General features: G+C 37.5%; 2 protein-coding genes across 2 annotated transcripts; one reads left to right on the top strand and one right to left on the bottom strand.

Moving 5' to 3' along the window:
• Positions 1–5,309: 5,309 nt before the first annotated feature.
• Positions 5,310–23,950, bottom strand: LOC121420027 (PR domain zinc finger protein 5-like). The gene is made up of 7 exons (XM_041614549.1): positions 23,795–23,950; positions 17,158–17,336; positions 16,321–16,603; positions 15,035–15,246; positions 12,670–12,849; positions 9,558–9,810; positions 5,310–7,998 (listed from the first exon to the last, which is right to left on the bottom strand). The coding sequence occupies exons 2-7, from the start codon at positions 17,281–17,283 to the stop codon at positions 6,251–6,253; spliced, it is 2,802 nt and encodes a 933-aa protein (XP_041470483.1). The 5' UTR covers positions 17,284–17,336; positions 23,795–23,950; the 3' UTR covers positions 5,310–6,250.
• Positions 23,951–24,032: 82 nt separating this feature from the next.
• Positions 24,033–49,634, top strand: LOC121420679 (zinc finger protein Xfin-like). Its single transcript, XM_041615340.1, has 6 exons — positions 24,033–24,175; positions 41,108–41,473; positions 42,449–42,560; positions 42,963–43,164; positions 47,055–47,307; positions 47,959–49,634. Exons 2-6 carry the CDS (start codon positions 41,119–41,121, stop codon positions 49,632–49,634), a joined length of 2,598 nt encoding a protein of 865 aa, XP_041471274.1. The 5' UTR covers positions 24,033–24,175; positions 41,108–41,118.
• The last annotated feature ends 11,314 nt before the right edge of the window (positions 49,635–60,948 follow it).

The raw sequence follows: 60,948 nt of genomic DNA, 5'->3' as shown, positions 1-60,948 counted from the left end.
ACGATGGCCTGTACGATACTGAAGAAGAGTTGATTAGAGTAGTCTTGATACAGAAATTGTGTGTTTGATATAATCACCACAGAAATGCACTTCGTTGGGTTAAAAAAATAAAAGAAAAAAAGAAAAAGAAAGGGGTAACGGTCAATTTTCGGTCAAATTTGAACTTCCGCAAAGCACGCTCTTTCTTCAAAGAAGATGGTGCTTGGCAGTCAGACAACCGACTTTTTTATTTTCCCTTTTAGTTTTTCTCAAAAAAGGTCTCTTACTCGGGTGAGGTCTCTCTTATCGACTGCTATCTTTTATTCATGCGTATTTATGCGTAGTTTCTTTTCATCCTCGTATCCTTCCGGATTTAATGAAGCTCTCTCGATCTCCTTTTTTTCTTCAAACCCATGCATTTTAAACGGGATTTTAAAGCAGATTACAAATAAGGATGAGGGGCTGTCAGCCATAATTTATGTCAAACAAACTTCTATGCTCTTAGGCTGTTATCTAAATCCATGACTCTTGTTTGTGTGTGTGTGCGTGTATTATTTACGTATATTAGGTCTATATTAATATTTTTTTCACTTTTACAAACCTCTTTCATTTATCATTGTAGAAGTATGCTTTGCCCAAAAGTTTTCATCGTGTTTTTTTCATATTTTTCTTCTATAATGTGTTATGTTTCGTTCACCAAATTAACATAAAGGACAATCCTTTTTGGGAGGGGTTTGACAAAATTCACCTTTATTCGGGAGCCCGTACTTGCTTAGGGTTTTAATTCAGGGAATACTTGCCAAGAGTGTCATTTTGTTTCCAATACTTGTTAAGGGTAGGGTTTCACACGCCAATACTTGTCAAGGGGTGCATTGTCAGAATATGGAAAATACGTGTTTAGGGTGCTTTTCGAGACCCCATGGTCGCGCACGGTATCCACTCGTCAATGGAAGTGCCCCCCCCCCGGGTTCGGGAGTAACCATTCACCCCTTTTTTGGGGGTGTAAATTTTTTTCTTGACAAACCAGCATACCCACTTGAAAATTCTTTCCCTTACTTTATACACACACACAGTGGTGTTCAAACGTTTGTGAACCTCACCTGAAAATGAACATATTGAAAGTGCACTCTTATTAAAAAGGTTGGGCCAAAAAGGGCCCAATTTCTAACCACCACTGGGCAACATACTGTCCACACAACTATTGGTTAAAATCTGTCAAATTCGGGTCATCAAAACTAATAATTGGGTAATAAATTTGCTCAATTGGATAATAATTGCCCAGAATATTTTTTACCAACATGCATTACCCAAAACAGTGGACAGTATGTTGCCCAACATTGTGTGTTAAGATTCTGCCATGTTTTAGGTATTTAATTATGACGTCATGTGATGAACTCTTACATTAATTCAATAAAGTTTGTATTTCTGCATGGGCTCGCCGAACATCGTAGGGTTGCTGTCTACATTCAACACTTCGCTCTCTCTCTCTCTCTTATAGGTGATCCCTCCACTTTTTGTGAGATTCCTAAAATCCACTGGAACAAGTCCAGCGAGTTAGAGATTGAAGATAAAGTTGGAGCGGTAGTCATGAATTTTATCTATGAAGAATTAAAGAAGAGAGATGGATCTTGAGAAGCAGACTATTATTCACTTCAGATGGAAAACCAGGGGGGGGGGGGGTTTCATGACTTGTCGGACGTTTTATCCGACAAGTCCCATTTTATCCAACAGTTACCATAGGAATAGTGCCTCTCAGCCAATCAAAATCATGAAAAGATGTCAGATCTGACAATTTGTCGGATGAAAATATTGATGAAACGCTCCCCAGGTTGGTGTTTCATAAAGCTGTTCGTAAAGATACGAATGACTTTACGCTGCCGCTACGCACGACTGGAGATACTTTCTTAATTGTGCTATGTGATATTCACCCGGGATATTTATGTCATTGAGTTATGACCTAAGAACATGTTCCAGTCGTGCGCCAAGTCGTTCGTAAGTTTACGAACAGCTTTATGAAACACCCACCAGGGGCCCGTCTTACAAAGAGTTGCGATTGATCCGATCAATCGCAACTATGGAAAGCCAGCAAAGTCAACATAATGCATGTTTGCTCAAAAATGTTCTCTACATATGAATGTATATCCATATATCCATTGATTTCTTGACAGTTTGGTGCTCCTTATTTTGCAAATTTCCTGTACAAAAAATTGTGGCACTGGTGGCTTTCCATATAGAGTTACGATTGATTCGTAACTCTGTGTAAGACCGGGCCCAGATTGATGAGACCATTAATGATGGAGTAGTGCATTTTTTTGCTGGGGTTCCCTCTGCATAGGCCTATGCACTCTTTGCCGGCCGGTGCCCTTCATCTTTTAAAACACATCATCGCTTTCCTTCACACTCAAAATGATTGCTTTCCTACTTTCCAGTTCTTCCCTTCTTCCTTCAATCAAACATTATTACTTACATCATCTACTCGTCCATCACAAACCCCTTCTCATTCTTTCTCCGTTTTCCCCAGTTCATAATTTCCCGCCCGCGTCCTCCGCATGTGTGTGTGTAATTGATTTTTGTCGGACGTGTTTCAATCAGATATGATTATTTACGTCTGGGACCGACATTTAACGTCACCATCCGAAAGACGTGACCAGGGTTCGAACCTCGAACTTCTGCATCAATTTGTAACTTCCCCACGTAGCTTGGATTACAGGCGCACGCCACAACGCCATTAGTCTTGTTTTCAATCATTCTTTCTTTAAAAATAGAACATTACACTATCTCACATTTACTGACCTATCTAACAAGCCTCTGTGAACGATTATTTTTTTATCGCTGGGGGTGCTGAAATAAATTTGACAAGTAAAAAAAAAAAAAAAGGTTTCACTACAAAATTAAGGTCATTTGGGTCCCGAGAAATTTGACAACCAAAAAAGAAAGAAAAAAAAAATGGGGGAGCAACTGCCTCGATACGCCCCCTCCCCCGGCTATGATATGGAGATAAAGGAATGGAAATGTGTTTTAAGTAAAATGTCTTTTGTTTTCCAATTTGATATAAAACCTATTTTAAAGCAAGGACTGGGATGAAATCTTCAGGATATAATCGTTGTCTGTTGCTCCTTTATATCCAATCCCTAAAAGATGAGCTGAGAGTAGAAGGGAAAAAAAATCATCACGAATAGGGGGCGCTAGATATATTTGATTTTAATATTAATATTTACATTTTCACAGATTCTGGTGGTCAAAAAATCAAAATCAAACGGCCACTACAAGTTTGTAAGATTAGAATTTTGAATGATACTCAAGGATGGTTCACAGATGGTTAATTAAAGACAATACAAGTGTTATGAAACATTTCTTTGTTTTTTTTTTTATTCCCCCTTTTGAGACATTCTTCCTTTTCTTACATGTAATCATTTACATTGCCCTTTCCTCCGTGCACTCCCCCAATTACTTATTTCTTTCCCTCTCTCACACATCTTCACCCATAACCACATATACATCCTCTTATCCGGTTTTTAAAAATTCACTGCCCCTACTCACATTAATCACCTCCCCCTCCTTACTGCCTATACCCCCCCCCCCCACGACAATTTTCTCTTTAATGTCCTCTTGGTTAGATAACATAAAACAAATTCTGTATTTCTTATTTTACATTGGCACAATATTACTAAAGCTTCATAGACCCACATGAACATATCCTTCCTTCCTTTTCCCATAATTACCATATTCAACTTCATCCTCTCATCAATACCCACAATGCAATTGAATAACAAGCATCAGCAGGCCATATGGCATTACATTTACATCACTATATGTATTACAAAAAAATCGTATTTCAAAAACAGTCCTCATATTTGAGTATGTTGTCCATTTAGGCAATATTATACAACAGTAAGGGGCAAATGTATAAATCATAAGCTACAAAATTAAGCCGCTTTGCAGTTGGAGCTCCACAACTGCTAAAAAGGCTTGCCAACATCATTTCATACATAAACATACACATCGTGACATAGCAACAGCAAGATTTGTAATTCATAAGTGAAGAAAATTCTCACTACATTTTGCTGCTTCCAGCATATTATGTCATACCTTGGAATGAAACATATTTTGAAACATTTTTCAAATTGTTCTCAGCTTTCTATTAATACTTTATACATGTAGATGTTAATACAGAACATTACACAAATATGTCTAAATGGGACAAGGTTTAGTCAAGATCCCACACACCCTTTATGGATAACTTAAGCAATTGAAAATGCACGATTACAAATTGCAACCATGCAAAAACTTCCATCTTTCTTTTTTTTGTTGATAATTATAACCTGGGCTGCTAGTTCATAAAAAAATATATATAAATATTTCTGAATAGAAACCACAGAGCATTTTATAAAAAATCTTACAAATAAAATGGTGCAAACTCTGATCAACATACAAACATCCTTAAAAAATATTTTAATGAAATCATTTAAATGGCTAATAATCCTGTTCATGATGGAATGTTTAATATCATAGTAGTTGAAAGTCTATCAAAGCTTTAATGTTTTAACCCTATATAGGCCGGGGTATTTTGGGAGTTCATATGGCCAGGTGGGGGGAGGGGCCTCCCAAGTCCCCCCTTGAGATCTCAGCCGTCTACCGGGCGATCGCGCCAAAAATCAGCACGTGAGTTGTCTGGGATACAATCTACAAATATAAAAATAGAAATTTATTTCATGCAAATTGTGATCAAGTAATTATGCTAATTTACAGAGCTGCCAACCTGAACAAGAACATTTCAGTATTTTCAAGGCTGAAAATCAGTATTTTGGTGAGGAAATTAGTATTTTCACAGGAATACCATAGGACAACACATAAACTGAAACTTAAGAAATCAGTATTTTGCATGAAACCATCGGTATTCTTCTCTATTTTCAGTACTAAATACAGAAAATCAGTACTACTTGGCAGCTCTGAATTTATGTATAATTAGTATGCAAAATAATACTTCTTCCTCTAACTCCCTAAATCAAGCTCCAAATGTTCTATTTTTTGGCATAGAAACTCTTTGTGGTGTTCTTAGCAAGTTTACATGAAAAAATTGTGATATCAGATCAATTTCTTATGTATTATATTGTTTTTTGTAATTTGTTATGTATTTCTGTGTTTTTTTTACCCTTTTCTTTTGTTTTTTCAATGAAATTTGTTGGGGACTCTTCTAAGATCACAAACAGCATGAAATACATACACTTAGACCATCAAAACTAAAAATAATCATACATTTATGATTTTTGGTTGAGAACACAATTTACATTGACTTTGCACACGAAATCACGTCTTTGAGCAATTTTGGGTCTGACATGCACTTCACCCTTTGAACCCGATAGGCCGGAATACCAGCCTACCAGTGAACGCGCATATACCCGATAGGCCGGAATACCGGTCTAAAGCCATGTGACTTCAAGAACATGGGTTCTAAATGTCAGGTGATCTTTTACAAATGATGTTTAGTACATGTAAGTGTAGGCATATTTAGTTCATAACTTTAGTCTAGACTGGTATTGATTTCGGAAGGATTTAGCATAAAAAATGGCCCAAATATGCCACTTTTCTGCGGTTGCTCGTGTGGTATGTGCGGTAATACGTGGCAAGTCACGTGCTTACTATTAGGAAGCAATTGATAGATCTGACTGTAGTAACACAGTGATTTTGAGCCCAAAACAAACACTAAAGTTGATATTTCTGTTGGTAGACTAGGTCTTCAAGAATGTAAACAACTTCAGCCGGCCTGGTCCTGGTACTAGCGTGGGGAAGATGCCGTTGGGTCTCGAATCATTGGAGTTTGTGAAAGTGGTCGATACGTGCAAATAATTCAGGGTATGGGTCATCACTGCCCCTAATGATTTAGGGTTCAAAGGGTTAAATAACATTGCGTAATTTTGGGACCATGTACCCAGGTGATGCAAACTTGATCTCAAATGTTGTGCAAGACTTGAAAGTAAAAAGTCAGCGAGCAGTGTGGTAAAATAAATATGCACGGTGAAAGAATCGCGCGATTTTTTGAGGGGGGGGGGCCTGGGAGACCCCCCTACCCCCGGCCTAGATAGGGTTAAGATAGAAAGTTGATCTTGTGGAACTAAATTTGCTGGCAGGAGACAATTGAAAAAAAAAATCTAACATAGCTTGGAAATACAGAAATCTCTACTAAGAATGCTTTGACTTTGGCAATCATTGAACTCGTGAAAGGTAATTGTAGGTGAAGGTCTACTGTTAACCGAATGAACAGGTGAAACTTTCAAGGCTGAGTGGATCCAGTTATCTGCAACTGACCAACATTTGTGTGGGACCTAAGATGCTGCTCTAGGTGGTGATTCAAGGCGAAAGCTTTGTCGCAGAATTCACATTTGAAAGGCTTTTCACCAGTGTGGATCCTGACATGTACTGTCATAGAGTACTTAGATGAGAACCCCTTCCCGCAAACCAAACAAACGTGCGGTCTTATACCCTTGTGGCGGCGCTCGTGTATGCGCAGGTCGGTCCTCTCTGGAAACTTCTTATCACAAAACGAGCAAGAAAAGCGCATCTTGCGGTCAGCGTGTAACCTTCTGTTGTGGCTGAGCAGGGATTTTCGAGTCCGGAAGGCCCTCATGCAGGGTTCGCATCTATGCGGCCTTGCGTCGGTGTGTTCCTCTTGATGGTTCTGAGCGGCGCTTTGCGATGCGAAGCTGCGAGGACACTGGTGGCACTTGTAGCGTTTCTCCTTGTTGTGCGAGTGAAGGTGTTTCATTAGCCGGTTCTTATAAGGGAAGACCTTGTCGCAATGGTCACATGGGAACACAGAGACGTTTGGATGTTTGTTGCGCTTGTGGCGTTTTAATCTCTCTTTGCTGGCATATCTCTGGCTACAATGGGTACACTTAAAGGGTTTGTTAGCGTATTGATTTAAGCGAACTCCAAGCATATCAATCTTCTTCCCTTCATCACCCTCTCCTTCTTTTGTTTGTTCTTCACTATCATCGCTATCACTTTCATCATCCTCATCATCAGTGATTCCAACATTTGGTCTGTGTTTCTTCCTCTCCTTCCTTCTTTTCTTCAAAAACTCAGCCAGTCCTTCACAATTTGCCACATGTAGAGCTATTTTGCCTTTCGGATTTAGCTCCTTCGAACAACCCATGCACAGGAATTTCCCTGACGCGAACTCAAAGCCATGTACGTCATTCAGATGTCGGTGAAGGCGAGAACGTGAAGTGTAGTTCTTGCCACATAAGGAACACCTGATCTCTGGTACAATGTAGCCAGATTTCTGATCACTTTTTGATAATTTAGCCAAGTTCCCGATGACCTCCGATTCTGAACCAATTGTCTTCTTCAGAAATGAACCATCATCAGCTCTGTCAGATTCATCACTTACATCATCTTCTCCTGCCATTGCTCGAATTTTCTCTCTCATTTCCTGAAGCTTCTTACATTTCTGAAGATGATGTAAAATATTATCTTCCAAGTCAAAATAATTTTGACAGCCCATGCACACTAGGTTTCCTTTCCTCCGTTCAAACCCATGTGTAACATGCATGTGGCGGGAAAGGTTACCACGACTGCTGTACTCCTTGGGACACAGCGTACACTTCATCCGGACTTCATCGTGGATCTTCTTGTGCCTCAGCAGCGTAAGCGACGTATTGAAGACATCGTGGCACACGTCACACTCAAACTCACAGGTGCTTTCGTGGAAGCGCTCGTGTTCCTTCAGACGACCATCTGTTTGAAACCGCTTGCCACAGGTGGCACAGACAAAGTCGTCCTCCTGATCACTGGGCGGAACCTTACGACCAGTTTCTTGAGCTTCCTGGTGCCTTTGTTCGGGTAAAGGCTGTTTCAGCGACTCCATCAATCTGGCCTTCTTGGTCATCCTATCCTTGAGATTGCTACTCACATTCGGTGTCTGGTTGTCCTTCATGTGACTGAACTTGACGTGGCGGAGCATGACCTTGGATCCATGGTACGATTCCTCACACATGTAACACTTGAAACAGTCAGCCTCTGAGTAAAAAAAAACAAAAAAAAACAAAGTAAGAAGATAATGTTGAATGAAAGCACATGGTGGAGGGCTTGTAGAGAAAAGACGATAGTATGAGGGAGATAGATACAGAGAGCAGGGCTGGACTATTCCAAGGCCATAGAGTGTCATGGCCTAGGACGCTCTATTGACTAGCCCTGAGACCCCATTCATTAGCCTTGCCAATTTGTTGTGCCCTTTTGATATAGATTTGTCTTTTGATTTGTGGTGTCGCTGGAAAGGCTCTAGGCCTATTCAACTCCTGACACCAAGTGTTGCAACTACTTATTTCTCTATTTTCCATTTTGATCCTGTTAGCAATATATATTTTTAATAAATTAAAAGGTCTTAGTGATAAATCTGTGTTTTTAACTCAATTGTAGAAAACTGGATTAGCACTCCTTGCATCCCCCATCTTAATCTACTTTTTTATGCCCCTTCTGTATTTATGTAAATATCTTTAATCTTTTATCTAGCCTTTTCTTATCTGCATTTGTTTTTCATGCAGATTATTGATATTCTTAATACTCAGTTCTTTTGCATTTTATTGTTGTTACAAAGGTGATCGGTGCTCAACAAGCATTGCATTTTATACAGACCACCTCTTTTCCATACTGTATATCTGATATTCTCAGCACATTGTTCATGAGTTTATTCTTACTGATTTCAAGCTCATTGATACTGTACATGAATGAATGTATTTGTTTGTGCCTTTCAGTGGAAAGAAATATAACTTAAACTTGACTTGATTATTGTGTGGTGTTATATATAGAATGGTGATCGATAGATAAGTGGCCTTACCCTGAAAATGCTGAAAAGGAAGGTCAGGAGAGAGATAAATAAGAGAGAGAAAGAAAGAAATAAATAGAACAGAAAAACAGCAAGGATCTTCATACATATATATATATGTTTGTCTGTAAAAACAATTTGTATTGAAATTGTATGCAAAATCACATTTCTCATGCGACATACATACTGCTCAAAATGATGAAAACTCTTCGCACTGCGAAAATGTTTTGCACCAAACATCAATGGGGGGCAAGGAGGGCTATCTGTACAATAGCCTTTGGCAGAAAATTTTTCTCCAAGGGCCTCATCAACTGAAATATTTGAAATTCTGTACAGACAAACAAGACAAACAATTGCATACAATTTCAATACAAATTGTTTTTACAGACAAACATCATATATATGTGGAGCATTGTGGCCCAGTGGATAAGTCTTCTGACTTTGAAACAGAGGGTCGTGGGTTCGAATCCCAGCCATTGCGTAATTTCCTTCAGCAAGAAATTTATCCACATTGTGCTGCACTCGACCCAGGTGAGGTGAATGGGTACCCGGCAGGATTTATTCCTTGAATGCATGAGCGCTGAGAGGCAGCTCGAGCTAAAGCCGGGTAATAATAATAATAACAACGCGCCTCGGAATAGAATATTTCTAGATAGATGGCGCTATATAAATGCCTATTATTATTATTATTATTAAGGGAGTGGGCAAAGATGAGATGAAATCCCTCGTCGTTAAAAAAACGGACGTGACTCACCTTCATTGAACCCCAGATCGTCCAGTTTTACTTTACATCCTATCTTCTCCCTGTACTCATTTGAATAGAAGACCTTGAGTTCCGTACCGGGTTGGATGTTGTCTATCGCTCGGTAGTAGATATCTCCGTAATGCTGGAAGGCCTCTAGGTTCTGCTCAGCTGTGGTCCTTGCTGGACTGATGTGGTATAACCAGTTGTTATGGGTGATGTTACTGCCGTCAAGGTAGAACAACACGTTTCCTTGAAAGCATAGCTGGAAAATCATAAAAAGGGTGTACATGTGGAAATGATGTTTGATACAAAGGAAACGTATCATTTAAAAGTGTCATTAAGATTTTTCATGTAGTCAGCTGCAATCTGCAATGATAAAGTCGAAGCCATTGTGAGCTCTAAAGAAGAAAACCTCAACTGTAATCCTTGATTAATCCTTATTAAACTGGGGAGGGGGTGAATTTAAACCCCCCTTGACAAATTTCACCCCTATGCCAACGCGCAATTTTTTTGTCCACGCCGCTTGCTGACTTTTTACTTTCAAGTATTGCGCATCTTTTGAGACCAAATTTGAAAAAAATACAAAGAAATACATGACAAATTAATAATAATAATAATATGCAACATTTATATAGCGCTTAATACAAATGTTTGTAAGCGCTGCATACTATTACCCCGGCTTCAATTAATTATTTTTTTCGCAATTTTTTTGAAAGATTTTTGTTGGAAATGTAAAAATTGATATGTTCACCAAACAGGAGCATTCTATCCCACAGTATATATTGCTCTGAAATAGCCCAGTTACGATAGGGTTAAGCCCACATTTACTAACCTGCCTTGTTTAAAGATGAACTTATCTGTTTCCTATTTGCACTTATATAATTTATTCATTGGTTTGTATTTATGTTTTCTATTTGCTCTTAATATATTTGATTTTGTTCAAATATGGCCATCCAACAGGGACAAAAACAAAGAATTAAATCTTTGAGGCGTTTGAGCTACCAGGGTTCCCAGCTGTTCAAGAAAACAAAATTCCCTGAATTTTCTGTGATGAATTTTAGAATTCACTGATAATTATTCAAACCCAATTCCAAGTTTCGCATGTTTTCTAAGCTGTTGCAGTGAATAATGTAAAACTAGTAGTACCACCATAACCAGTCATTCAATGGATGTTGTTGTGATATGCAACAAAATATAACATAGTCTTACTGACTACCATGGTTACGACTTCTGAACTGATCAAAATTCCCTGATTTTTCCCTCATTTGAGGCATTTTTCATCAAAATCCCTGATTTTTTCCCCGACTGGAAAAAAGTAAAATAATTTACCCCGATGGGCTGGGAATCCTGGCCACTGATTGATGAACTTTCAGTGTATACAGGTATCTACAATGTCTGACGACATCATTTCATCATCAGGGCTATTCCACGGTTACTCACATTACATTTGGAGACACCTTGACTCATACTTGGAGTTGTAACTCCATTATTATTGATAGGAACTAAACATCTCCTTATCACAACAAAGTACATAGTCTGACTATCCTTTGTATAAAAACAAAACTTGGGAAATTCTATTATGCTCCTGGTAAATCTTTGGAATGTGTCGGTTACTCACGTTACATGATTTGGACCAACCTGTGGAAATGCCCATCATTTTCTTATGACCATAAAATGTCTTGAGTGTTAAATCATGAACCTTTAATAGTTTTCAGATACTGCAAATATCTTGCATTACCGATCTGAGTAAAAATGTCTACGAGTATTGAATTACCCTTACAGGGATTGAGAAATTTTATGGAGGTGGTCACAAAAATCTGAGCTGTGGTGCCCTACATGTACATACTGAAAATTTCCTTTCGAAAGCATCATAAGATGCTTCACAATATAAAAAGAGTGATTATTTATCCTCCATAGACAATAATAATAATAGGCATTTATATAGCGCCATCTATCTAGAAATATTCTATTCCGAGGCGCGTTGTTATTATTACCCCGGCTTTAGCTCGAGCTGCCTTTCAGCGCTCATGCATTCAAGGAATTAATCCTACCGGGTACCCATTCACCTCACCTGGGTCGAGTGCAGCACAATGTGGATAAATTTCTTGCTGAAGGAAATTACGCCATGGCTGGGATTCGAACCCACGACCCTCTGTTTCAAAGTCAGAAGACTTATCCACTGGGCCACAACGCTCCACGATACTTTAACTTAAGGCGACCGCAAACCTTACGATCAGTTTGCTACCTAATTTCAGAATCAAATGTAATAGATTTGATGCTAATATTGAGACTTGAAATATCTACTTGCGTAATGTTCTAAATCATCGTACAAATACCTATATTCAAATCTGTGACTATGCTATCACCCTTCTTTAATAGAATAAAAGCAAATTTAACATCTAGTCGTAATGACGTAATAGCAGTCGTACGATTGGCTACGATTTGAAACTAATTTGGCCTTTACCCTAAAATAAAGGCTTGCAATCTTTCAAAATGGTTTTATTAGTATTCTTTCAATTAATTTTAACCCCAAATAAAATTATCTGTTTCCTTCACATTTTCAGGAAATGAGCGAAATGCGATTTGTTCCAAAATCGGATCGCGAACAGCCGTAAGGTGTGCGGTGGCCTTTAGACATACCACAGGATGCTTGTGACTGAGACTATAGTCATCATTATCACAGCAATTTAGCGCCAGGTTCACTTCAAAATCTCAGGTGATTCCTATCTGACCTAAAGGATAGCAATACAGTATGTTAAAACATCCCATTCATAATCTCACTAGGTGACTTCAAGTCCGGTGTTGATGTCGGAAGCACAATTCAAATTGTGATAGGTCCAAAACCTACTCCGAGTTTATACTAATGATCCAGTGTCCCGTCACACAAAACTTAGCAATGATCGTAGAACAGTTTTCTACGATAGATACCATTGACTACAATATAAAATCAATCGTATGATTAATCGCTAACCTTTGTGTTATGGGACCCAGATCACAAAATTGGCAGCTCAAGACTTAGTGAGTGACTTTGAAGGATGATCATGTAAAAACCGACCTAACACCAACAACAAAAGGTCAACACTGCACCAGAAACCACCCATTTATTCCTGCATTCACGTACCTCCCAAGTTGAGCCTATGTCTTGACCGTCCTCCTCGTCCAGCAGTGACCCCTTAAAAGGACCAAGCCACTGAGATCTCTGGATGAATCGGTCAACCACAACTCCTTTGATGACCTGACCTTCCTTGTCTTTGAACTGGTATCTGAACCCTTGAGGAAGGTTTGCGTGCAACACGTGCTTCTGAAATAGATTCAGATACAGGTGGAAGACAAAGAAATCAAGGTTAAGTAAAACTTTCAAAAGAAAACCTTAATTTCTTATTCATACACAGACCAGTCCTGCCAACCTAAGGAATGAAAAATTTTATTCTGTGATTAAAAAAAAATGTATGTTTCCCCAAAAAAGTGTATTTAATAATAAAATGCATGGCGCACGCACTCATCGCGGCACTCAAGCTGCATGCAAGCTAAAATAAGCACTGCTCTTGCAAATGAAAAAAAAACACATTGAAACATGTGTATAGCTCATCCTGGTTTTAACAAAATGATTGAAAAAAAACCCAGTTACCTGAAATTATACTGATCTAAAAACCATATTTGTGTAAGTTTAATGAAGCAGAGACATATGGAGATGATTTTTCTCAATAAATCATGATTTTGTGAAAAGAAAAATATATATATATCTTTTTTTCCCCAAAAAGTGTATATCATAATATAATGTGGCGCACATGCTCATTGCGGTGCTCAAGCTGCATGCAAGCTAAAATGTGCACTGCTCTTGCAGATGAAAAAAAAACATTGAAACATGTGTATATCTCATCCTAGTTTTAACAAAATGATTGAAAAAAAACCCAATTACCTGAAATTATACTGATCTAAAAACCATATTTGTGTAAGTTTTATGAAGTAAAGACATACATGTATAGAGATGATTTTTCTCAATAACTTATGATTTTGTGAAAAAAAAATAAAAATATATATATATATATCCTTTTTTTCCAAAAAAAGTGTATATCATAATATAATGTGGCGCACATGCTCATTGCGGTGCTCAAGCTGCATGCAAGCTAAAATGTGCACTGCTCTTGCAGATGAAAAAAAAACATTGAAACATGTGTATATCTCATCCTGGTTTTAACAAAATGATTGAAAAAAAAACCCAGTTACCTGAAATGATCTAAAAACCATATTTGTGTAAGTTTTATGAAGTAAAGGCATACATGTATAGAGATGATTTTTCTCAATAACTTATGATTTTGTGAAAAAAAAAAAAAAAAATATATATATATATATCCTTTTTTCCAAAAAAAGTGTATATCATAATATAATGTGGCGCACGTGCTCATTGCGGGGCTCAAGTTGCATGCAAGCTAAAGTGCGCACTGCTCTTGCAGATAAAAAAAAAACATTGAAACGTGTATATCTCACCATGGTTTTAACAAAATGATTGAAAAAAAATCAGTTACCTGAAATTATATTGATCTAATAACCATATTTTTGTAAGTTTTATGAAATACAGACATATACAGATGATTTTTCACAATAAATCACGATTTTGTAAAAAAAAACCAAGAATTATTTTTTTTTTACAAAATCTTCTTTCTTAAGAAAATATACTGACGTGTTTTGGTTGCAATAACGTAATAAATACGCCAAAAACATACTGGTTGGCAGGTCTGTACACATCAATACTTTCTAGGATAATAAAAGTCATGCGCACAGAAATGAGGACATTTTTCTTAAAAAAACAAAAACAAATTTGTCCTGGGAAAAAAGACTTCCATTTTGCAGTGGAAAGTTTTTTTTTGCTTGTCAATTTTTTTTCTGTACAAATGCCCTCTCTTTTGGAAAATCCTGGATCTGCCCCTGATGAACTAAATCAGCATCAAAAGGAAAGTAAGTTTCAAATAGTTCCAATGTCAATTTATAAATTTTCAGAGAAATCCTAAATGGCAAATAAAATATCACTATAATCTAGAAAAAAATTAAACAGATGGCAATATATCTTACCAGCATAAAATAATTACACTTTGATAATTTGGTGCATTTTACATCTACAGAGGAAATTTAAATTTCAACTTAAAAATAAATTTCTTTGAAACCATGTCTTATGCAAATTAACCCAATTTGAAATTGGGTGGTTTGCAGACAAAGGTTTATAAAGGGAGGAGTCAATACGACTATCCTTCAGGTCTCAGCCTTGATAGGTCCTGTCAATGCAAATTATTGTACACATATAAGGTTTTTCCTGAAATGAAACGACTTGGTATTTCATTCACAATTTGTGCTGTGACAGATATACTTGTATATATCTAATTTTCAAATGATGCTGAGATATATGTACATGTCTATCTATTTTTGTCACAGTCTCCCTCAAATTAGGTCTACTGATGCCAAATGCTATGCATAAATCAGAGTCTTGATACCTTTCCAGTCTTGTCAACCTTGTGACTAGTAGACTTCTGATTGTTTCCTCCGACGTTTACCGTTGTAGCCACCTTCTCAGCCAACGGGGGTCGGCTAAGTGTGGTTGATCGAGTTGGGGTAGCAGTGGCTTGAGTGGTCATTGTGGTTGACAAGAGTTGTTCTTGAGGTTGTGGAGCGGGAGGTTCAGGCCGACGGGATGAAGCGTCGATATCTGTTGATGCAATGACAGGTACATGGTAATAATTTCATTAGAACTCAATTCCAAGGGAGTCTCAACAAGGCTTGAATTAATCCAATACCAAGTGCACAGCCTTGGATCGATTTGCCTCAATGCCCCCCCCCCCCCGTTTGATTTCCCATTGGTGCTGTAACATAGAAATGTGCACTAAATAAAATTGACCTTGCGCTTGATTAGAATTAACAGCATGCAGGCTTTTTAAAGTTGTTACTAAACTGGAATGTAATCTCTACAGCAATGTTTGGTTAAGTCCAGATATGATGTTGATAGGTAAAGCTATTTTTCACGAAGCTAGTGTCAAGGAACTGGCTCTCCAAATCCCGAACACAGTGCCAATCCCTCGATCGGCTCAACTCAGGAGGCTTGCACTGGGTAAGGGAGTTGGGAGTCATTTCTCCTATGTTAGCTCTAGGAAAGAAAGCTTCCCTCCATCAACGTACAATCTGAATCTGGTGGGTGTTCCACAAAGAATGACCAGTGATTTAGAGTCATGCTTCAACACCGACGTGCACACGTAACACATAATTTGATTGAAAGATGAGCGTAGTATGCATGATCTGACCAATGCGGTGATGCGTTATACACGTATACCGCACACTTTAATCTTAGTGAAAACCCCCTAGACTACATAAATCTTTAGCTACATCTGAGCAATTCAATATGATATAATTACTCTCCTGCACCCCCCTCTCCCTACTATGTTATTGCGCCACCATTGAAGCCATTGCCTTGCTGCTTGTCTGCATAGACGATCAGTAGCTGGCGCATCTTTGACAACTATGTTTTAACGCATATCACCGGCGCTCAGTGCATGCAAGGAAATTTACTCCTGCCAGGTACCCATTCACCTCACCTGGGTCAAGTGCAGCACAATGTGGATAAATTTCTTGCTGAAGGAGAACATGCCATGTCTACGATTCGAGCCCACGACCCTCTGTTTCAGCGGTGAGAGTCAGAACCACTAGACCACGACGCACCCAGGGGAAGGGCGCTCTCATATCATGACATCATAAGGTCAACTAGAAAACCTACTTATCATGTGCTCACCGTCTTGTATCACTGCTGAGAATAGGTTGTCCACACCCTGCGGAGGGCCTCTTACCACCTGAACTCGATGTGACATCGACGGAACACCCTGCTGCAGCAGACTCCCTTCGGTTCCACCTTCTCCTCCAAGGACATGCGCAAAACTAGGCAGACTCCCATGGTTCAACAAAGGTAACGGCTGCCCTCCTTGAAGCTGCTGCAGTTGCTGTAGGTGAGAACTGCCACTGCCAGAAGGTGCGGTTGTTGCTTGCAAGTGGTGGGATTGCAGGAAAGAACCTTGTTGCTGCAAGACAGGATGAAGTTGTAAACAGATTGTAAGTGGTTAGCCATTTTTTTTTTAAATTACGAATGGTAGGAAGAAGCAAAGCAACTCTCAGACCCAGTGGAACAAGGGTAGGAGAGAACAGCCCCCCCCCCCCCCATCAGTGTGGAATTTGTTGCCAAGGGGTAAAATTGTGCAATCTGGCACATACTAATAGAGGATTTTGATATATGTATTTTATAAAGCATTATGAAGAGAGAAATTTATAACAGAGAAAATCAATTAAATAAAGCTGTCACTCTGCATATGTAGTGGAAACTCATTAATGACTTTGAAATGTTTTTTTCAAACCCTTTGTGCATCAATATTTTTTTAAGTTAAACCTGGACGAGATATTATCAAAAAGGGTTTCTAGACATTTTGTTTATGCCAAAAACTTGTCTGGACCATAACAAGTTTGCAGATTTTCTATTTTCAATTTTCAAAGAGTGTGATTACATTTGGGCTTGCGGTATGGTGGTGCATCATCGCGCTCAAAAAAATTCCAGAATTCCTGAAAAATCTGGATGACTTACATCCCTGAGTTGTAGGTGCTGCGGGAACGTGTGGCTCATATGTTGTGAGTGGTGAGAAACGGAAGCTGTGCTATGAGGCTGCTGCTGAGACTGTTGATTTGGGCCATCATAGTTCAGGTAGTTCATCCCGACAAGCTTCTGAATCCCAAAACACTAAAACCCAGCAAAGGTTTAATAACCTGTTTGTAAAAAGCAGTAAACAGCTTCAACATTGATGTAAAGTTACATTGAATAATGTGATTTTCCATACTCTAATGATCTTAGGTTAAGTGCAGAAAATGGGTGGAAACATACATTGTCTGGTGGGTGTTTCATAAAGCTGTTCATGAGTTAAAAGCAACTTTAACCCTATCTAGACCGGGGTATTTTGGGAGTTCATACGGCCAGGGGGGGGGGGGGGCTCCCAGGCCCCCTCTAAGATTGCGATTTGCGTCTAAAATTGGCACGCGGGTTGCCTGGGGCATAATCTACAAGATTGTATAGTAAATTATTTCATGCGAATTGTTATTAAGTGATTATGCTAATTTATGCGTAATTAGTATGCGGAATCATACTTTTTCCTCTAACTCCCTAAATAAAGCTCTAAATGTACTAATTTTTGGTATAGAAACTCTTTGTGGTGTTCCTAACAATTGTACATGAAAAAAATTGCGATATCAAACTATTTTCTTATGTATTTTATTGTTTTTTGCAATTTCTTATCTATTTCTTTGTTTTTTTGCCTTTTGTTTTTCATTTTTTTTTCATTGAAATTTGTTGGGGACTCTTCTGTGATCATAAAAAGCAAAATAAATACATTTAGACCAGCAAAACTAAAAATAATCAAACATTTATGAATTTTGGTTGAAAACACAATTTGCATTGACTTTGCACACGAAATCACGTTTTTGAGCAATTTTCGGTCTGAACCACATGTACCCGGGTGACGCAAATTTGGTCTCAAAAGTAAAAAGTCAGTGAGCGGCGTTGTCAAAAAATTTCGCACGGCAAAAATATTGCGCGATTTCATGTGAGGGGCCTCCGAGCCCCCCCCCCCGGCCTAGATTGGGTTAAAGGACAAGTCCACCCCAACAAAAACTTGATTTGAATAAAAAGAGAAAAATTCAACAAGCATAACACTGAAAATTTCATCAAAATCAGATGTAAAATAAGAAAGTTATGACATTTTAAAATTTCGCTTCATTTCACAAAACAGTTATATGCACATCTCGGGTCAATCTCAGATCAATAAACAACCTATGCTATTAAAGGTAAATGCTAGTTTTGGTAACGATATCAAAATGAGTTCATACAGAATCCAATGAAATGACCACTAAAGTGTCTGTTTGTATAAATAAAACGCATGTGCCAAAGGATTCTGGAAGAAATTGTGTAATTGCTGAGAAATCAGCAAATAAGCACGGGATTCGGGTAGGGCGTCGGGCCCGACGCCCTATTATAAAGCAATAATTATACATTGTCCCACGTGCGCTTATTATCTGTGTTGGGGATTTTCGGTGTGAACATTTTTCAGCATAGATTTCAAGATTTCACGAAGTTCAGTTAATGTAACTGTACCAGATCTAGATCCTCGATGATATACTGGCAATTAAGCCTTGTTTTTCAGACTTTCTCAGGAAATCAGTGTTAACTGCAACTACTGGAATTTCTCTTTAATCAGTTGTCAATCCAATTGTATTAATTCTTCATAGAAAAAAAGAATTTTGAATAAACCGAATTTCATATACCGGTAATAAAATACAAAAGAACAAGTGGGAATATTACATCATCAGCCCATCTATTGAATATTCATAAAGACATGCCTAGAACTGTTTCACCGGAATAATGCAAATCTTTGAAATTTAAAAACCTCGTTATTTGTTATCCAATTTTTATCAAATTTTCAGTATTTTGCTGTGTGAACTTTACTCTACTATAAATATAAATATCTCTAGCCTGGACCATTTCTTTAATAGGATCCTAGAATTTGAGCCAAGAACTATGGCTAGGATTAGTGGTCGCCTGTCATTAGGTAGTATGGCAGTGAGTCTAAACTTTGCGCATGTCCTGCTTCGCGGACAGTGGGTGATTTCAAGTTCAGTGTTGACCTTTTGGTGTTGGTGTTTGGTCAATTTTTACACAATCATAACACCAAACATAAAATGAGGATGGTCCAAAAAAGTCACTCACTCGTTGTTGAGATGTCAATAATGTGATCTGAATCAGTTTTACAAACTCTGAATAAGTTTTGGAGCTGGGGGAAACAATCAAAATTTCAACACTAACACCAACACCAAGGCCAACACCGAACTTGAAATCACCCATTCATTATCTTTAAAAAACTAGCCAATATCCTTGAAATCTGACATCAATGTGAAAAGCGACCTACAATTACCATTTTTGTGTAAGTTTATTTAGGATGAGTTCAGTACCGGTATTCATGAAAATATTGGCAAAAGATCGGCAACTTTGTCACCGTTGGCACCCGTTTTGAAGAAATCTGATATTCTCAACAAGCATCACAATATCACCATTTTGCAAGCAGAAACAATTATATTGATGAAGGTCTACGAGTGGCAGTTTCCAAACATCTGGGCACAAACTGGAACCTCAAAAAACGAAAAGTTCTCTCCTTCTACCCCAGTCTCGATCGGCCATTTTGTTACGATTCATAACAAAAATGGCCGATAGAGACGGGGGTAGGAGAGAACTTTTCGTTTTTGAGGTTCCAGTTAATTGGTGCCCAGATGTCAGGAAACTGCCACTCATAAGACCTTCATCCATATAGGGGGCCTAATCATGGTAAGTGCTTGATTTCTGTTTTAACTATTTATTCAGAGTTAATTTGACCATACGTCTTCAGTTCCCTGGGTTACCATATTGGCAGTGCGCCTCTACTGTCCAAAGACAAAAAAGAAGCCAAGCCCAAGGCTTCAAGAATGTAGAGTGTCTGGACACCCAACCCCCCGGGCCCCCCCATCCTTAAGTTGCATCCGGACCTAAGTTAAAAACAAAAGTTTACAGTCTCACTCTCACATGATAGTGTCAGACTCTCAGTCACTAGACACTATCATATTACTAGTCTAGGCCAGTCTTTTTCCGGCATTATCGTGATATAGGGAACCACCATTCACTTCATACAGCAGCGCTTTATTCAGTCACACGCACGGTTCCCTATTTCCACTAGACAGGAATAACCGTCGTTTCTGGGGATTTATTCAACAATTTCTGACATTTTACTACAATCCCCATTCACCGACGGTAATGTGTCAGTACGAGCCTGCATGTGTAATCTGGTCCGACAATTCGGCGGACGGGTTTTGTCCAGATTTTTTACTTCTTTTAGATTCTAAATGACATTATATTATCTTGGACGAAGGTCCACTATTTTCGTTAGACTCTAATCTTTCTATTGATACTATATACATTTTATAATATTTCGAAAATATACGTTACCGATGAGTTATTCCCCGGGTTATTCCTTATTTTTTGACTTTCTGCCGGAGAGGAAAATATGGCGTGTGTGTGTGTATTTGAGTTTTGTCAGACGTGTATCAATCAGATATGATTATTTACGTCTGGGACCGACCTTTAACGTCACCATCCGAAAGACGTGACCAGGGCTCGAACCTCTGCATCAAATTGTAACTTCCCCATAGCTTGGATTACAGGCGCACGCCATAACGCCCAGCAGCCGTCAACGAGTTGTGCTTTTATCAAGGCTTTCTGATTAAATTTCGATATCTTGGCCAATCAATGCGAGCGACAAGTTCCGAATGCATGCACATCAATATGTCCAAGCGCAAAGCAGCGGCACAAATCGCGATAGATAGCGACTGGTAAATACGTAGCTATATTACATGATTTTTTTTTTTTTAAATACAGACAAATTATACATCACTTGAAAGGTTTTTTCAAGACAAATTCAATGGTGAAGACCAAATTACAATTGGAGCACCATAACTGAAGATATGGCCTCTTAAAGGGACGCTATACGCAGAACTTTTCTGCCACCCAAGACAAGTACCCATTGGGTGGCAGATCTACAGGTACTTGTAGATCTAAGAAACTTCCATACTTTTTTTTCATGTAGGTTACTAAGTTAATTTGACTAAAATGCAACACAAGAGGTGATCTTGTAGAGCATGGCTGTGTTACCTTCATATTTTTCTTATTCAAACAGCTTCTATTTGTGAAAATATAGTATACAAGAAGAAAGATAACAAAATTAGAATAAGACAAGAGAAATGCATGGAACGCTTTGCATTGTTAAAAAAAATTAATCATCTCTTGGGGGTCTCATTCCTCAACAGACTTTAATCAGAAAATAAAAATGAATGTCCCACTATACTTCCCGGTATCTGTAAGATTTATATCATTCAAAAGTAGAAAATTAAGTTTTGCAAGTAATTTTTTTTTTCTTTCTGTTTGTCCATGTTCACTCTGTATTCTTTATAATTACCATGATGTCTCTTTTTGTTTGCAGATCTGAGAATGCGAGATCAGACAGCTGGAGCTGCAACAGTAGCTAGAAATGTACTCCACTGTTTAGAATTATAGAATATATTAACATTAAATATATTGGAATATATAAAGTTAAAAAGCAAGTCTCTGACATTATCTGAATTTCTACTACATTTAAAATCACATTTACAAAATAATCTCCCTCCTAGTAAACATAATAAAACAGGGACCCATTATTGTGTACATCATGTGAATTGATGAGACAGCTTATTTATATGATGACACAAAACAACAGAATTAGAATATAGATATAGTCATGTATCTATTCATTTTAATACCAGTACCAGGCAGCAGTCAATGCATGGTCTGCGCCTGTACACCATGAAAAAAAAATGAGACTGGAATTAAACGTGCTTTAATTCCCGCCTGTTTTTTTTTTTTCTTGAAATATTAAGTTGAAATTATCATTAATTTATCATCAATACACATAATTCATGCAGAAATCAAATGCACAACTTATCACCTACAACTAATTTCAATGGGTTAACAATAACATACATGCATCAAGTACCACACCCACGGCCACCACGCCCACTCACTCCTTTCGGTCAGCCATGGCACCAAAATCACACTCTAGGCGGCACAACATGGGCTTGCATTCGCCTCTTGCGCAGCTATGCGACACATTCTTATATATCAAAATTAGATTTTCTGATACAAATACACTTCAAAGAATTAATTTATATCTGATATTTGACTGTTCCCTGGGAAATTTTCTGTTTATACGGCTTTGAAGTAAGAAAATAGAAACACGATTTACCGTAAGTGTCCAAAAAACTCCTTTTTGTAACGAAAAACATTGCCGATATTGAACTGAAATCGTCAGTAACTTGTAGAAGAAAGTCTGCCGATTTTAATGATACATAACACATGGTTATTTGATGCCCCTAGAGGGTGTCAACTTGCAAGATTAACCCGGTTCTGGAGTCATATTTTCCAAAATGGCGACTTCCATCGTGTGACGACGGACAGGTGGTGCTCTCGAAAACGGCCTTAAAAACAACATTTTGGCGATGCAAATGTGAGTAAATTGACTAGAAATAAGAAGTTTAGATATAATAGAAAAAGATCGTAACATTTTATGAAAAAAGGATTTGAAATGTTGATACACTGGCTCAATGAATTTTGCCCATTTTGTGTGTTGGCAGAATAGGAAATGTGTTAAACGCGAACCTGTTGCGATCGCTAAAATACGTCTGTAATGATGATGACATCATCCAAGATGGCAACTTACGTTGACCAACGAAAGGATCGAAGATGACGATGTTTCGATCATCATTTCAAAAGAATTAGCAGTAACTGAGGTCTAAGGTACGATATTTCTGAATTTTAAACATTTTTTCGTAAATATGGATGTGATTTCTTTTTCATAATATGACATTTTATGTACAAAAAAACGATCGGAAAATCGGGTTTCCGCTGTTAGATCTCACGTTACTGCTAAAATACGTTGTCTACAGGTACGTACGGGCCTCCAAGCTTTTCAGTCTATGTATTGGTGAGTGAGCCAACGCAGTTCAGCGGAACAGGCAAAATACAGAGACTGAAGCTTTTAGTTTTGGTCTATATTTCCCCCTCCATTCACTTCTTCTTCTTCTTCCAGGCTGGTACAGTCCGCCACTGGCGTATTATCGTACTTTGTACACAAGTGCGCGTACGCAAATCTACGAGTGGTTCCCAAAACCACGATTTGGCCCTTTTTCCTACTATAATGACTAGTCTAGATCTAAATAAATCAGACTAGGCCTAGGCTAGGCTAGGCATGCTAGGGGGGCCTAATGTAGGTTCAATTTGACTCATTTTGAGAAAAACACATTTCAAAATTCATTTTTTACTTTTAGTAAATTTTACAATGTATTCAAAATGTTCACGACTTCAAACGGGCTATCTTATTATTTTCTGTGTGCCTGGCCTTGCTGTGGTCTTCCATTGACCTCGCTTTTAGTATGCTATACGTCGCACATAGCGACTCAGCTTATGTGCAATTCAGATACATTTATCACAAAAATATGATGGATCGTACTCGCATACGTGCACTAAAAATCGGATGTGCCACCGGCCGGGTGGGTGAGTACGGTACCGTAAAGCATCCGCCTGAAAAGAAAAATGCGTGAAATGAAAATATTAAACTTGCCTCTTTTATCAATAATTCGACAAATCTACAATCTTCGAATATAGAATAGTTCTCGAGCTCTCCAAGATCCAAGTACCGTAACTGTCATGAGGTCAGCAAAAAAGCTATCAAAAAGGCAGGCAAGCAAGTCAGGGATCTAGTCTAAAATAGAGACTCGATCTTGCGCCCTCTTGGCTTAATTGTCTTTGTGCTGCTGCTAGCTAGATGTGGCTTTGTGCGGCGCCGCCCGAAGGCTAGCTCGAGGAGTAGAATTGTTTTCAAATTTCGAAGAATTCTACGCTGAGCCAAGGCTAATTTTAGCCAGAATTATCAAAAATTCAACAAGGTCAAGTGATTAAAAGGATAAACCAGTGGTTGCAGCTGTTAATACAGGTTTTAAAGGTATGTCATTCAATAACTGTCGGGTAGAAACGGTGAGAGGCTGAGTGTGAGTGACGTCCACGAGTGCATGTAACCCAGCCCGGCCCCAGGAGCTCCCGCCCGTGATCGTGAATTGAAGCGAGCGGGAGAGCTGAGCTCGCTGGGCCGGGTTTAATACGTTAGAGTGCATGTAAATCTAGACTTATGCAGAGTCAGAGACATGCCATTGGGCACTCATTCAATGAAAAAGGTTTCGATATAACCAGAGATGCCAAGCATGCGCATGCCAAGTTCAAAGGCCAGCTATGCGTGAGATTTTCTGTGAATCTGAGTGCATTCACAGACATTGTGTATGACTATGATGGGGTATCCAAACGTTCAAACTTCGCACACTTTAAAATTATTCATTAGGCTCAATTTTTTTCACAAAATATAATTTATACAAAACCAATTTAAAAAATAGTTACCACATTGACGGCAAGATCGTACACTATAAAATCATGGATGAAAATGTAAAGTAGGTCAAGGCATGGCAAGGGGTTTCGCCGTTATCGCGATCTAAAAATTCTATTCCGATCGGCGAATGCGGGCTGTGCTGGAAAACCGTTCGGAAAATGTGTGACCTAACTTCGCGCACCAAAGCTTTTGTGGAGATATAAACAAAAACTCAAGCTCAAAAAGTGAAATATTTATATCAGATTGATGGCAAAATGCTATAGAATCGGTTAGTACCAAATTTAACTCACATTTTTGATGATTTCTGCTTGCAAAATGGTGATATCGTGATGCTTGTTGATTTCTTCAAAACGGGCGCTAGCGGTGACAAATTTGCCGATCTTTTGCCAATATTTTCATGAATATTGAACTCATCCTAAAGAAACTTTCACCAAAGGGTAATTTTAGGTCGCTTTTCACGTTGGTGATGTCAGATTTTAAGGATATTAGCTAGTTTTTGAGATAATGACCGTCCGCGAAGTATGGACACGCGCGAAGTTTGGACTCACTGCCATACAATATGGGGATAGGCTGTAATTGCATGAGACAGAGATTTGAGGGGATGAACAAGAGTCCAAAATGCTTGAGTCTCACGCATAATAATGCGTGAGACTTGGTAGCTCTGTATAACCTTGTTCGGCATTATTGAGAAATTTTTAAATATGTCACCAGTGACAAATTCAGAGCTACCAAGTCTCACGCATTATGCGTGAGACTCAAGCATTTTGGACTCTTGTTCATCCCCTCAATTCTCAAATCTCTGTCTCACACAACTATTAAGTATTATTCACAGCCTATCCCCATACACATTATATACCCAGTTGTTGTGTGTCCGGACAGGTTGTGTGTACGGACGATCAGTTTTAGAAAGTCATTTGGAAATATTTACAAGCGAAGTTTCATCAATTTTTAGTAGAAAATGTTAGGAAATATTTAGAACAAAATATAAGATGATTCCTTCCATTGAATTCACATTTTTGGTGTAATCCTAAGACAAAAAAAAGAATGCTTCAAAAATATAAAGTGTCCGGAAACCCGACCCTAGCCTGGGGCGTTATGGGGAGTGAAAGTCATATACTGTACGTATGGTCACTCCCCACTAACGCCTGGATTTGCTTTACATGCCTTTCCGTAGCGGACAGGATTACCCGTGTTGAACCTCTTCTTCTTCTTCCGGGTATAGTACAGACCTCTGGGTAGAGATTTTCGTACTTTGTGCAGTGCTGAAAAACTAGTCTAGTGTGCCATGCTGCATTGCCAAACCTCAGTAATATGCTTATGAGGTTAAAGGTGTATGTACATACTAGGTAAAAGTATGTAAAACCTAGACCTAAATCACCAATTTTAGTTTTAGTTTTTCGCCCAAAGTTATGTACATGGCAAGTTTTATGTTTACTCCCATTTTGTTAATTATTTTTTACTTTTCATTCACTAATAATGATACAAATTGAAAGAAGTTAAGAGCAAGAGCGTTCACTTACCCCGTCTGTTTACTCCGCCATTTTTATTGCTTTTGTTATTGATACCTACTGTACATGTAGATACACACGTGGTAACACGCGTGCAGAGCTGCAACTTACATGTAGATTTAAAAAATACTTGCATTTGTCAATAAAAATCATGATTCGTAATATATTTGTTTCGGTTGATAAATATCGTAAAGTAATTTATATGATATTTATCGATTAAAACAAATATTTTGTAATTCCTGATATCTATCAGCAGATGCAAGTATTTTTTTAATCCAAGTTGGCACTGCCAACTTGGCACTGCCAACTTGGATTTAAAAAATACTTTGGGCGAAAAGTACAGCAAATCCAGGCATTAGTGGGGAGTGACCATATGTACAGTATATGACTTTCACTCTCCATAATGCCCCAGGCTACCCGACCCCCCATCCTACACAATGTCTGTGATCTTACTCAGATTCACAGAAAATCTCACGCATAGCTGGTCTTTGAACTTGGCATCTCTGCAAATTTCCAGGGCCAGCACTGCAGCAGTAGAGGTGCACGGCCAGCGCCAATATGGGAGACTCTCCCATATTATTGGACTCTTTTTTGGAGACTTGCAAGAGAAGTCAACTCAAAAGAAACAACACCAACAAAAGCATGATTTTTTCCACCCAAACTTTTGTCCCAATGACTGAGGTCAGAGGCCCATTTGTTTTGTGTGTGGATGACAACAAAAATCCTTATAAAAAGAAAAGTACTAAGTAGACGGTGAAAAGGCCTAGGGCGGGGTAATTTTTCATGAGGAATCTGCTTATCAATATCACATTTTTATTTGCCGCCAAGGTAATCCTTTTGCAGCAAATGTAAACAAAGAAAATAGGTCTCCCAAACTGGAGACTGTCTCTGAAATTGGATACCCAGACACATTCCCAAATTCTTTATAAAAGTCTCTGATATTGGAGATGATAAGCCAGGCCTAACTCTCTCATGGGAGACAGTCTCCAATATTGGCTGTGTGCCTCTACTGGCCAGGTCCAGGGGGGTCATTTTTTAATCTGATAATATCAGGTTAAAATATGACCCCCCTGGTAGGTGTTTCATAAAGCTGTTCTTAAGTTAAGAGTGACTTTTAGAATGATTGGTGCTCCCTTCTTTTGTCCGTCTGTGATCATTTTTGATTGACTTTATGATATGGATAAAATGTATGGATTCCAGCTATGTTCAAATAAAATGATGTACACTGTTTAGAGAGATACCTCTACACCTTTTATTTTTAATTTCTATTCTGATAAAAAATTTAAAAAATTTCGTCTTTTTTCTATCATGGACTGAAATTTCTAAAGGAAATGTTAACACCTACCAAAAAATTACTTCCCAATATTTTTTTGTACTATACTATGTTTGATAATAGAGTAATGTTTAGAGTGCAAGAACATCCAAACCAAATTAGAGTAACTTTAAAAACAAACTAGAGTGAATTTAATTTGAGTACAAATGTCCGTCCGTGATGAGAGGTAGCAGCACCCCGCCACCCCCATAAAATAAAATGGACTTTTCCGGTTCTTTCGGAATCATCAATCTTCATGAAACTAAGTTTTTGGAAACCTGAGATATCAAAGATCATTTTAAAATCAAATTTGATAGAAGTACCATAAAAAAAAATTCACCTCAATGCTAACCCTTAATCGATCATGCTCAAATGAGCTCTTACATGTAGGTTTAGAATTAGACGCCTCAGAAATTGAAGATATGTTTTGTCTCAGAAACTGAGGACATGTTTTGTCAAATATGCTAATTCAGGGGACGGAGAAAGGTAATTAACCCCACATCATAGCATTTACATTGTAGCTATTCTGGGCCCGTTGCATAAAAATTTACATGTACCATTATAACTTGCATGGAATCCTTGGTTCTGATTAGCTGTTGATTAACGTTACCATGATAGTTACCTGACTGGCTGACCCCATAAACATACATGTAGGCCAGTTAGACACCACAAATGACAACCAGGTAAAAAAAGCCTCCAAATGAAGAAGATTTGGCTAGATATGTGATGTACATATGATATGTGATATCTTCATGTGCAATTTACGTTGCTGGTTTCATCATGTACATCAGCTGACAAGCAATCAAATTCACAATTCACAATCTAATTTGAAACCTTAGGAGCTTATTTCTATGACACTATAGATTATATGGGCAATTACATGGATAATGTTCACTTTAGAGAAAAAATGAAGTTTCAGATTTCACTTTAAGCAGTCAAATTTTCTGAAAAAGTAATCTATAAAGTACCAATTTCCCATAGAATAATTGCAATATTGATAAAATTTTGTAGTTTTTTCCATCATCAAAAAAATAGAAAAGTAAATTGCAAAATGTAAAAAATGTGGCTATTTTTAAACAATTCATCTTTCCTGTCTCTACTAAAAGCAAACAAGGTCCCAGAGGTCTCTTTTAACTTTTGAATAGTTGATTAATGTTTAAAATCAACAGAAAATCATTAAATTTTATGCCATTCATCAATTTTAGAGAAATCTGTCTTCAGATTTGTGTGATTTCTTTACCATTATCAGTGTCATGTCCGTTGTTTTTTTCACTTAAAGTTTTCATACATGTAGCTTACAGGAAATCTGTCTAAAGGTACTGCAGATTCAGATTCTATGTTAGAATTAACCCCCCTGTACCATGTGTAGCAATCATTTTCCCTTTAATACCTTTTCTCATTTTCATAAAAATGGCGTAACGGACATGACAATTTGTGTAACAGACATGACGCCTTATACAGTTGTACATGTATATGACAAAAAGGCAGCATTCACAAAAACAAAATATTAGGCTGAGTGTCACAGACAGGTCAGTCTCAATTGCTTGAGGATGTAATAACTCCTAGAATCTGCATGTCATTCAAGCCATTTTTAGAAGTTAGTGAATAATGAAAATTCAGCTCTTGTTCTGGTATATTTTTCTGAGAATTAACGGTATGCCACATAATATTAGGAAAGATGCAGCTAGATCTTGCAACGTACTTACATGTAGATCACAATCTGCATCATTTGTGTTTGAACAATACAATTGATTTAAATCTTAGGTGTTTGCAGTGACAGTTTGGAGCATGATAAAACTTCAACTTGTGAATTCATGAGATCATTGATGATACATGTTGTATTGCTTCAAACTATCTGACTTTCACCAACCTCTACTTCTTCAGTGATGGCACAGGCTCACATAAAAAAAATAGTTTGTATTCAGAATCAGATATCTGTGTTACATGGTGTAGCTACATATGAATCCATGAACCTACATGTACAGTGGCACTTCTTTGCAATATCACAAAGCAAAGGGGCTGTGGAAGGAATATGGCACGATCAATAAATTATGTCATCATAGTATTTTGGTCAGCCATAATCACGATTTGAATGATGTATCTTCTTCATTTGTACACAAGCAGCGCGGACAATGCAACAAAATTAGATACAGCCACATTTGTCAGCAAGTAAGATCGTAAGATTTACAACATCCAAGATTTGATGAAAGGATGATTATACTCAGGATGATATTTAATTCGAATGAAAAATAATTTCAGAAGCAATTTACAAACATTCCAATTGCCTTTCAACTCATACATATTCGATGATTAAAAGTTGGTTCCCAGGTACTGCTATTAGATTTTAAAATACTTTTTAATGTCATTTTTTTTAATCTTAAAACTGACATTAATACTACTACATATTCTTTATCATAAAATACATTTCATAATATGTTCATCTTGGATTTATACAGGTCTGGTACATTTGTTTTCTTCTCACAAAAAATGAGATTTGGTCTTCTCAGTGTGCTGTAGTCGTAGGATAAACATTGTATAAAAATATCATGTAGGCTAGCTCTATTAAATTAATGTTACCTGCTACATATTTTTCTTAAGAATGTTAGTAAAGGTACTTTGCTGTTACAAAATTACATTCATTATTCATATTTCTTTCATTTGAAACTAAGAAGTGCTAATGAAGTTCACTTCGTAAGGGTGTCATGTCCGTTACGCTAGTGTATATTATCAAATAGAAAGCCATGAATAAAAAATAATCTTTACTATCAACTTTTTCTCTTTTAATTAGTTGTAGAGGATGGTAGTAACTGGAAAATACTCTCTATCTGTTGTTAAATGGTGTAAAAGAAATTTTTCTAAATATTTTTTTGTTTTATAAATATTGTATGAAAAGCCCCCATCTTAAAAATTTGCAAAATAATGGGAGATATTACAGATTACAAGTTATGATGTGTGTCTCTAACCTCTAGCCTTTACATGTAAAAACTATTAGACTTGTACCATATCTTGTAATAAAATAATTATATTCGCTTACAAAAAGTGGACAAAACTGTCATGTCCGTTACGCTTCGTGTGCTACGTTATAAGCTACATTGTAGAGTTGTTGTGTGAACAGGGTTTTCAGTTGGAATAGTTATGTTACTTTAATAGATGTGCTCTGCATTATTCTTGATCATGAATCCTCTCTTCTGTTAGTCATCAAAATTCCATCCTTTCTTCCATCACCTTCTTTTCCTTTCAACATACCAGATTCACTCTTCCATCCATTTCTTTTGTTCATGCTCATGTTCACTCATACTTCAATGTATATTTAGTCTTTTTTATTATAATATGGAAAAAAAAGTTTTCAAAGTTTTGGTCAAATTGATTATGACTTCGACAAATTGATGTAATTTGTTTTTCTCTGATCATACATGTAGAATTTGAAAGATACCCTTTATGATGAAACAGTTATTTTAACATGTTGATTAATTGATCGTCACTTCTTTGATCAATGTATAAAATTTTCATTGCAGAATTGATATAAAAAAATACAATATTTTTTTAAACTTCAAACGTTATATTTTGAAGTCACCATGATTGATATGAAATATACATGTAAACTTGATACAGTATGTAGGGGAAGGTGGGGTAAGTTGTGACAGTTTTTGCTTTTTGCATGTTGGAATTAATATGATTAATAATCTTGTTGAAATAAGTACCTTGCCTTGAAATTTAATTCTTCTGAAACATTTTCCACCTACATTGTATTTATAACTTTGTATCCCCACACTGAAAGTCATCGTGACCTTTGAAAAAAACGATGTCAGATGGCTCAACTTGCCCCATATATGGGGTAAGTTGAGCCACCTTCTGGGGTAAGTTGAGCCACAAAAACTATGTACAAAATGTATGAGGGGAGAACCAGCATGTCAATTTTTTGTTTAAAGTCTTTTCACTTGCTAATTCTCCATAAACACATCCTTTAAAAGGAAAAGAGCAGTCATGTATTTAAATTTGCTCCTTTCAGCCAGCATTTCAATTGATTTTAATGGTTTGTTTGTTTTTTAAGATACATTACCATAGGAATTACCATGGCTCAACTTGCCCCATGCTGTTTGGCTCAACTTACCCCAGTCCCAACTCAGTGCGATAATTTTGTATCCACACATTTATTGTGCATCCATCATATAAAAGACTATGACAAGAATGAAGATCCATACCTGGACTAATAATGTTGTTATAATGTCTTTATTATAGTTAAAGAAATGTGTGTTTATAAATCACTTATCTATTTCACACTCTTTTTTACTTTTTTGGCTGAAATTCATATTTTCCCCTCTAAAAAAATACTTTTTGTTTCAAAGTTGAAAACAATATGGTGGGGTTAGGGGTTATGCTATGGGTCATCAATACATGACACCACCACAATGTCTGACTCATTCATTATTGGCCTGGGGCTGGTGGCTCAACTTGCCCCTATGCTCAACTTACCCCGCCTTCCCCTACTTTATTCAGATATCATAATATCATGAATATCATAGTTGAAAACATACATTTTTATGTTTTATATTTTGTTTTCCTCATACATGAAGATTAATGTTAAAATGAGGACATTTTATTTGTAAGAAGAGATATTGTTTGTACAGTTGTTGTGTGAACAGGGTTTTCAGTTGGAATAGTTACATGTACATGTATGTTATACCCTTTTCATAAACCTATCCTCCAATTAGCCGCCTAAGAGTAATGCGGATAATTCAATAAATATTGCGTTCATAAACTCCGAAAATAATCCGCATTATTTTTACGAGCGCCCGTCCTGAAAAAGGCGGAAAATCGCCATGACAACTGGACACGCCCCCTCTGATGCGGTTGTGTTGGAAAAGGGTGATCTTGTGACCGCACCATGGCAATTATCCGCATTATTTGGAAATGCGTTCATAAACTCAAAATCTTATCCCGATGCCGCTATTATGCGGATAATAGCAGCATCAGAGTAATGCGGATAACTCTTGTCCTCCTCCAATTTTACGACCAAATTATACTGCTATTAGCCGCCTAATTCATAGTAATTGGGTTTATGAAAGGGGAATTACTTCAATAGATGTGTTCTGTTCTGCATTATTCTTGATCATCTCTCTTCTGTTAGTCATCAAAATTCCATCCTTTCTTCCATCACCTTCTTTACATTCCTTTCAACATGCCAGATTCACTCTTCCATCCATTTCTTTTGTTCATGCTCATGTTCACTCATACTTCACTCTTGCTATTAGTTCTTATTCTCTGATTGGTTCTCTCCCTCTGACTTATGTTCATTAATATTCATTAGCAGCTATTCACCATGTATATATGTATTTCTTTTATTTTCGATCTTTGATATTTGAATATTCATTTTTGTCCTTTGTTATATTTAAATCATGCATGTTAATATTTTATGCCTAATAAACCCTGAAGTGTAAAGTAACTCAGCCCAGGGCAGTTCATCACAGGCAATCACTGAGTGAGGTTGTCTCTGTAAGTTCTTAGAACCACGCCCTTTACCGCTCTGGCCACACTACACTATGAATACAGAATGCACTGCAAAACTGTTGTTAAACACCATTTTATGGATAGAGCATGATCTTAAGGTTAAACTAACACCAGTGCCTGGTGCATGCAATCTCAGAATTCACAGGAATTTTGATAAGCAATTGGAGGTAAAAATGCTTTGTCCATTTCGTGTCATGTCCGTTACGCTCACAAAGAGTGCAATATCTCAACAACTGTTCAATGAAACAATTTGAAATTTCATGTGTATGTAACTGATACTTAAAGGGGAATGAAACCTTTGGAACAAATAGGCTTGTGTAGAAACAGAAAAATCAAAGAATAAGAATAAAAAAAGTTTGAGAAAAATCGGACAAATAATGAGAAAGTTATGAGCATTTGAATATTGCAATCACTAATGCTATGGAGATCCTCCCATTGGCAATGCGACAAGGATGTGTGATGTCACTGATGAACAACTTTCCCTTTGGTGGACTATAAAATACCCTTAAAATGTCTCTTTTTGCTTTTTCTTATGATGATGCAAACTCTTTATCCATGATGTATTCTTAAAAAATATATATTACATGCCCTCATGTAGAAAGAACACATGATCTATGGATAGATGTGATAAAAGAGGCAATTCAAGTGAAATATATACTAAAGTAATGGGGAGAGTTGTTCATCAGTGACTTCACACATCTTTGTCGCATTGCCAATTTGCTATCTCCATAGCATTAGTGATCGCAATATTCAAATGCTCATAACTTTCTCATTATTTGTCCGATTTTTCTCAAACTTTTGTTGATCTGTTTCTTTGATTTTTCTGTTTTAACACAAGCTATCTTGTTACAATGGTTTCATTCTCCTTTAAGTTAAATGTGTCTGATAAGCTCAGTAACAATTATCAAAAGACTGCTAATTCTGCTGTATAAACCTTTGAATTACAAAAATTTGTCTGAACGTTATGTCTGTTACACTGGAATTGACCATATACAGGCCTTATCATATGTCATGGTGGTCAATGCATGGATATAATGCAGTGTAGTACATGTGTATGTACACTAACAGTACATTGTACATGTATACTGTATAGCCCCTATGGATAATTAATCCGTAAAAACCCAATAGAGGAATAAAAGCAAAGCTGCTTACTATTGTTGACCTCGTACTCTCTATTATCCAAGAACTCCATGACGATAAAACCTACATTTGGCTGAAAAAAGGCTATAAAAATTGGAAAATTTAGGTATAATTACCTTTTAACTATACAAATAATGGTTTAAAAGTGCTAATTATAGGAAAAACAAATTGCCTGCCCCCATATACATATGAATAGACACCAAAACCAAAATCAAAAGACCACCAAATAAAGAAGTTGTGGCCAAAACTGTGATTTTTTTTTTTTTTTTTTTGGGGGGGGGGGGGGGTTGGCGGCCATTTTGGATTTTGGCCCGGCACACTTTTTTCGGACCCGAGACAAAAAATATTGTCATTTCATGTTGAGATAAGGTAAAAAGAACACAAAACCTGTTCCCACATAGTAAAACCAAAAATCACCCATTTATAGCCCAGTCATATTGTTATTTAAGTCTTTCACTTTGTTAAATCACAGTACATGTACATGTAGAAGGATCTTGCTATTGACTTTTTAAAGGTATAGTTTACAGTGAATACTATATAAACTTCATGAAGGAAGTTACATTCCCATTGTGCAAAAAATACAATGAAATTGTTGTGGATATGTGTATTTACCAAGTACATGTACCTAATTGTTTACATTAGACATTTTTTTTAGGGGGGGAGTGGGGTATGTTTCCCAATCTATTGCCTAAACCTGCAACATTTGATAAGCTTAACATTTCGATGAATGGGGGTTTCCAGGGCCCCCTTTTTAGTTCCTACGATTCTTTTGAGCATTGCCAGGCTTTGAGTAAATTCCTGGTTTTTATACCTGTTAGTGTGTTAATTAGGCTTGGGCGATTCCCACCTTTCCCAGAACCGACTCTGACCTAAGGCTTCAGTTCCGAGAGGAGTCTACTCCACCATCACTTACATGTACACACTAGTGAACTACATGTATGAGATACATACTGAGCTCTTTTCGTGTCCATAAAATGAATGGAGCTACTGAGTAGGGGAGAACATGGGGTAAGTTGAAACATTGTAAGTTTCTTTAACGCCTGTAAAATAAATTTATGCAATACTGCCCTCAATTTATTGCAATAATAATTCAACACTGTTGTATTATTAATAGCAATAAATTGAGGGCAGTATTGCATGAATTTATTTTACAGGCTCTAAAGAAACTTACATGTTTCAACTTACCCCATGTTCCAACTAACCCCGGTCTCCCCTACACTAGCAAGATATCCTCCTCTCTTTCTCTCTCCCTCCCTCTTTCTGTAGTCCTCTCTTCGTACCTTTTTCATTAACCCGTCCTCCAATTATCCTCCTAAGAGTAATGCGGATAATTCAATATAATTTGCATTTACAAACTCCAAAAATAATCCGCACTATTTTTTTTATGAGCTTTTTTACGACCTTTTTCATAAACCCTTCCTCCAATCATCCGCCTAAGATTACTGCGGATAATTCAATTTACAATTTTTTTTACGAGCGCCCGACCTGAAAAAGGCAGATAATTGTCATGACTACTGCACACTCCCCCTCCGATGGGGTTGCATTGCAAAAGGGTGACCTTGTGACCGCGCCATGGCAATTATCTGCATTACTTTAGAAATGAGCTCATTAAGTCAAAATCTGGTCCCGATGCTGCCATTATGCGGGTAATTGCAGCATCGGAATAATGCGGATAACTCTGGTCCTCTGATTTTACGACAAAATTATGCTGCTGTTATCCCCATAATTGGGTTTATGAAAAGGGTATTGGAGGAGAGCAATTATGTGGTCAGTAGATAAGAGAAGCCATACATTGTACATGGACATGTTCTGTTTGGAATAGTCTGCCTGCACAGCCCATACACTAATACATTAAATACACTAATACACTAAAGAGCCATGGTCAGGCACAACTGCACATTAATCTATCTTGTGTATTAGATTTCCATACACTGATTTTAAGGCTGCAATTATATACTAAGTCTGGAATTCCCTTCAAAGGGGTTTTTGTGGGTTGTTATAAAACGGAATCGGTTCTATTGTAGAGTGGATCCCTCAGGCTCCAGTAATGAGCCTTGAAAGAATGGTGGTCGACCCCTCGCTCTGGTGACAAGAATCGGGTAGACTCGATTACTCAGCTCTGATGCCCAAGCCTAGTGTTAAAGGAGAATGAAACCATTGGAACAAGATACATGTAGCTTGTGTGAAAACAGAAAAATCAAAGAAACAGATAAACGTAAGTAAAAAAAAAATCGGACAAATAATGAGAAAGTTATGAGCATAAGATCACTAATGCTATGGAGATAGCAAATTGGCAATGCGACAAAGATGTGTGATGTCACTTGTGAACAACTTTCCCATTAAGTATATATTTCACTAGAATTGCCTCTTTTATCATATCTATCCATAAATAATGTGTTCTGTTTACATGAGTGCATGTAATACATATTTTTTAAGAATACATCATGGATAGAGAGTTTGTATCATCATAAGAAAAAGCAAAAAGATACCATAGCCTAGCATTAGTGATTGCAATATTCAAATGCTCATAACTTTCTCACTATTTGTCTGATTTTTCTCAAACTTTCTTTATTCTTTGATTTTTCTGTTTCTACACAAGCCTATTTGTTCCAAAGGTTTCATTCCCCTTTAATGTGTGATACAATTTTTGTTTTTGGTTTACAAGTTTGGTTTACAAGTAGGGGAAGGCGGGGTAAGTTGTGACAGTTTTTGCTTTTTGCATGTTAGAATTGATATGATTAATAATCTTGTCGAAATAAGTACCTTGCCTTGAAATTTAATTCTTCTGAAATATTTTCCACCTATATATAACTTTCTATCCCCACACTGAAAGTCATCGTGACCTTTGAAAAAAAACGATGTCAAATGGCTCAACTTGCCCCATATATGGGGTAAGTTTGAGCCACCTTCTGGGGTAAGTTGAGCCACAAAAACTATGTACAAAATGTATGGGGGAGAACCAGCATGTCAATTTTTTGTTTAAAGTCTTTTCACTTGCTAATTCTCTATAAATACTAGCATCCTGTAAAAGGAAAAGAGCAGTCATGTAAATTTGCTCCTTTCAGCCTGCATTTCAATCAATTTTATGGTTTGTTTGTTTTTTAAGATACATTACCATAGGAATTACCATGGCTCAACTTGCCCCATGCTGTTTGGCTCAACTTACCCCAGTCCGAACTTAGTGCGATAATTTTGTATCCACACATTTATTATGCATCCATCATATAAAAGACTCTGACAAGAATGAAGAACCATACATGGACTAATAATTTTGTTATCATGTCTTTATTATATTTAAAGACGTGTGTGTTTATAAAGCACTTATCTATTTCACACTCTTTTTTACTTTTTTGGCTGAAATTCATATTTTTCCCTCTAAAAAACTACTTTTTGTTTCAAAGTTGGAAACAATGTGGTGGGGTTAGGGGTTATGCTATGGGTCATCAATACATGACGCCACTACAATGTCTGACTCATTCATTATTGGCCTGGGGGTGGTGGCTCAACTTGCCCCTATGCTCAACTTACCCCGCCTTCCCCTACTGTATAGATGAAATGTGAAATTTGACAGTTCTCATCAATGTTGCATGGATCTAAAAGCTGTGTCTTTCTAATTTTAATAGTTCAGTTTCAGTTTAGAAGCCAGAGTTTATTTTTGTTGATTGCTTAAGAAAGAAATTAAGAAAGAGAATTATTGAACAAATTATGAAGAAAATTGAAATTCAACAGATATGAACTAGCTTTGCTTGCACTGACCAGAATAGAAATAAATAAAACTACATGTACATGGCTGCATGAGATGGGGGGGGGGGGAGGGGAGGGGAGGGGTAGCCTAGTGGAGGAGACCCTTATCATTTTAACTTTTTTTAGGGGAGGGGGGGATTGGAGAAGGAAAAGGTTTAAATAGTCAATACAAAACTGATATGTAAATTGGTGTATTGTCACAAACTTCCAGGTGGACAGTCAATGCAATATTAAATTACTATTGGAATACATGTAGTTGCTATGACCCCCCCCCCCCCAAGTAAGTAAAAGATACATGTCTATTTTGATAACTTAATATGTGAAGTATGATGAAACTTTTATGATTAAAAAAGTTTTACATAAAGGTACAGTATCAAGAAAATTATGCCTTTGAAAATCATATAGCACTGGTAAATTATGTTAATGTGTATTGTCAGTTACCGACAAGACACAAGACAATACACAAGTGATGATAAAACTGTTCAAATCAAAGAAAGGAATTAAGAAAAAGAAAAAAAAAAATATTTTACTGTTCCTGTTAACTCGGGTACCCTTCCACATCAAGCTCACTTTCATATGAAGCCCTGCACAGAAGACACAATGCAATGATTCCACACATTTGACTTCCATATCTCTATGGCAAATTAAGTGTAATGTCAGTAATACCAGCATGATGTTGGAAAAATTATCATAGCCCCCAAAAGACAAAAACAAATTGTTTAGTATTTTGACACATCTTAACCTAGTAACGGAGGTATTCAAATTATCACTCTTATCTACACTGGGACATGAGATATTTCCATTTTACTGAACACCCTGAAATTGCATGTCCTTTGGCGTGATGTCAGTTACCGAAACATTTTTGCTTGCTGATGGGTAAAAAAATGTGGTTAAATAGGAAAATTTAGTATCAGAGTATACAGCAATGTTCACTTTATTATCTCTATCAAAAGCAAACTCCCATTATTGTTTAAGAGATACACACAATGAAAGGTGTAAAAACATTGTGCCGGGTATAATGTCAGTTAACGTGAAAATGCCTACGGGTGTTCCAACTGAGATTATTGCTAAACAAAAGGTTATGCCGAGGTATTTGGCATTACCTTTTTCTTCCAGAGCTTGGCCGTGGATGAAGTACCTGTTGTGTGGAAAGATTTTCTTTCTTGTAATGTGTAAAACATGGTACTTTCCTGGATGGAATGTCATACCCCAGTCCCTCTCCCATTGGTGCAGGGTATCAAGATCCTTCTGCAGATCTTTGGCATGTTCTCGTGAACTGATGGGATGGTATGGGGCACAGTCATCAGCAAAAAGACGAACTGAAGAGCCATTGGTCACATACTCTGGAAGTCATTTATGTACAGGAGAAAGAGTAAAGGACGACGACACTCCCCTGCGGTACTCCTGAGAGGACAAGTGCTGGTTCTGATGTTGCTCCATCAGTAACATTTTGTTGACTACATGTACATTGAGACAAAAAGTTAGCGGCGGCCGCGGCGTCAACATCAAATCTTAACCTGAGGTTAAGTTTTTGAAATGACATCATAACTTAGAAAGTATATGGACCTAGTTCATGAAACTTGGCCATAAGGTTCAATCAAGTATTGCTGAACATCTTGTTAGAGTTTCATGTCACATGACCAAGGTCAAAGTTCATTTAGGGTCAATGAACTTAGACCATGTTGGGGGAATCAACATCAAAATCTTAACCTGAGGTTAAGTTTTTCAAATGTTATCATAACTTGAGAAATATATGGACCTAGATCATTAAACTTGGACATAAGGTTATCAAGTATCACCAAACATCCTGCATGAGTTTCACGTCACATGATCAAGGTCAAAGGTCATTTAGGGTCAACAAACTTTGGCCGAATTGGGGGTATTTGTTGAATTACCATCATAACTTTGAAAGTATGTTGGTCTAGTTCATAAAACTTGGACATAGAGTAATCAAGTATCACTGAACATCCTGTGCACATTTTAGGTCACATGACTGAGGTCAAAGGTCAATGAACTTTGACCATAATGGGGGTATCTGTTGAATTACCATCATAACTTTGCAAGTTTATTGATCTTAAAACTTAGACATAAGAGTAACCAAGTATCACTGAACATCTTGTGCGAGTTAAAGTAGTTTTCAAAGTCAGCACTGCTGCTATGTTAAATCGCGTGATGCAGGTGAGACGGCCAGAGGCATTCCACTTGTCTTGTTTGATCCATACAAAACACTCCACAAAATGGAACTCCTTGATACAACTCATATTTTAGCGGTAAAGATAATAACCAATCCATATAATGAGGACACCATTACATGTATAAGGGGTATGAAATTTCCTACAACTTTACTACACAATATTTTGTGGATAAAATAACCGTTAGAGAGTTACAAGTAATTGTAATCATGACTATTAAAAGGAGTGAATACGACTTGCAATCCCAAAATAAATGTGGCATAGGGGGGTTTTGTGGCTGGCACAGGGGATTAGCATCGGATCAGCACTGTGGCGTTGGGATAGTAGTGTGCATGGCATGTTAAGAGTTAAGGGATGTTACTCACCCGGCTGGCACACTATTCACAAATGCTCTAGCATAATAAGTCACCAAGAAGACCGAAGTAGCCAATGGCTTGATTGTGACAACAACTATAACATCCATGCACGAACATAACAAAAAGAAAATGGATATTAGCAAATAAATAGATACAGATAATTATATACAAACAAATAAATACAATTAAGTTTGTGAAAACTCAGCACTCGGCAAGTTAACCCTAAATCTCCCGGGGTATTTTGATTCTTGTCGTTCCGGGGGGGAGGGGGGGCATAATAGCCCCCCTTAAGATCTCAGCCGCGGATTGCATGATCGCAAAAAAAAATTGGCATGATGGTAGAGAATGACGTAATCTAAGCAGTTGCATTGGTAAATTTCATTGAATTCATATATTTTTATTTTATGTGAATTAATTATGCTAATATATTCATGAAATCATACTTTTTGCTCTGATTCACTATGAAATAAAGCTCCTAGAATGCAATTTTTGGGTGAAAATATTCTTTATAGTATTCCTAGCAATTGTGAATGAAAAGAAACCTGAAAGAGTTCCATATGCACCCCCCACCAAAAATGACAAGATTGTTGAGACTTCCGGCAGTACCTCATTCAGATAATGTTTTAGCTCTGTGTCCTCTTTGATGTTACCAGCTTTTAATAATGAATAATAATCATGCATCTTTCCTGTACAAAACATTATAAATCACCCTGATTTATTTATTTTTTTTACTCTAGATCACGAAAGGATGGACTACAACAGCTATGTCCATCAAAACCAGAATGTGGGCCAGGGCACCCAGGACCAGTATTTTGTGATTCACTCGGGGGGACTCGGTCCGAGCGAAGATAGCCTTGCCATGCTGAGCACCGCTTCGGACGATGCCGTGACTAACCAGATCCAGAGCAACCAAGGCGATCTATCGCACCTTCCAATACTGACGTACTCGGGAGAAGAGTATGTGATGTATGTGAAAGAAGAGGTGAAGGAAGAGGAGGAGGAGGAAGACGAGGCGAAAGAAGCGGAGACGGGAGAGAGGGACGAAGACTGTGACGGAGATGACCATGAAGACATCAACGACATCCTTAGGAATGTAATGCAAGGTAAACGAGGTTGTTCTTTAATAATAATAATGAGATAATATTGGCCCAGGGTATCCACTTCAGTTCTGAAAACTTGTTCTCCCAGCGAGCCCTGCAATTACTACTCCAAATTTAGCTGGGCTAACTAGGCGCTCAAAAATTCAAGGAATTTCTTCCTACCGGGTACCCATTCACCTCATCTAAGTTGAGCGCATCAAAATTGGGATGCATTTCTTGCTGAAGGAAATTACGCCATGGCTGGGATTTGAACCCACGACCCTGACTAATCCACTGAGCCATAACGCTCCACTTCAGCATGTCACAGACACATTTTTGTGCAATTGTACATCTGTATATGTATGATGATGATTCATTTTCTCTGTAATGCTCGTCATCAGTGCAGAAGATTGTCCTTTGTTCAGGGGGGGGGCATCTATCACTGCTTCACCCCCCCCCCCCCTTCACAAGATGATCCTCTTCACCAATGCCCATGACCAGGGGCCAGTTGCATAAAACATTTTTACCTGAGAAAACTCTGGTAAAAACTGAAAACTGAAAGGTTAGTCTGATTTCTGCCATTGACTGTAACACAGGGCAAAAACTCCGGTAAAAACAACCCGAGGTTTCTCAGGTAAAAAGTTTCATGCAACGGGCTCCGGCATAATAACCATGATGATACAGATTCAAAGTGCATAAAGTGTTCATTTGAATGATTTCTTCACAATAGTTGGCAGAAAGAAAAAAATTGTTATGGTCTAACGTTACAACTGTAGATACAGTAGTTTTTACTACATTTACATTACCCCCCCCTCACCCCTCGAAGGTGACAGTCCTTTAGTGCAAAATAATGATGACAGATTAACCACAATTTAAAAAAAGCAACAATTTTTTCTTAACTAATCTAAAGCTATCTGTAGTGCATGAGCCCAATTGAGTGCTGCCAATTTGTTTATATAAATGTACATGTAAATGCCATTTTCTTCTTTGACTTTTCAGTACCAAGTTTACGGTCTCTGTCCCCAACACCTTCAGAAGGGGAATCCCCCGCATCCATGACCCAGAGACGACCTTTAGCTGAGAAGCAATCCCACAATTCCACTGTTCCAAGGTAGAGTGAAAATGTGCTCATGAAATTTATTTTGTACATATTAGTAATAGTAATAGCTAATTGATATAATTAATGGGTTTTCTTTTGAATTCGGGGAGATCGGGGTTAGTTGGAACGCGATTTTTTAAAAACAGATTGAGTTGAGATATTGATTGTATCTAGGCATTTAATATGTAATCTTTTTCTCCATCTTTATATTTTCATTATTTCTGATCTTCCTTACTAAATGTTTTTTCTCTCTTTTGATGTATTTATGACTTTTATGTCATGTCACTTTCTTCATGTATTCATTGTGCAATGAATATTCAAGTATTATCCAAAAAATATGAATTTACATGATCAAATAGCACTATACATGAATCTGAATCTTAATTTGAATATACTACTCTTTGATATCAACAGTTTTGCAATACGGTCCAATCCCAAGCTCAGCATCCGTGCCAGCCTTCCCCCAGGGTTCGGCTATAAGTTTTCGAAGAAGAAAAAAGACTACATTAGTGGTGTCGTCAGCAAACGCGTCATCGACAGGGGGCAATGTTTCGGCCCGTATAATGGATCCCTCACAGACGAGAAAACGGGACAAGATATAGGATCTACGTGGGAAGTGAGTGTATATATAGTCTATCAAACTGCAACACAGACCCTGATTGAAACTTAGATCATTATTATTATTATTTGTTTGGCATCACCTGTGCCTGGGAGGCGAAAAGCGAACTGAATCAATGTGACCCGCAGGTCTCTCCTCCCAATATAACTAATTGGGGGGAATGCAGGTGGACCACTACACCGGGGTTTCCCCCTACTCTTATACGAATAGTGCAATGGGTTCTTAACTTGCAAAGGTGGTGACTCTCCTCTACACAGGGCCTCCATTTAACATCCTATCCGAGGGACGGTGTGTTTTCCATTGTAACACAGCCTGCATCTATGAAACATGGGAGAGACGTTTACACACAACGCACTGGCTTCAGTCATCCGCCCGGGGTGGACTCGAACTCACGATCTTTGGTTCGACGGGCAGACGCGTTACCGACTGAGCCAACACCGCTCTCTATTCAATTCATTGTTGGGTCTTAATGCAAGACTAGTGATGTAAAGTTTGCTGTTTCTATTTCAATGTGACAGGGCCGTCAGTACACGTGTCATTGTAGGCTGTGTATGTAGAGTGCTTAACCCTGAAAAGAGTTGGGGGGGGCTTATTCAACCCCCCCCTCAATATTTTTCGCGATAAATCTGCCGCGCAAAATTTTTTGACCGCGTCGCTCGCTGACATTTTACTCTTAAGTCTCGCGCAACTTTTGAGACCAAAATTGTGACCCCCGGGTACGCGGTTCGGAAATTACGCAACATTTCGAAAGTGCATGCAGACCAAACATTACTAAAAAATGTGAATTTGTGTACAAATCCAATGCAAATAGTGTTTTAGCAAAAATTAATAAATGTATCATTATTTTTCCTTTTTTATTAATTCTATCTTTTTTATGGTCAAAATAAAGTCCCCGACAATTTCCATTGAAAAAACAATAAAAACAAAAAGTCGATAAATAGAGAAATACATAAGAAATTTATAAAACAATAGAATACATAAAAAAAATGTGATGTTGAAATTTTTTTTTATGAATTACAGATGCCTATCTAGAGTATGTGAAACAAAAATTAGCATTTCAGGGGCATTATTTTATTAATTAGAGCAAACTTATGATTTTACGCATAAATTAGCATAATTAATGAGACATGAGATTTTTTGCAGAATTTGATGTTATAGTTTTGTAGATAATGCCATGGGTAACGCGTGTGCCATTTTTGTTGCGCTTGCGCGATCGACGGCCGAGATCATAAGGGGGGGCTGAATCAGCCCCCCCTCCTCCCCCAGTCTTCTTAGGTGTCGAAAATAGCCCAGTCTATTTAGGGTTAACACTAAAAGGACGGGGGGGGGCATGATGGCCCCCCTCGAAGCTTTGCGCGATATTTTCCGAATCGCAAAAAGGTAGCACTGAAAAATTTTATGACTTTTTCTTTGGAGTCTCATGTAACTTTTGAGGCCAAATTCGCAACAAACGGGTTTAGCATCGGGACACTACGTGACTTTTTACAAGACAATGTTCTGAAAGTGACTAATTTTTATACTTTGTATAAAAGTCTAGATGGAAAATGAAATTCATTTTAGGGTGATTATTTTTCATGCTAATTGGTCTGTATTTACTTTAGGGTTAAATTTAGTTGATTAATTTTCATTGAATAAACAATAAAAACTTAATATGAAAAAACAAAGAAATACATTAGAAAATCTAAAAACAAAGAAATACATATTAAAGGAAAAAGATGACTTTCGCATTTTTACTTTGTGGAAGCCTTTAAATCAGTTTAATAAGATGACATCTGGAAAAAAAAGAAGAAAATTAATTAGTGAAATTGGGAGTTAAATTGCAAATTAGGTTTTCAAGAGTAGATTTGTATACCGTACTTTATTTATAGTGTATGAATAAAAATCTAATTATTTTCATTTTTTTGTACTGGCTTGTAGTGCATTTGGTAAAGAATATACATGCCAAATTTTGGAGTGATCATGCAAACAGCAGCCAAAATCAGAAGGGGCCATTATACTCCCCTCCTTGTCCTCAATATGTCTCAAATAGCCCAGTCCATTTAGGGTTGACTTACGTGTGGGGTTTGCACAACTGACTATAGACAGTCTGTTCGGTGTAATAGGGTCTTGTTCATTTGTGATCATGAAGGGGCTACCAAAAATTACACATTTGGGTATTCAATAGACCAGTTTGTAGTTACCCAACGGACAATTTTGTTCAAATGACCTTTCATTTCTTTCCTTATGATAGGCAGATTTGAAAGCAAGATATTATATATGCATGCCTGACATAGCGGGATGAATAAATTGAGTAGACCAGGTGACTAGACTAGCACATCAATTAACACTCTATGAACATTTCTACTTTGAATGCATTTTAAAGCATGTTCTACAGCGTATAGGCTTACTTGGCAAACTGTGAAAAACCAGTCATTCATGGATGCATTGTTTTTTTTGTGGATATATTATTATTATTTGTTTTGGCGTCACCTGTGCCTGGGAGGCGAAAAGTGAACTGAATCACTATGACGCGCAGGTCTCTCCTCCCGATATAACTGATTGGTGGAATGCAGGTGGACCACTACTCCGGGGTTACCCCCTACTCTTATACGAATAGTGCAGTGGGTTTTAACGTGCAAAGGTAGTGACTCTCCTCTACACGGGGCCGCCATTTAACGTCCTATCCGAGGGACGGAGTGTTTTCCATTGTAACATAGCCTGCATCTATGAAACATGGGAGAGACGTTTACAGACAAAGCACTGGCTTCAGTCATCCGCCCGGGGTGGACTCGAAGCCACGATCTTTGGTTCGACAGGCAACCGACTGAGCCAACACCGCTCTCTTAAAAATAACCTTCGCCCGATAAATGAAAAACACAATTCAAAATAATATATGAATAATGAAGACATCAAAGTTAGCGCTTATCTCATTAAATTTAAACCACCATGTCTCTTTAGTCCCAACGACCTTCCTCTGATCATGCGCAGAATCTTCTGATCATGGAACTACAAACTTGCTTTAATATTATCAAGGCTTCAAGGTCATTGACAGCCATTTTTGGGGGGGATTTAGTGCCTCACTTGCCTCGGAGATTTGTTGTGCGCTCCCCCCCCCCCATTTTGGCTGCAATTTACATGTAGAAATATATAGGATGGGGGGGACCTAATGCTACGCACTTTATTTACAAACAATTATAAAGACTTTATCCCAATTTTGATATTTGAACAAATTGTCTTTCTCTGATTATCTCAATATTTGTCTCAAAATCACTGCTCTGATGGAAATAAAATTCAGGAATATCTTATGGATCGTACGTATACAACTTGCTGTGTTCTATTGCATGAGCTTCCCTATGAAGAAGTATATTTTGGTCATTTTTAATGCTAAAACCTAGTTAACATAAGCCAATCACCGAAAAAATTATAAAGTGAAGTTATCGACTGAACATCTCTAAAATTACATCATTTTTTTAAGGTCACCTATTATCTAAAACCCTTGTTTTTTAATTACATGATTGGAACCGGTATTCCGGCTTTATTCTGGTATATGCATGTTCATGGTGAAGCCAGTATTCCATTTTTTGGGGTTCAAAGGGTTAAAGAATGCTAAACATGTCTCAATTAAAAAAAAAGTGAGGGAGACACACCCGTCATCGAGCAGACAAATTTACGTCGTGCAATTGGGAGTCTTTTTTTTTTCATTTTCAAATGTTGGCACTTGGCAGGCCTGTCATTGGTCTACCAGTATGCATTTGAACCTGCCATTTTCTGATGCAATTTCCTTCTCACAGCTGACCAATAAAATCAAGAAATACATAAGAAGGGCACTTTTAAATTCTCTTGACAAGTATTACCTATTAAAGAACTGAATTTCATTAAAGTTTGAACCTTTTTTCCCTTGATTTCAGCTTTGCCTTCGGGGAGTTGTATGGTACTACCTTGACGGCAGGAACGTCAGCCATAACAACTGGTTATCCTACATCAGTCCAGCAAGAACCAAAGCTGAGCAGAACCTAGAGGCCTTCCAGCATTACGGAGATATCTATTACAGAGCGATAGGTAACATCCAACCTGGTACAGAACTCAAAGTCTTCTATTCAGATGAATACAAGGAGAAGATAGGTTGCAAAATAAAACTGGACGATCTGAAGTACCAAAGAGGTAGGAAAATGAAGATACCTAAAATATGGAGCATTTTTTTCCATAGCCATGTATTTATATCCTCTTTTGTAAAGTGCTTGTCACCATAATGATGTATTTGGTCCTTTTTCATTATAATATCAGTATAATACCATTAATGATATTAATAGTAATCCATATTTTATTGTTCGAAATAGAAATCCTCTGAAAATTCATTTTTCCCAATTGATCATGGGCCCAGCTGCCACGGTGCAGCGCCAGATTGACATTGTTCTGTCTCTTGAATCATTTGAATGCCTAACATTGTAGCAGCAACTCCCCCATCTTTTAATGTCTTTTGGTCTGACGCAGCCAGGGCTGGAACTCCTGACTTCCGGATTGATGCTCTACTAACTGAGCCAAGACACCGGTTGATTTCTACTTGAAATAAGATTATGACCAACCTATTACTTACCAACAGCAGTCACTTCTGGGGAGTATTTCATCAACATTTGTCATCATGGCTTAAAGTACTTTGAGTATTTGTTAATTTTTAGATTGATCATTCGTTATCAGAAAAAGATAAGGTATACCCCTCAGGTTTTTTATCAATGGAAATGTCCTACTTTCAACATTGTGAAATCATCCCTTTAATTGCTTCATTATTGTGTCATCCCCTGTCTTCCTTTCCAGGTACCGATGACTTCCAGTGCATGGAATGCAATGCCAGGTGCAAGACCTCAAAGTTGATGTTGAGACACATGGAGTTCAATCATGAGCAGCAAGAACAGGCTACCAATCAACAAGAAACCTCTGGTAGACAGTCAGCATGGGGCGCCGCTTCTGCTTCGGATCAACTCCTTCACTTTGCCAGGGAGGCCTTGTCCAAAAACAATGCTGCCCAAACAACCTGTGAGAGCGCTGCATCCGAGAAGGATGTGGTCAGGGAAAATAGGTCCATGCTGAAGGATAGATTACTAAGTGGAGGCCATCTCAAACAGAGCATTACGCATTCTTCAAGATGTGGCAGAGAGGCTGAGGCAAGGAAACATTCTATGATTTACAGCAGCAAGGACGCATCGATGGTCGATAAAGATGCTATGTCGTCAGGACCAGTCGCTTCTGTAGGACCTAATTTAGAGTGTCCAACCTGCGGTAAGAGCTTCCAGAATGAAGGTATGCTGGCTTCCCATGAGTTGTTCCACCGAACAACCATCAAAGAGTTCATTTGCGATGTATGCAGCAAGGTTTCCAAGACATTCCAAGAGCACGTCAGACATCGGAACACCCACGCAGAGCATCTGAATCACTGTTTCCTGTGTGACAGCAAGTACCGTTATGTGTCCAGTTTGTACCGGCATTTAAGGAATGCACACCATATTAAAAAGCTACGGGAGAAATACTTCTGTCGGCTGTGCAAGGAGACATTGCCTAACCAAACAATCATGATTGCACACCGGACTGAGTGTGCACCAAGGAAACGATGTGTTGATAAGGAAGAGTATCAGTGGAGACGGGAAGAGGCTGAAGCAGAGAGGCGATCAGAGGCTATGAAAAGCCGTAGACAAGCAACTCAAGGTTCTACTAATTATTATGCCAAGGAAGTTGCCACTGATGAAGAAGAATCTGATGATCACGAGCCTCATTCAGGGGAAGATAATGGAAGTTGGATGGGCGAGGTGGAAGAGCAGAGATCTGAGGAAGGAATGGACTTGAGCAGTGTGGACAGTACTTCAAGCATCAAAGACACTGATGTTGCTGATTTACAGCTTAGACATCATCAAGAAGACTCTGATAAACTTGGCAAGATGATTGATTATTATGACAGACCACGTCCTTTTCGTTGCAAATATGATTCTTGCCCTAGGAGCTACACCACCCACCAAGATCTCTACAGTCACATCCGCAATGTCCACAGACCTCAAACCAAGAAGAAATTGGATGGCAACCAATGCCCTAGGACTTTCGCATCTCAGAAAGGATTCAACAACCACAAAGTGGATCACACAGGCACCAAACCCTTCAAATGCAAGCCATGTTCCAAGTGGTTCCACACCGCGGAGCGCCTCTACAGGCACAATCACAGAATACACAAGAATCGCACCAAGACGCACGAGTGCGAGGTCTGCGGCAAGAAGTTCCTGGAGGAATTCGCGTTGAAGAAGCACGAGCAGCGTCATCGAGGGGAGAGAAACTATGCGTGTGATATTTGCGAAAGTACCTTCACCTCCAAGCACTGTCTCCAGACCCATATGGTGAAACACACAGGAGAGAAACCTTTCTCATTGAACCTCTCCCTAGTTCGTCATGCTGCTACACATGATTCTCTGGACGGAGCAAGCAATATTGTTGACAGAAGCTTCATGTGAGAAATGACCAAACACATCTCAAGAAGGAGGCAAAAAATAAATATTTCTTCTTATTTTCGGGGACTACTTCTCACAACCAAATGCCTTAATCTGTAGTGAAAGGGGAAGTGTGGCAGCTTTTGATTTTCCTTGGCTCTCTTGAACATTTCAGGGTTGAATGGATTGCCTCAACAGGAGTGCCCCCAGCACCCATGATTTTCCCTGGTGAGAAGTCTCAACTTGACTGGATTCTTATCTCAAAAATCATCTACATTTTCAATATTTTGGGGTCTTCAGTTATTGCAAAGTTATGAAAATCACTGATATGATGATGGAGGAAATGTGAATTTCTGCCATGAGATTAAAAAAAAATTCAAGAGAATAAGGAAATACAAGGCAAAAGCATTTTTGTGTCCCGCCCACTTATGAAAAATAACCAGAAATATCATGATTTTACAAGGGCATGCAAGAGAATTATATTGAAACTTCATTGTGAAATGACTGGGATAGAATAACACTTGTCATAAGAGCCTTGCACGTAAACTTTAATGTTGACTTGAAAATGACCTTTGACCTTACCATGTGACCTCCGACTGTAGCATAACATGCGGGTCCCCCAAATCCATCTACCATCCAAGTTTGGTTGAAAAGCGACTTACGGTTGCGAAGTTAGGTGTCCTGCATGTAAACTTTAAGGTTGACCTGAAAATGACCTTTGACCTTACCATGTGACCTCTGACTGCAGCATAACATGCAGGTCCCCTAAGTACATCTTCCATCCAAGTTTGGTTGAAAAGCGACTTACGTTTGCGGAGTTAGGTGTCATAAGAGAGTCTTGCATGTAAACTTTAACGTTGACCTAAAAATGACCTTTGACCTTATCATGTGACCTCCGACTGCAGCATAACATGCAGGTCCCCCAAGTCCATCTACCGTCCAAGTTTGGTTGAAAACCGACTTACGGTTGCGGTGTTAGGTGTCCTGCATGTAAACTTTAACGTTGACCTGAAAATGACCTTCGCCCTATCCATGTGACCTCTGACTGCAGCAAGACGTGCAGGTCCCCCAAGTCCATCTACCATCCAAGTTTGGTTGAAAAGCGAATTACGGTTGTGGAGTTAGGTGTCATAAGAGAGTCTTGCATGTAAACTTTAACGTTGACCTGAAAATGACTTTTGACCTTACCATGTGACCTCCGACTGCAGCATAACATGCAGGTCCCCCAAGTCCATCTACCACCCAAGTTTGGTTGAAAAGCGACTTACGGTTGTGGAGTTATGTGTCATTAGATTTGTGACGGACGGACGACATTTGGATCCCTAATTCTCGCCTTCACCTCTGTTGGGCGAGACAAAAAGCAACTGTTACCTTGCAATTTGGCCATAAACAGTTTGAGAAGAAAAATATTCTTGTGCATGGACTTGTGAATCACAGAAAATGGTATGGTTCTTTAATTATTGCTGTACTATGCTTGAGTGATAAAATATTTTATAGATATCGACAGTTCGTACTGGATTATGTACACAATCAACTTATTATTTTGCAAAGAATTGCACTTCACAATATAAAGAACGTCGTACTGGTTCCAGATGACATGCTCTCATAAACAACTTGCATGGAAAAACAAAGGTATATAAAAAGTAGATAAAGCATAATATGCTTTTTATTTTTCAATATCAGCAAATCCTAAATGCTTCCTTTAATATGTACACTGTTCTTCCACTCTGTAATTCGGAAATGCTGACAGATAAAGTGTAATTTTGTTTCAAGACGTATTTTCTTTGAATACTTGTGCAGTTTTGCAACATTTATACTTAAATGGATGCTCCGGGCTGAAAATATTTATATCTAAATAAATAGAGTAAAATTCACAGAGCCAAATGCTGACAGTTTCATCACAATCTGAAAACAAATAGCGAAGTTATTGAATTTCAAGGATATGCAATATTTTGTGAAAACAGTTACATGCACATCGTCATTAATTTTTATTATGTGGGCTGATGATGTCACATCCCCACCTACCCTTTTTCTTAATGTTATTACATGAAATCTTAATTGCTTCATTATTTCATACATGTGTGAATGATATGTCTCCCTTATAATGAAATAAGCTGCAGCAATGAATATCTTAGGCATCTACATGTAATCAATTTTCAATCCAATGTTTTTAGTTTTTAAATGAAAAAAATTGAATAAACCCGATATCATATAATGAAATACAAAAGAACATGTGGGGATATGACATCATCAATTTGCTCTTTGAATATATGCATGAAGACGAGCCTAGAATTTTTTCACCGGAATAATGCAAAACTTTGAAATGTCATAACTTTATTCCTTGTCCGATTTTGATCAAACTTTCGGTGTTTTGTTTGTCGGATTTTTCTTTATCTGTTCAAATCATATTTTCCTCAGCCTGGATTATCCCGTCAATTTGAGACATACGGGTACATTATCATATGACTCTGGTTTTTTAGAGAGGGAGTTAGACCCTAACCCTAGATAGTGCACCATTAGGTGGTTTCAGACCGCCTCGAAGTTCGTCAGTTCCAGGTATTCTCTGAGCGGGAAATTTACCCCGATCAGAAAATACCAGGTATTTTGGTAATGTGAAAGCAAACTACGCGTAATTTCCCCAAAAGAAAATACCCGCTCAATAGTAGGTACTTGGCGAAATTACGAGAACTTTCGCGGGGATTTTTCCAAGGTCGCAGGTATTTTGGCGATGTGAAAGCAATTTACGGGAACTTTTAGCCCAGCGTGGGTGGCTGCTGGGCTAGTGATTTTGAATCTCGCGCCTTGCCTGCTTATCAGACCATACTGCGCATGCTCGTAACTTCGGGAACTTATCCCGAAGGGTATGTTTCAGGGCGGTGTGAATGCAGGAATAATTAATGGGTGTTTTTTAGCCTAAAATGTTCTTGTGATCGAGGCGGTTTGAAACCACCTATAGAAGTGGAAACTAGATAATCGCCACCATAAATGCTAATGTCTCCCAACCATTTGGTCTAATTACGATCTAGCCTATTTATTGTTTTGTCTCGTTTTTAGTTTAATAGGCTAGACCCATTTGGTCTAATATTACATCTTTGTCTGACCACCTATTATTCATGATTAATTGTTTATGATATAAATAACAAAATATGGGATTTGTATTGCACACATATCCACCTTGCTAGGGGCTCAAGGCGTTCCTATATTACCCCGGCTAAGCTAGTCTACCGATTCTGGTCCGCACAGCTTTTTGAGGAATTACTTTCTGCCGGTACCCATTTACCTCACCACAGTTTGGATACTTATGATGCCGAAGGAAAACACAGCATGGCTAGGATTCTAACCCACGACCCTTTGTTAGAAAGGCGAAAGTCAGAACCACTAGACCACTACGTGCCCACATATAACTTGAACATATCAATGTAAACTTCTTAAAATCTGCCAAGGAGTAACATAGTAATGATGATAGTTAAATATGTATCCTTTATTACTTATTCAGGGTGCTACATAATATTTAAGAAGCACTTGCCCAGATGGGCAAGTAATTTTTTGAATAGTTTAAATATACTTGCCCGAAAAAAACCTTTTACCTCTTCAAAAGTAAGTATTGTGGTCTCATAAACCATTGACCTTTTTCTCTCTTTTGATGTGATCTTGACCCTAATTTTTGTCTCACCTGCGAAGCAAAGTGAGACTATAGGCGCCGCTTTTCCGACGGCGACGGCGGCGTCAACATCAAATCTTAACCTGAGGTTAAGTTTTTGAAATGACGTCATAACTTAGAAAGTATATGGACCTAGTTAATAAAACTTGGCCATAAGGTTAATCAAGTATTACTGAACATCCTATTAGAGTTTCATGTCACATGACCAAGGTCAAAGGTCATTTAGGGTCAATGAACTTAGACCATGTTGGAGGATTCAACATCAAAATCTTAACCTGAGGTTAAGTTTTTGAAATGTCATCATAACTTAGAAAATATATGTACCTAGTTCATGAAACTTGGACATAAGGTTAATCAAGTATCACTGAACATCCTGCATGAGTTTCACGTCACATGACTAAGGTCAAAGGTCATTTAGGGTCAATGAACTTTGGCCGAATTGGGGATATCTGTTGAATTCCCATCATAACTTTGAAAGTTTATGGATCTGATTCATGAAACTTGGACATGATAGTAATCAAGCATCACTGAAAATTTTGTGCAAGTTTCAGGTCTCATGATTAAGGTCAAAGGTCATTTAGGGTCAATGAACTTTGGCCGAATCAGGGGTATCTGTTGAATTACCATCATAACTTTGAAAGTTTATGGATCTGATTCATGAAACTTGTACATAATAGTAATCAAGTATCACTGAACATCCTGTTCGAGTTTCAGGTCACATGATCAAAGTCAAAGGTCAATGAACTTTGGCCATGTTGGGTTTTTTTATTGAATAACCATCATATCTCTGTAAGTTTATTGGTCTAGTTCATAAAAAGTGGACATAAGAGTAACCATGTATCACTGAACATCTTGTGCGAGTTAGAGTAGTATTCAAAGTCAGCACTGCTGCTATATCGAACCGCGTGATGCAGGTGAGACGGCCAGAGGCATTCCACTTGTTGACATTCTACTGTGAGAATTTTGCTTGCCCAATTTGGAAAGTAGTTTTGGTCTTTACTTCAAAACACTTGCCCAATGAAACTTTTACTTGCCCCGGGCAAGTGCTTATGTAGCACCCTGCTATAACATGTATATGTGGATGACTCCATTGAAGTCATCATTGTCAGGTAGGATCCGTATTTATGAAGGGGGTGGGAGCATGTTGGAATTTAACTTAGATAAAGCATGAATTTCTTTAACATTCCACAAAATACACAGTTGATAAACTGGTCCATGCATTTACAATTCTTTAGAGTAATTGAGCAAGAATTTCATTTAAAACAATAGATAAATAAGTTCTTGCAACCTTTGTGTTATAAAGCTCTGGTAAAAAAATATTTTCAAAAGGTTGTTCAATGATCTTGTATAGATTCATTTATATTTTAGTTTTTCAAGTCCAAAGAATGTATTCTGAAAAAAAAGTTATGTATTTTTATTTTATCAATATAAGAACTTTAATACATCTAGTCTTCTTTCTCTCTTTCCAACATTCTTGCCGTTTTGCCAGTGGCGATGGAGCATGTTATTAATATTTTTTTTAAATTTCATTTACCGGGTATTTATTCTTGGCTTTACAGTCACCTCATGTGAATTATTGCAACTCTCCACTGAAACACATCTGTTTGTGTTATCAATTTCTTTCTTTTCATTGTGTTAAGTTATTCCATATTTATTTGTTCCTCATTCCAAGCTGATTTTGCATTAGACTGTCCCAGTATTGTACAGTGCTTTGAAATCTGTGATAGCACTTATGAAGTGTGCCCCCCCCCCCTCGGTCCTTTTTTTCCTCTTCTTTTCTATATTTTCATTAGTATCATCAACATCGTCATCATTTTCTTCATCATTGTCTTCATCGTTAGCATCATCATCAGGATCATGATCATTACCGTCATCTTCATCGTCATCATTACCATCATCATCATCATCATTACCATCATCATCATTACCATCATAATGACCATCATCATTAACATCGGCATCATTAACATTATCATTAGCAACTTCATCATCAGCATCATCATCATAACCATCATCATTGACAAGCTCCTCATTGTCATCATTATCATCTGTTATAGCGGGTGTAAGATATTTGATTATTGAATTATTTTGGTGCTAGAAATCGTGATGTGTAAATATTAGTCTTCCTTCTCAAACCAGCATTTATGTCAACTTCCTTTGATGTATGCTGCCCTCGTTTGACAAGTATGGGAAAGTACCATGTAGAGACTTGAAACCTATTTGCTTTCATTTTGTAAAAAAATTGAATATCAATTACAATCCCCAAAGAGATATCATTCTCAAATAACTTGGATGACATGTAATAAATTCATTTTACTATTCTTATATACACGGTAGTTTTAGTCTTCTATTAGGCCTATATCACTGTAATATTTGGATGAGCTCCAAGTTGTGTTAAAGGTCATTTTAAATTGAGGTTAATGTTATTCATATGCCTTGTGACAGAGTGAGACTATAAGCACTACTTTTCACAACCAACATAGTATTGTATCATATGAATGGTGTTTTTTTATGAATAATTATCTTATGGTCGTTTTTCAAAGTCAGCACTGCTTCGGTATTGAATCGCGCAATTCAGGTGAGACTGGCAGAGGCATTCCACTTGTTTAATCTTGAATACTTGTCGAATTCCTGCTCCAATTATTTTGACGGAATTTATTTGTATGAAGTTTCACAAGATACCAAAGTCGAAACTGTCTAAAATGTCCCCCCCCCCTTTCAATATTTCATTTAAATTGTAGATCTTTGTTGAAAGTATAAGCCAATATGTAAGTCTTACTCTAATCTTTAAATCATTTCACTATCATAGTATAGCAAATATCAAACTCAATCACATATTTTTGTCAACAACAAACAAAACCTTTACTGTAATTTCATCTCAGAATATGTTTCTGTATTGTGAAACCCTTCCAGATTCATTAAACTAATGTAACATGTATATGGTATATATATATATATATATATATATATATATATATATATATATATATATATATATATATATATATATATATGTATATATATATATATATGTATATATATATATATATATATATATATAAAATCATGGCCAACCAAATGAAATTTTCCCTCAGATTGAAAATGATGTTCAGGGTTTATACAAAGTTCTTTATAAGGAAGAGTGTTTCCTTCATTCGACACATCTCATGTTTGGTAAAGAAACTGAACATGTAAATGCAAGAAATGTAAATGTATTTGTACATTAGGTAAATGTATTTGTTGATGTAAAATACTGAAATTTAATTTGTGCTCGTAAATGTAAAAGGGTGCACGTAAATGAAAAAAAACACCTGCAAATGTACCAAGGACATTGAAATATGTGTACATATAGGCCAATAGTAAATTGCATTCTGTTGTACAGTATTTTGTAGGAAAATCTTACCATTTTTTTAGAAAACATTGCAAAAAAAATTGCAACATTGATTATGTAATAAATCTATACCCATTTAAAATGCAATTCTTAGAGGTCTACGGTGAAGTTTGTTATCGCAATTGCTTGCAATACATGGCTTCAGCTTCTGGTACAAATACATAGAGATAATTAGTAAACATCTCTATGTACAAATAAGATTAACAAATCATTGTTTACAATTGGTTGTCAGGATTTGTACATGCCTTGTTTAAAAATGGTCTTGAGATACGTGTACATGTAATTGTATATTTGATGTCGTCTTTTTTATGTTACACAGTTCATAATTATAGTGATTAAAGGAAACAAAAACCCAAGAGAAGCAATCTTATTGGAAAAAGTCAAATGAGAGGAAAAATTTTAACAAGTTTCATCAAAATTGGTTTTAAAATAAGCAAGGTTAAAAAGTCTTGTACTTTCAATGGGGATCCTCAAATTGGCAAACGTGCTTCAAAATGGCTGATTTTATGGACAACTCTCCATTTGTTTTGTATACAATTTTTCAGATTTTCCTCTTTATTTTACATATTTCACATTATCGCCATCTGTCCTCGATATTTGTAGTGTGAATTATATTTTCCCATGACATATGTTGTGCTCAGAAGGAGGCATAATGCATTTTGAAAGTTAATGAGGAAAATCTGAAAATTTGTGTACATAACAAATTGAGAGTTGTCCATAAAATCAGCCACTTTGAAGCACATTTGCCAATTTGAGGATCCCCATAGAAAGTTCAATGAGAGTTTTTCAAACTTCCATAACTCTCTTATTCTATAACCGGTTTGATAAAACAAGTTTTAGATTGCTCCTCGCATTCGACTCTTTCCAATAAGATTGCTTATCTTGGGTTTTGGTTGCCTTTAATGATAGAGAGAAATGAAAACACCTTTGAAAAGTGTATGAAAGGAAAGAGAGGGTCTGGGAGATCAGAATCTTCAGCTACTGGTATAGATATCAAATCATTATTTACAATTGGTTGCGAGGTTTTGTACATGGTTTGAAATGGGTTTGCATTACATTCAAGTGATGCAATTGTAGAATTGATCTTTTTTTTTGTTACACAGTTCATAAATGAAATGAAAACAACTTTGGGAAGTGCGTGAAACGGAAAGAGATGTCTAGGAGACCAGAATGTTCAGCTTCTGGTGTAGATTCTGGTACAGATAACAATCACTATTTACAAAAGGATGCGACAATGGGTTGTACACGGTTCAAAATGGTTTTGGGTTACAAATTTGATCTTTTCCTTTTATATGTAATATTGGCCATAATGATGATTGTGATTAATAAGGGATATGAATGAATGAATGAATAAATGAATGAATGAATTAAAGAAAGAAAGAAATGGGGGAAGTGAAAAGGAAATAGTTGGTACAGAACAGGCCCCCGAAGCTACCGCCATTTTGTTTAATCCATTAGAAGCTAAAATAAGCCCCCATTAATATTAATTTCGTACGATGCTCCCTCGTCAACTGTGGATTTGTACGTGTATTAGACAATACGCACACCAGCGCAATGACAAAGGTCAACTTGGCAAATTTATTAATGTATTCATTTTGTTACGCGCTCGTGACGCGAAGGATTCAGCGAATCAAGCAAGCGCAAATCTGAGACGATACGTTGCGCTTTATAAAGTATCGATATCACAAGCGATATCACTTAAAAACAAAACAATGTTTGTATTGCGTCTTATAGGCCTATGCTAATTCTAAAAGGAAAGATGAAAAGAGTAGATCAAGTCGCGATTAGGTAAAAAGGTGGAGGTGGGGTGGGGGCAAATCATGGTTATTACAATGATGGTATTCATTTTCACTGGTTGAGTATGAATACGGAAAAAAATAACTTTCACCACTAAAAGAGTCATTTCTTGTTACAAATTTAATTTAGAGAAGTAAAAAAAAAAAAATCTTCATGATCCCCGTGCCTGCTTTCTTCTGGCGTCCGTTTCATAATGAATTACACTGAGCTATTTAAACATCGCTTTTATTGTGATAACCGTGGGAACCTTGATTATGATTGGTATTCGTAGTTACCATACTTGTAACTCATGATGAAACGGGCCCCAGTTTATCATGCTCAATATGTTTCCTGTCCCCTTTATTCCCCAGCATTTCTTACTGTTTTTTTTTCCATTTAATCATTTTCCCACTCATGTTTTTTTGCGCCGCCCTTCTCCTACATATGAAGAGCTCACTTTTAAAAGGGGTTAGGTCCATTTTTAATCAAATTTGATTTTTATGTCTTAATTGATTTTTAGTAGCTCTATAAGATGATACCATAGAAAAGTTGAAATTCCCATTAAAAAAGAGAACTAAAAAAAAATCACTTTTTTCAAAAGGGGTTAGGTCCATTCATAATTTTTCTGGAAAAAAATATCTTAAAAAATATGAAGATAAGTAGATTTCTTTTATACCCAATTTTGAATTTCTAATGGTAGGGTATCATGAAAATTCATTTTCGCATAAGAATATTGCAATATGGGAGAATAAAAAAAAATGATTTTCTTGGAGTGGCCCTAGCCCCTTTTGCAACTTAACTTTTCATATATTTCCTTCTTATTTTTCCCACTTGTTATCTGTCCCCTGGTTTCCAAAAATCTCGTCTTATTTCTCTTCCACCCCTTTTGTTCCTACTTCCAACACCAGCTCTCTCACCACCCCCTCTAAATTATCTCTTCATAATTATGTGCCCCTCCATTTCTTTCTCATCTCTTTTCAACCCACTTCTCATCACTCTTTCCCTCTCTCGATCTCCGTCTCACTTTGAATTTTGCCAATTCCAAATCCCTTTCATTTTAGCTTGATACAAATACTATATGAACACAAATGAAAGACATGAAGGAATTTTCTGGTTAGTGGTGAATTTTATTAATTATCCAGAAAAAAATCACATTATGAGAGGATTAAGCTTTACCTTTTTCTTAAGCATATGTTAATAGTTTGAACCAAAATAAATATGTTTTTGTATGCTGGGGGGGGGGGGGGCACAATTCCCCCTACTTTTTGAAGCACTGAAAAGTGCCTTTTTATGAAAGAAAATGCCCCCTCACGAACGTGTACTGTGTCCCTTTCACCTGATGAGAACCTGCATGTTTTAGGTAATACCAATTAGTGCTCTTCCTTATATGCAATTTTTCACCCAAAAATGCCCCCCATGTGTTCTGTGCCCTTCCATCTGAGAGCCCGTTTCATGTAATACAAAGTGCCCCCTCGCCTTCTTGAAAGTGCCCTTTCTTGAATCACTGCCCCTTTTTTACCCAAGAAGAGCGCTTCTAATTTGTTCTGTGCCCCTTTCACTTGAGAAGGATCTGTTTTATGGTCACCATGACGAGTGCCCTTTGAAACAAGAAAACAATATTTTCATTTCTATAATATACTTCTGAAGGAAATCCTGTGTGCATTAAGTTTAATAATTCATGTGAGTGGGGTATATAAGCAGGTTCGTACAGATGGAGGGGGGGGGGGCTTGGAGGACTCTTGCCCATAGGCGGTGGAAGCGGTGGGATAGTCCCCCCTCCTAAATTTTTTGTTGAGAATCTTTTTTTTTGCTCGTCAATTTTTTCCTGCGTCCCCCCTAAATTCAGGTAGACCCCCCTTAAAATTGTTGTGCCCCCCCCTAAAATTGTGGTTGACAACCTTTTTTTTGCTGGAAATTTTTGTGGTCCCTTCTAAGATTTAGGTGGATAAATTCAGGTGGACCCCCCTAAATTTTTTGCCTTCCGCCGCCAATGCTCTTGCCCCCCCCCAAAAAAAAATTCACGACCAAGGGGAAAAAAAGAAAAAGGAAAGCAAAGGGTGAAATATATCATTTTGAATTTTTTGTCGAAATCTATCACAAAATTGGATATTTGTTTTTAAAATGTCAAAATTTTGCTTGCTCGCAACTTTTTAAAAATTTCACATAAAACAGCATTTTCCCTGTGCCCCCCCCCCCCACTTTCAAGCAACTTCAATCCGCTGCTCCTATTTGTATGTTTATAGCTTCTCTTTTTGCAACCAATTTTAATGAAAATCAAGAAGAAATTTCATACGTCATGAATTTGGGTTGTGATAATTTTTTTTTTAATTGGACTTTGAAAAAAAAAACCTTTTCCATCTTCATCACGTGGTTCCTAAGTCTTCAATGTTGAATAGTTGGATTTCTTGAATGAAAACATCTGTTACACCAGTCCTGCAGATTGAAAAAAATAGAGAAAGAAAATCAATTAAATTGTCATGATTTATAAAACAAATGTTTTAAGAAAAGTG

The sequence above is a fragment of the Lytechinus variegatus genome, chromosome 8 (genome assembly GCF_018143015.1).
Source record: "Lytechinus variegatus isolate NC3 chromosome 8, Lvar_3.0, whole genome shotgun sequence".
Taxonomy (NCBI): Eukaryota; Metazoa; Echinodermata; class Echinoidea; order Temnopleuroida; family Toxopneustidae; genus Lytechinus; species Lytechinus variegatus.
This window is presented reverse-complemented; position numbering and strand designations above follow the sequence as displayed.

Coding starts and splice junctions, on each gene's coding strand:
- LOC121420679 (XM_041615340.1), top strand. CDS start 41,119: ATGGACTACAACAGCTATGTCCATCAAAACCAGAATGTGGGCCAGGGC. Junction 43,165..47,054: donor ATATAGGATCTACGTGGGAA/GTGAGTGTATAT, acceptor CCTTGATTTCAG/CTTTGCCTTCGGGGAGTTGT. Junction 47,308..47,958: donor CGATCTGAAGTACCAAAGAG/GTAGGAAAATGA, acceptor CTTCCTTTCCAG/GTACCGATGACTTCCAGTGC.
- LOC121420027 (XM_041614549.1), bottom strand. CDS start 17,283: ATGAACTACCTGAACTATGATGGCCCAAATCAACAGTCTCAGCAGCAG. Junction 16,604..17,157: donor AGCACCTACAACTCAGGGAT/GTAAGTCATCCA, acceptor CCTGTCTTGCAG/CAACAAGGTTCTTTCCTGCA. Junction 9,811..12,669: donor ACATAGGCTCAACTTGGGAG/GTACGTGAATGC, acceptor ATGATTTTCCAG/CTATGCTTTCAAGGAAACGT.